The sequence below is a fragment of the Doryrhamphus excisus genome, linkage group LG10 (genome assembly GCF_037039965.1).
Source record: "Doryrhamphus excisus strain RoL-2023G ecotype Guam linkage group LG10, RoL_Dexc_Guam_v1.1, whole genome shotgun sequence".
Lineage (NCBI taxonomy): Eukaryota > Metazoa > Chordata > Actinopteri > Syngnathiformes > Syngnathidae > Doryrhamphus > Doryrhamphus excisus.
In genome coordinates this window covers 17,215,280-17,287,368 of record NC_136366.1, presented here as the reverse complement: position 1 = coordinate 17,287,368, position 72,089 = coordinate 17,215,280, and the positions used below count along the sequence as shown (strand labels likewise).

At 40.2% G+C, this 72,089-nt stretch overlaps 3 protein-coding genes across 4 annotated transcripts; 1 reads left to right on the top strand and 2 right to left on the bottom strand.

Moving 5' to 3' along the window:
- The first annotated feature begins 14,297 nt into the window (after positions 1-14,297).
- On the top strand, positions 14,298-60,836 carry slc12a2 (solute carrier family 12 member 2). Of its 2 annotated transcripts, XM_058059617.2 has the most exons (27): positions 14,298-15,208; positions 30,561-30,680; positions 31,931-32,006; positions 34,016-34,111; positions 34,365-34,504; positions 34,758-34,868; positions 35,365-35,473; positions 35,676-35,800; positions 35,882-35,966; positions 36,059-36,219; positions 36,318-36,425; positions 37,055-37,178; positions 37,281-37,382; positions 41,285-41,440; positions 42,815-42,914; positions 43,258-43,369; positions 44,424-44,564; positions 45,033-45,139; positions 45,834-45,913; positions 45,999-46,142; positions 48,582-48,629; positions 50,426-50,548; positions 50,797-50,908; positions 54,399-54,485; positions 55,239-55,374; positions 57,235-57,302; positions 58,395-60,836. In XM_058059617.2, exons 1-27 carry the CDS (start codon positions 14,648-14,650, stop codon positions 58,528-58,530), a joined length of 3,468 nt encoding a protein of 1,155 aa, XP_057915600.2. In that variant the 5' UTR covers positions 14,298-14,647; the 3' UTR covers positions 58,531-60,836. The 2 variants fall into 2 exon arrangements, with proteins under 2 accessions (XP_057915600.2, XP_057915609.2); XM_058059626.2 differs by lacking the exon at positions 48,582-48,629.
- Positions 60,837-63,375: 2,539 nt separating this feature from the next.
- On the bottom strand, positions 63,376-65,402 carry minar2 (membrane integral NOTCH2 associated receptor 2). Its single transcript, XM_058051999.2, has 3 exons — positions 65,086-65,402; positions 64,238-64,480; positions 63,376-63,580 (listed from the first exon to the last, which is right to left on the bottom strand). The coding sequence occupies exons 1-3, from the start codon at positions 65,176-65,178 to the stop codon at positions 63,380-63,382; spliced, it is 537 nt and encodes a 178-aa protein (XP_057907982.2). The 5' UTR covers positions 65,179-65,402; the 3' UTR covers positions 63,376-63,379.
- A 3,022-nt stretch (positions 65,403-68,424) lies between these two features.
- Positions 68,425-69,970, bottom strand: LOC131108625 (GTPase IMAP family member 7-like). Its single transcript, XM_058059783.2, has 2 exons — positions 69,830-69,970; positions 68,425-69,766 (listed from the first exon to the last, which is right to left on the bottom strand). Exons 1-2 carry the CDS (start codon positions 69,855-69,857, stop codon positions 69,153-69,155), a joined length of 642 nt encoding a protein of 213 aa, XP_057915766.1. The 5' UTR covers positions 69,858-69,970; the 3' UTR covers positions 68,425-69,152.
- Positions 69,971-72,089: the final 2,119 nt, after the last annotated feature.

Genomic DNA, 72,089 nt, shown 5'->3' with positions numbered 1-72,089 from the left:
GCAGAAAAAGCTGAGAACGGAAGATGAGAAGCAAAGGAAATGGATGTTGCTTCAACTTTCTGCAATCAGGAAGTGGATGACAACAACACTGACACATGCATTCCACGGTACAGAACACCACTCCTGTCATCATTGTCACAAAGTTCAGCAAAAACAATCAATACAAATGATTATCAAAAAACAGTCAATGAAATAATAAACAGTGCACATTTAAATGGACTTGAACGAGGTCAGAGTTTTCCGATCATGTATGGTTGTTGCCCACAGCAACCACATAAAGGATTTATGTCTAAAATATTGATTGTAATGGAATGGATATGGAATATATCATTGCTATCAAGGAGAGCTTAGAACCATTAACATGCATCAGTCATTTATCATTTCCCAGACATAAAGAAATAAGCTACAGCAGTATTGATTTATAAAAGACAGTAGACAAAATCAATTGACAAACCACAGACCTGTTTCCTTGTACAACCATTCCACAATAGGTTACATGCATCTACACATAAAAGTCAACTACAGTAGAACCTTGGTTCGCCTCATTCATCCCTTACAGAACCTCACACTCTAAGCGAAACCAATGCCAATTGAATCACTTCCTTCCCTTAGAACTAATGGAAATCCGGTTCATTTCTTCCAGAAGGAATGAATTAAGAGTTTGTATATTATTATTATTCCAAAAATATTGAAAGACAAGTTGTCAGTAATGTTGCATTGATGAGACATTATCTTGCATTGCATACCATTGCCTTCTCACTGCATGGAGTCAGCCATGGCTCCTACCATTTACTTCTCCTACCATTTAGTGTGGAAGTGGTCAGTTCTAAGCTTTTTTTGGTGCTCTCTTCCCACACCGTTTCAAACCCTTTTAATTTAGAAGTTTAAAATATTTGGTCTAGAACCAGGGTGGCACAGCGGTCGAGTGGTTAGTGCGCAGACCTCACAGCTAGAAGACCAGGGTTCAATTCCACCCATGCATGCATGGGTTTTCTCCGGGTACTCCGGTTTCCTCCCACATTCCAAAAACATGCTAGGTTAATTGGTGACTCCAAATTGTCCATAGGTATGAATGTAAGTGTGAATGGTTGTTTGTCTATATGTGTCCTGTGATTGGCTGGCGACCAGTCCAGGGTGTACCCCACCTCTCGCCTGAAGACAGCCGGGATAGGCTCCAGCACCCCCCGCGACCCTCGTGAGGAAAAAGCGTGAGAAAATGAATGAATGGTCTCGAACCAATTAACCGTGACTTTAAATTGCAGACAATATGCAGTAATGTCATCCATCCATCCATTTTCTATGCCGCTTATCCTCATTGGGGTCGTGGAAAGACTACAACCTGGACTGGTCGCCAGCCAATCACAGGCCACATATAGACAAACAACCATTCACACTCACATTCATACCTATGGACAATTTGAGTCACCAATTAACCTAGCATGTTTTTGGAACACGCAAACTCCATATAGAGATGCCCAAGCAGAGAATCGAACCCTAGTCTTCCTGATCTCCAGACTGTGTGGTCTACATTCTAACCACTCGGCCAGCAGTAATGTCAGTTAACACAAAATATTCACCGTGATAAGCGAATTTTCCAACAAATAGGGTTCAAATAGGGTTCAAATAGGGTTCAATATTAATAAATTTCATATTTTTGTCATTCGAACTTAGAAAACCTGTTTTTGACTTTCATAACATGATTTCAAAAAGGGTTGAATATTAATACATTTTATATTTTTGTCATTCGAACTTAGAAAACCTGTTTTTGACTTTCATAACATGATTTTCACAATTATGAGAACTCTGCGGACATGAAATAGCACCAATATACGTATATTATTCTTGGTTTACAGTACATTCCTCAACTGTAATGCGCAGGCGACCGGATCACTACAGGGATCACAAGAGAGGGCCGCCACTTTAGATATAGCATACTACCAAGGTAACTAATTTGCTCCCAATTTATTTATTCTTACATGAATAAAGGTTTTCAAAGAAAGTTTCAGGACAAAGTAAGAAACCAAAAACTTACCACTTCCACATGTAATGGGAGGATAACTTATTTTCACTCTATTCGATATCGGACACGCCATGGCTGACTCCATGCAGTGTGAACGTACGTTACTGACACTGAGTGACCACAATACTACACATACATAAAATAGATCACTTTGGACAAAGGTCGGACTACACTGGTCTGCTTGATCACATAAAAACCACACAAAGCCACCATTGCTGACCGTTCCTGAGGAACCACCACCCCACCATGCTCATTTTCTAACTTATCCTTATGATCCTTATGATTACTTATGATCCATGCATTCATCCCAACCAGAATGGACTACTGCAACAGGATTCTCTACGGTACACCGTCCAAAACCCTCAACAAACTACAATATATTCACGACTCCGCTGCCCGCCTCCTCACCTCCACCCGCTCCCGTCAACACATTACCACCGTCCTTAAAAACCTCCACTGGCTTCCCGTTCTTCAACGCATTCACTTCAAAATTCTTCTTATCACCTACAAAGCCCTCCACGATCTGACCCCCCCATATCTCACAGACCCCCTTCGCTCCTCAGACTCCAACCTCCTGGCACTCCCCTGTAAGACCAAGCTCCGAGCCTGGGGAGACAGAGCCTTCTCCATCGCTGCCCCCACCCTCTGGAACTCTTTGCCCCATTCACTCCGTGCTTGCCCTGACCTTCCCAGTTTCAAAAAACAACTAAAAACCCACCTTTTTAAATCTGTTTTTAATGTCTAACTTTTTATACCTGACTGCTGTGCCCCGCCCTGCTTTTACTCATCTTTTAACTGTGTATTAACCAATGAATGTTGGATTTTAATGTATATTTTACTCTGTTTTTATTGCTTTTATTCAACTCCATTCTTCTGTAAAGTGCCTTTGAGTATTTTGAAAAGCGCTATACAAATAAAAAAATAAAATGTATGATCCAATTCAGCGTCTTTGATTAAAATGAAAGTTAAGTCATAATCTTCAATCTAAAGAAGAAAGCATCGCTGAAATGTCAAGATGTTTAAGTGAAACAAAATGAAACGTTTTTCATGCGTACTCATGTTACCAGTATGAGCATATTTTGCCAGTAGTGCCTTCTATTTTGACCAGAAACATGTAGCGTAAATACGGCTATTGTCTGTTTATAAGAAAGACAAAGAAAGGGTCAAATTTACTTTTCCAAAGGCTTCTCTTTTGGCTTTTGAGCCACACTGCTGAGTTGGTGTGTGCTTGAATTCCACACCTGCGGCTGCAGATGTTGGTGTTTTCTTCTGTATGTGTTAATTTCCACTCTTCCAAGACCTCATTTTGACACACTGTGTGAATGTCTCTGTAAAGTTATGACAAAGTCGTCTTGAAGCCAATATTTCTGTCAGTAAGGAAAAGATCCAGTCAGTAGCCATGCATGCTTCACATGCAATTTGATTGCAAATGGCTTTACATAGAGTCACAATTGTCAGTTTGATGAGTTCTTTTTCTGACATCCTGGGTAGCACACTGGCCGACAGGAAAATATTTTCACCTGCATTCTATCCTGTGATGGCAACCAACTTGCTTTGCCTTCACCTCCTTCCTTTGTTTGTTTTACTTTGCGACAGCCTGCTCCCTCCTGACGCACACCCAACCATTGTCTTATCAGGTCGGACAGTAGTACTACTTCGACTACTTCAACCTCCTACTGAGGACTCTTCCTCACTTGTCCACCATGGAAACAAATGTGGAGAACAGGAGCTGAAGCTCTATTGCTTTGCTTCTTCTTCCGACTCCTTTTTGGGCTGTGTGATGTACTCAGGTGTAACTTGTATACATGTTTAAAAAGAATTGAACCATAACAATATTGTACTTTTTATATATTGTAATTTTTTGTATTAGTTTTATTCATACTTACTAAAGTAATTACCAACATTAGCTGAACTTCTTGTCCTGTGATTGGCTGGCGACCAGTCCAGGGTGTACCCCGCCTCTCGCCCGAAGACAGCTGGGATAGGCTCCAGCACCCCCCGCGACCCTTGTGAGGAAAAGCGGTAGAAAATGAATGAATGAATGAGCTGAAATTCTCAGATCAAAATGATGGAAACGTGTTTGGACAGTGGAACCTTGGTTAGCATATCCCTCGGTTAGTGTTTTTTTCAGTTAATGTAAAAAAAATTACGCAAAACGTTGCCTTGGTTTGCATGCATTTTTTGGATAGTGTACAATATGACGTACAGTGAAGAAAATAAGTATTTGAACACCCTGCTATTTTGCTATTTCTCCCACTTAGAAATCATGGAGGGGTCTGAAATTTTCATCGTAGGTGCATGTCCACTGTGAGAGAGATAAACTAAAAAGAAAAATCCAGAAATCACAATGCATGATTTTTTAACAATTTATTTGTGTGATACAGCTGCAAATAAGTATTTGAACACCTGTGTATCATCTAGAATTCTGACCCTGAAAGACCTGTTAGTCTGCCCATTAGAAGTCCACCTGCACTCCATGTATCATCCTGAATCAGATGCACCTGTTTGAGGTCGTTAGCTGCATAAAGACACCTGTCCACCCCATACAATCAGTAAGACTTTAACTTGTAACATGGCGAAGACCAAAGAGCTGTCCAAAGACACCAGAGACAAAATTGTACACCTCCACAAGGCTGGAAAGGGCTACGGAGCAATTACCAAGCAGCTTGGTGAAAAAAGGTCCACTGTTGGAGCTATCATTAGAAAATGGAAGAAGCTAAACATGACGGTCAATCTCAATCGGAGTGGAGCCCCATGCAAGATATCACCTCGTGGGGTCTCAATGATTCTAAGAAAGGTGAGGAATCAGCCCAGAACTACACGACAGGACTTGGTCAATGACCTGAAAAGAGCTGGGACCACCGTTTCCAAGGTTACTGTAGGTAATACACTAAGACGTCATGATGTGAAATCATGCATGGCACGAAAGGTTCCCCTGCTTAAACCAGCACATGTCAAGGCCCGTCTTAAGTTTGCATATGACCATTTGGATGATACAGAGGAGTCATGGGAGAAAGTTTTATGGTCAGATGAGACCAAAATAGAACTTTTTGGTCATAATTCCAATAAGCGTGTTTGGAGGAAGAAGAATGAAGAGTACAATCCGAAGAACACCATCCCTACTGTGAAGCATGGGGGTGGTAGCATCATGCTTTGGGGGTGTTTTTCTGCACATGGGACAGGACGAGTGCACTGCATTAAAGAGAGGATGACTGGGGCCGTGTATTGTGAGATTTTGGGGAACAACCTCCTTCCCTCTGTCAGAGCATTGAAGATGGGTCGTGGCTGGGTCTTCCAACACGACAACGACCCGAAGCACACAGCCAGGAAAACCAAGGAGTGGCTCCGTAAGAAGCATATCAAGGTTCTAGCATGGCCCAGCCAGTCTCCAGACCTGAACCCAATCGAAAATCTTTGGAGGGAGCTCAAACTCCGTGTTTCTCAGCGACAGCCCAGAAACCTGACTGATCTAGAGAAGATCTGTGTGGAGGAGTGGGCCAAGATCCCTCCTGCAGTGTGTGCAAACCTGGTGAAAAACTACAGGAAACGTTTGACCTCTGTAATAGCAAACAAAGGCTACTGTACCAAATATTAACATTCATTTTCTCAGGTGTTCAAATACTTATTAGCAGCTGTATCACACAAATAAATTGTTAAAAAATCATGCATTGTGATTTCTGGATTTTTCTTTTTAGTTTATCTCTCTCACAGTGGACATGCACCTACGATGAAAATTTCAGACCCCTCCATGATTTCTAAGTGGGAGAAATAGCAAAATAGCAGGGTGTTCAAATACTTATTTTCTTCACTGTATATCTTGTGATGTTAAAACGATGGAAACGTGTTTTGACGGTGTAACCTTGGTTAGCATATCCCCCGGTTAGTGTTTTTCCAGTTAATGTAAAAAAAATTACGCAAAACGTTGCCTTGGTTTGCATGCATTTTTTGTATAGTGTACAATATGACGTATATCTTGTGATGTTAAAACGATGGAAACGTGTTTGGACAGTGGAACCTTGGTTAGCATATCCCCCAGTTAGTGTTTTTCCAGTTAATGTCAAAAAAAATACGCAAAACGTTGCCTTGGTTTGCATGCATTTTTTGTATAGTGTACAATATGACGTATATCTTGTGATGTTAACATGATGGAAAGGTGTTTGGACAGTGGAACCTTGGTTAGCATATGACCCGGTTAGTGTATTTTTTGGTTGATGTAAAAAATGTTTGCAAAATGTTGCCTCGGTTTGTGTGCATTTTTTGGATAGCGTACAATATGACGTACATCTTGTCGTGTTAAAACGCTGGAAACGTGTTTGGACAATGGAACCTTGATTAGCATATGCCCTGCTTAGTGTGTTTTTCGGTTAATGTAAACAATATTTGCAAAATGTTGCATTTTTTGGATAGCATACAATATTACGTACATCTTGTCGTGTCAAAACGCTGGAAAGGTGTTTGGACAGTGGAACCTTAATTAGCATATGCCCCAGTTAATGTGTTTTTTGGTTAGCATCAAAATTTTGACTTGGTCGGCATACATTTTTTGGATAGCGTACAATATGACGTATATCTTGTTGTGTTAATACACTGTGTGAGTCCAACCGTCTTCTTAATGTCTTCATCACAAAACATCCATGTTAGCCTCCCATTAACTTGCCAATACATGGAAACACAAACCGTCACCTGTCTATGATGTCACGTCACTTTATAGTCTTACAATTACAGTTTTACATGCATAACAATGACAAAGGAAAGGAATAAATGGACATTTAGCTTACTTTTACCTTCAATGATGACATGACTGTTCCCAAAGACACAATGTGGCAGCGAGATCAACACCTTCATGTTTTGCTGAGTTGTTTCTCACTTTCTTCATCAAATGCTGGCTCATGCAACCTTCTTTGGCTCCATCTTGGGTTATTGAGGTAAGAAACGCTATTGAATTCAAGCTGTGACAAAACTTAAAAGTGGTGTTCCCTGCCACATTGTGTCCTTGGGGACAGTCATGTTAACAATTATGACTCTCCTGAAGGTAAAATGAACTATAAATATTTTTTTATCCCTTTCATTCATCCTTTATATTTATTTAAATGCATTTCCATTTGTTTTCTGTGTGTAAAACTATCATTGTAAAGCTATAAAAAGGAGTTTTGTGTTTAAAATATTTGTCCTTTTGGAAGAAATTACCAGTAATTGGAGTGACATAATGTCTTATTGGGAAAATTGATTGGGTTAGAGTATGTTTCGGTTAGAGTCTGACTGGAACGGATGAATGACTCTAACCAAGGTTCCACTGTATGTGCCCTGCGATAGGATGGTGACTAGTCCAGAGTGTAAACCAGGGCTGACCCAAAGTCAGCTGGGACAGACCCTAGGTTACATGTGACTCTAATGAGGACAAGCAGTATACAAAATGGATGGATGGGCAGAAACACTGGCTGGATATCATCTCAAAAGATGCATACTCATCCACCTGCAAGTGAAGCCATTTTTTGCGGTCGGATTGTGGAGCTACTAAAATGACAAGGAGATCCCACACAACACAATGGAGGGGCTGCTTTTTCCATCAATGGAAGAATGGAACTTCAGGTTGTGCATGGGTGTCAAATGGCAACTATGTGGAGATGTGGTAATGACTGGCTTTTTCAACACTGCAGCTCCCAATGCCCGCCTGACTAAGGACTTCTTCCAGAGGAAGAACTTCACTATTTTGGACCGTCCTGCATGCTCCTCTGATCTAAATAAAATTGAGAACATTGGGGGTGGATGGCAAGGGAGGTTTACAAAAATGGACATCGGTTCCAGACTTCATGGGGGCATAGACAATCTGTGGGGGGCAGACTTCTTGTTAGCTGGCAAGGGATCATTCATTCATTCATTTTCTACCGCTTATCCTCACGAGGGTCGCGGGGGTTGCTGGAGCCTATCCCAGCTGACTTCGGGCAGGAGGCAGGTTACACCCTGGACTGGTTGCCAGCCAATCACAGGGCACAAATACACAAACAACCATTCACACTCACATTCATACCTATGGACAATTTGGAGTCGCCAACTAACCAAAAATGCATGTTTTTGGAATGTGGGAGACCAGGGTTCAATTCCACCCTCGGGCATCTCTGTGTGGAGTTTGCATGTTCTCCCCGTGCATGCGTGGGTTTTCTCCGAGTACTACGGTTTCCTCCCACATTCCAAAAACATGCTAGGTTAATTGGCGACTCCAAATTGTCCATAGGTATGAATGTGAGTGTGAATGGTTGTTTGTCTATATGTGCCCTGTGATTGGCTGGCGATCAGTCCAGGGTGTACCCCGCCTCTCGCCCAAAGACAGCTGGGATAGGCTCTTCACCTTGTCATAATTTGACTGTGGAATTGCTTGTACACAGTTTAGGACTATGAAGTATTCTGCAGTGTGAAACAGTATGATGGCAACAAAACATGAAAAAAAGGCAACAATAGTGGCAGCAGCAGGACCAAAGGCATCAAATGACAACGAACCAACACAACTGACACCTGAACGACTGTTTGGTACGAAGACACTGTTGCCCTTCTGACTAAATGAAGCCGTTCTGGGATATCATGCATTGTTGCATCCAATGCTGCCACGCACGTCTCAGACCCTCCAGGAGCTGACTGATGACCTGATCTGTCGTCTCAGAAATAGCACACCTAGGAGGAGTGCATACTGGTATATGGAGGCCATACGGACAGTGACGGTGAGGTTCATGGCTGGTGGGACACTGACAAATATAGGAGCCCACAAGCATAGCTGTGTGTACAAGAACAACTACAAGCACCACAGTGTGACCATCCTATTCATCGTTTGGATGCTATTTTGTTCTCAGCAAATTGCATTAGACCAGGGGTCTCAAACTCAATTTACTTGGGGGCCACTGGAGCGAGGGTCTGGGTGAGACTGGGCCACATCAGGTTTAAAAAAAAAACAACAACAAAAAAAACCACATTTATTAAAAACAGAAAAATATAAAAACTTTTTCAGTGCTTTGGTTCCGATTTTCTACAATAAAAGCGCCGATAAAACATTCCACTGTTCTCAAATATCTTAATTTTTATTTTTCTACACAAAATAAGATGAAAACAAATCAAGAATAAAGAAAATCAATCAATCAGTAATAAATAAATATAATAATAATAATAAAACAGCAAATAATAAAAACTTAAGAAACCACATATAGTTGGTGGGTAGACAAATTATTTTTTTCAGATTAAAATGAACAAAGCATTATTAGAGCCCTGTAGACATGACAAAACACGACTATAGTCACATTTATACTCTTTTTATTTACAACATATTGCGCAACTGCAGGGTCTTGAGACACATGCTAACTCGCAAACTGGAGATCTAGCGACCTAAACGGTAGCCTTCAAGTTATTTCCTTTAAACTTAAAAAAGCCAAAAACTTACCACTTCCACACTGATAGGGAGTATAACTATTAACAGTTGTTTAACCTTTAACATGAACATTAATCAAACGTAATAATTATTTCTGGGTACATGATACCATACAGCATCCATATCAAACTTGCGCGGGCCGCACTAACATTAAACTTTCATATCAAGGTGAGGGCCTCAAACTAGTGTCCTGTGGGCCACATTTGGTCCGCGGGCCGCGTGTTTGAGACCACTGCATTAGACCAAATCTGGACACAGTACAAACCCACGGACCCCATACGTCCTTTTTTCCTGTCCCTGACTAGTATGACTGACTCAGGGCTCATTCCTTTCATGCCATTGTTCTATGGAGTGAACTCTCTTCCTATGTTTTTGGAAGCAGTGGACAGGGGAAACAGCCTCGCATGCACGTGGCAATATTTTGAGGCTGTCAAAATGATAATTTATTGTGTGATTACTTAATTTATGACAGTCCTATATAATATAATAAACAAATAAATATAACAAACAGGAATAATGTCAGCAACCAGGACGTCTAGAGTCTAAGTGTCTGCAACTCAACCACAGGGTTGGTACGCCATTTTTGAAAAAAGCGTTTCACTGTAATGTGAGAAGTGTGCCACCAGTTTGGCCCTGTGGGTTATTTCTGTGGCGAGCAAGTTAAAATATTCAAGCGAACCCCCACAGTGTCATGAAAAGCACACAGAAGGTATTGGCAGCGTGCTGCATGACCTTTCGGGTGACTCTGCACAGACATGCTACTTTGCCACATACCCTGTGAATCTCTGCCGTATGTTTCAAACAAACCTCACACCAACACAGGTGGCTTCATTTTTGGCCTCTGAGCTGCAAGAAGATGAATTGTTAATTAACTGTTTTGGAGAATCATTTGCTGCAATAATCATTGCTGTGGAAAATGTCCTCATGAGTGTTGCAGGTGAGCTGGAACCTATCCCGGCTGGCTTTGGAGAGACTGGTTGCCGGACTGGTTGCCAGTCAAACACAGGCCACATATAAACAAATAACCATTCACACCTATGGGCAATTTAAGTAGTCTATAATTAGCCTGCATGCATGTGTGAGTACCTGGAGAAAACCCTTATAGCCCCCGAGGGGGAACATGCAAACGCCACACAATGTTCCACTGCAGATTCAAACCAGGATCTCTTGGCTGTGAGGAAAAACGAAACAAAACAGTAGTAGCATCGTTTACTTCTAAAACACATTTCCATTATTTGAAGATAAAACCTTCATACTACGAGAAGAATATCAGCGACTATAAAAATGTCCCAGTCATGTGTTACATCACATGGCAGATGCTGGTGTAGTGCAGTTTATGTACCATCACATTCTCGTTTGTTTTGACCATATCTGTGACCTTTCGGGTAACAGGGTACTATGACTTTCATCAAAAACAACTCAACCCTTTCTCTCAGTGCAGCATGTGTGCACACTTCATTGTTTTGGATTGGCTTGCCATGGCATAAATAATAATCTTTTCAAGCCCCTTTATGTATTTTAAGGTTTATTAACAATAGGCGCTCTACACCTAGAGGGGAAAAAGGTAAGAACGAAAAACAGTTACGACATAAGGTCGAGTGAGGACAAAGTACAGACCAAAAATATGGCAAAGCCATGCATACGAAAATAAGTAAAGGTACAAAAAGCGAGTCTAACAAGGATAATTAGGCTGCATTCCAATAGCAGATTGAGCTGCCCTCTCTGACTTCCCCTAGGCACTTGGTATGATATCATTGCCGACGTCATGTGGAAGTGGGAGGAGTGGAAATAATAAATGAAACTCAGCTTCCCTTATTCACTTTCATACCGAGCAATGGTTCTACCACTAGTTGGTAATGGTAATGGTAATGGTTGGTAATGGTTTTATTTCATTTGAACATGCATCAGATTACAATTGAGTGCATCCCATAATCAGTTCCCAGTTCCACATGTCCAAAAGGAGTAGGAAGAAGCAAAGCTTATTAAATCCTACCCCTCCAGCTGGTACTTTTACAATCAGTAACTGTTATATTTGTTCACTTCCTGCTTTTCCATAAACTAGTTGGAGGTGTAGTGTGATAACAAACACCTTCCCATTGTTATATTATATATATTGCCATGTTTTGTTACAAAAATCTGTTTAGTTGTAGTTGGTTTCCAATGTTGTGAAGTTGTGGACCAAGGCTTATCGCGGCAAGGAGTCCCCCGGGGTAAGTGCCAAGGGGCATCAACAAGGGCACCATTGGAATGCAGCGTTTGAGTGTCGTCTGGAGAAGATATAAGACAAGCAGCAGCATAGTATGTATGTGGCTCCACCCAGGAACTAGCGTACCAGACTCTGTGCAGATACAAAGGCAAGAATAGCAACACTAACAAATATGAATAAGTTGCTAATTAGACTCCAAATGTTCACGGGCACATCTAAATTGACGGTTAGAGACAATATCGGGCATCTCTACTTCTGAATGTGTGTGATCAGGCTGGTTGCTTTAGAGTTGGTCCGGGGGCCTGTACACCATTGAATTTGATACACACCTTCAAGCACATCTCTGTGAAATTTGAGCAACATTGGTTAAAACCCTAATGTTAACCCAAACCCCTCGCCCTTTTTACAACAGCCCTTTACCCCCCCAAAACTCTCTTTCTAGTATATGCACCATTATTCTTGTTGGGTTGTTTTCTTTCCCTCAGAGAAGACGGCTGAAGGCCATTTGACATGCCATACAGTATACCTAGTATGTGTTTACAGATGTTAACTATTCATATAAAGCTGCATTTTGTGCATGTTTTCTTAGCCTGGTAGGTAGCTGGGGGCATTTGCATAAAAAGTCTGTCAAGAAGTCATGCTTACTGCAGCACAAGTGAACAACATTAGCATTCTGTGTATGATGTAATATGTTCTTCAAAGGAAATGCACTATTTCTGCACGCAGTATTTCAACACAGGCAATTACAAATTAGTCTACAACAATGTAAACATGTCACGGGGCAACTAACCTTACTCCTACGCGAAACATTTTGCAAAAGAGAACACGCATCTTCATGTCTATATAGTTTGCGGTGTACCCCAGGGGTCAATACTGGGACCAAATTTCTTATATAAAAATTAATAAACTAATAAAGTTAATAAACTGAATCAGCAAGCTTTATTATTATATGTATCTATTCCCTTTTAGAAAAAATGGTAACCTATTAAGCATGAGCATTACCATCAATAACATCTATTATCACATACTACAGTATTAATTGGCCCTGTACCCTAGAAACCGCCCATGAATGATACGGGAAAAGGCAGAAATGATACTGTGTCAAAGCCCAGGGCAGTGATACTGATAAAATATAGAGTTTAACCATGTCCAGTATCAGCCCCCGTAGCTGTCCGCTCTGGTATCGTGCCCGTGAAACAACCAATCAGAGAACAGCACACGAGTGCTTAGTGCCTAGTGCTTCTCCAGTCACCAAAAAACCCAAACTTAATTTTAATGGAACTTTAATTGTCAGACATTGATAAGATAAGACTGTTGATAAAATATTATTGTTGAAATATTTTTGCAATTGTTGTGTTTACACTGTTTAGATATAATACATGTAATAAACTGAACATTTTCTGGAAACAAAATGGTCTTTTGATTAAATAGTACGTGATAATAAGCTCATGATTAAATAGTATGTGATAATAAGATCATCACATGGTTTGTCTGGTATCAGGCCCAGTATCATGCCCCTGCGTGCCAGTATCAGCCCGAGACCGAAATACAAAACACCCCCAAAATAATGAGTCAATTTATGGAACATTTTAAATGTAATGTCAGATGTGTTTTTTGTTACAATTACAGTATAACGGTCACAGACACATTTTCTATACCTGTTTTTCCACTCATAGGTGTGCTCAGTTTCACACGTGTCCACACCCAAAAGTATTTCCGCTATCCTTGTTTGGCAGCTCTGCAGAGCCCCACTCCCAGTTTAAACACAAATAAACACCTACCAGGATTTTCATTTGAACACAAACAAACATGAAATGCAATTATTTACATTCTAAGTAGTAGTATTGTTCCTATGTCGCTCTACAAATGACACATCTGGCTCAGTAAAGCTTTTCATTTGGCCTGCTAAATATCATCACCGCAAATAAAGGAAACTAGAGAAGCGCTCAATCATGCAGTACTGCCTACGCTCTGCAGGGGGCAACAATGAGGCATATACGTCACAATGAAGCAGCACTTAAACAAATATGGCACTAACCGCTCTGACAAAGAAAAGTAAACACTGAAAATTGGACTACAAAATATGCATTTACCAAAAGTGCAGTGAGGAAAACCCTCACCTTTTCAAAAGAATATAACTTACGGAGGAACTTTTTCATGAAACATCACATCTTTGCCCCCAATTTTCCCTGATTACTGTGAAATGTGATAATTGTAGCATTTCTTACATTTGTGAGATCCACATATATTTTTTTGTGAGTTGAACATACATAACCTTATAAAAAGACACAACATGTAACAGCACCTAGCTTCTTTTCACACCTTTGTAAGGTTCCAATCCAAACCGAGACCCATCAGTTTTGGAGATACTTGGGTATCCAGTAATGATCATATTGATCAAAAAATGATAGTACCAATGCATGGTGTGGTACCACTACCAAAATAATACTTATAAAGTAAGAAAAGTCATCTAATATTATGTATTGTATATTGCTTTGTGCAAAATAAATTGAATATTTAGAGAAGCTGCTATCTCCGGGCACCCCCTTCCCCCTCTCACTCTTCACGGGACACCTCCCCCACGCATGCGCGCCGGAAAAAAGAAACGCGAACATGGACATCTCGCGATAGCACACAAACCCACCCTTCAGTGATGCCAAGCATATATTACTGGCGAGGGAGGCTTTAGGAAGCTAGGAGGAGCTCCGGCAAGGTCGACGGCAGCATCCTGCTCTGAACTACAGGAAGACTGCCTTCACTTCGGGGAGAACAACAATGATTTCCTTGTGAATTTCGGTTAAAGGAGAATAAAGTCAGGAGGTGGCTGGGAGTGTTCATGCTGTAGGTTCTTGTTTCGAGCTAACAAGCTTCGAGGCGTTGTAGCGCTTTTTTTCTAACCAAATAGTTGTGAGGACGGTATTGAACTTCTGGCTCGGGGTAGCGGGCCCAACGTGCCTTTCTGTAAAGCGGGTTATCCGTTACTTTTTGCATTAGAAGTGCTGATTGTGCCATGTCAGCGCCATCATCCACGCCTCCCGCAGCAGCAGCGGAGAATGATCTTTTAAGGCCCGATGCGGGGCAGAACCCGCCGGGTCCGACCCACAGCCAGAGCCGCTTCCAGGTGGACCTTGTGGCCGAGGCGGCAGCAGCGGTCGAAGATAAGTCGCCGAGTTCCGAAGCCTCCACCACTGTCCCGTCCAGCGAGATGGCCACTCCCGGTGTTGCTCCAGAAGATCCGGGGACGAGCGGCGAGGAAGCCAAAGGACGGTTTCGGGTTGTTAACTTTGCAGACCCGAGTGGAGCTGGGAGTCCGGCCTCACCAGAGGCAGCGCCGGTCGAGGGGGTGCGGAACGGGGACACGGTGATGAGCGAGACGAGCTTGCATTCATCCACAGGCGGCCAGCATCACTATCACTATGACACACACACGAACACCTATTACCTGAGGACCTTTGGCCATAACACCATCGATGCCGTGCCCAACATCGATTTCTACCGGCAGACAGCCGCACCACTCGGGGAGAAGCTCATCAGACCCACCCTGTCGGAGTTGCACGACGAACTGGACAAGGTAAGACATGACACATGGCTGTGAGTACACACGTTGACGTGACGCAGTGCTGTATCCATCTTCCGCTGGTATTGGGATAACAAACATAATGACCTCCGATGCGAGAACGCAATCAGCAGTTCGGGATAAAAACCGATTAATTCAGGTCATGTGCTGTGCTCAGATCTTGTCACATGGGCACAGCATGGAAATGTTTTGGCAGTCTTTATTGTTAGTTTTGACCTGGCAGAACAGCACATAATACAATTGGCTATCATTTGGAATGTTTGTATTTTAAGTTTAATTCTGAATAACAAATGAGCTCCCATAAATTAATTAAAAACTCAATTTTGGTTTGTAAACACGAGACTTGCTGGAGAAGAATAAACCATTAAGGATAAACACTGACTTTAATAGTTGTAAGGATGACAAGGATGTGGTCTAGCAACAATTTTTATTTCTATAGAACTATGTTCTCTTTGCACGCAGCTCTTTGTTTCCCACTTTATAGCCAAAATGGCAACAAGCCAAAGTTTCCCAATGGTAATGTCCATGCCAGGAAAGCGATGGGATATACAGGATGATTCAGAGTCAGACACATCCTTGTTGTTCCAGCCCAGATAATTACAAGACGGCACTGTAGGTACTTATTTTTTTATTTTTTATTATTATTTTTTTAGGTACTTATTTTTACAATACCACTTTTACTCTCTTGCCCTCCCGGCCGCCGTCGTCTGCGCATGTAAATACTGTGGAACACATACGCAGAACACGTACTTTTTTTGTGGAAAACATTTTTTCAACGCATATTATTTTGAGAAAAACAACGCTTTAGTTAAGTGACCCCCACCAACAAGCCGTAACTCCTTTGTCAAACACCACAAACTGACCAGAAATCGACCCACAAGGTGCTCCACACTGCTGATGGGGAGTTTTGTTAGTTCCGAGACTTTGTGAAGCCTTGAATGTGTCGTGTGTGTGTGTGTGTGTGTATGGGCCAAGGAGCTGCGTGCAGGTCCCCAAACTTTTTCCTGTGAGGGCCACATAACTTTTCCCTACTTTGATGGTAATAGAAACAGTGTTACGAAACGTAAACATTTGTTTTCCAGAAAATCACGCATAAGCAAATATTAATAACCCTTCCCAGGATCTTCGCAGAAAAAAGTGAGGACATAACAGTATTTCTGAAATAAAATCAATAAAAAACAAATATCCCTCTGTGGGTTCTTCACAGAAAATAGTCAGGAAAGAAATAACACTATTGGTGAAATTAATAATAAACAAATAACCCTGTCTGGGTTCCTCACAAATACAATAAAATAAATAATAACACTATTTATTTATATAAATAAATTGTATTTCATAAATAGTGTTATTATATATTTCGAAATATATATATTTTTTTTATATGAAAAAAAAGTCAATGGGACATTAATTTTCTGTTGCGTCGTGCACAATCTTAACAGATGAGAGCAGAATCTCTTACTTAAATGACTCATATGAGACGCACCCCCCATACAAGGAGGAGCCCTGTCAGTTGTGATGCTGGCAAGCGTTGACCAGTCCAATTCTTCCATGGTTTGGCATACTTTACCGAAAATACCCTATATTCAGCGAGCACGAAACAGGCTTTAGTCTCGATGGCGTGGACCTAAGAAAAAATCATAATGCTGGGCCAAATGTGCTGGCCTAGACTTCCACTAAAACGTCTCTTCCAACATGTAGGAACAGAACTCCTTTGTAACCCGAGAAGCACCTGTATTTATAATAGTACACTTTTGGATGGAAAAAAGGAGACATGTGTACTATTTTTAGCATCTGTTAGTTGAAGACCGAGGTCAATTTGTTTTGGCAGCAAAAGTTTCAGTTATCTTACTTCATCTTAAGTTCTCCCCCTCAGAACACTCTAGCAACGACCAAAGCGTCTGACTTCTGTTCAAATAACCATAAATACCCTAAAATGAAAGAGCGACTGTACTTCTGGCAAATTGTGATGAACTTTTACAACTCAATTGTCTATGACTAGCATATCAAATGTCAACGTACTTGTTGCCTGCGGTAGACTAACTAATGCATCAGAGGCCTGATGTTGAATTTCCAATGGTTGCCCGATCACTAATAGAAAGCTATTCCAAGGATTGTACTGTAAACATCTAGACTATGAATAGATGGCATTGATGCAATGCAGCATGTTATCTCTGGTCAAAGAGTTCTAAATGAGAAAAACTTTACCCTAATTATCTCCAGCAGATAGCAAATTTCTGTTGAACCACTAGATTTCAGCGTGAAAAATATATATTTTTATGTACAACTTCTTAGGTAGGAATAACACTCAGATTCCTTGTTTCAATCCGAGTTGGCAATGATTCTCCATCCCCATGCTTTTAAGAGGCAGGGCCATAAGAGTTAGCATGGTTCAAAGAAGACCTATTGTGCTTTTCCCAGTTTTATGATCTATTAATGTTGTATTAGCATGTTTGCACATGTGAAGTGAGCCCTGAAAGAAGTTTGGGATGGCTCGGAACGCTCTGTTTCAGAGAGTTTTTCCTAACACAGACTCACTGTGACGTCACAGTGAGCCTTGTGAGACGTCACCGGCTTCATCCAGTCAGTGACTTCCTTCTATGACCATGTCCAGGTACAAACTGAGTGGGACCAATCGCAGCAGAGTGGGTGTGCCCAGTAGCGGGCCGTGGGTGGAAAAAATTATACAGACCATTTTGGAAATTCCAGGAAATACTGGAATAGGTGCAGATTCTGGAAGATTTAGAAAGCTTTCAGTGCGGGTTATTGTGTGTAGCTGCTCTATAGGAGTCCTCAACTCAATACAAAGGGTTGAAAAAACAGCCCAGTAGGTCCCTTTTTTTAAATGAGGGCGCGAATCAGATCATAACAAACCACAATATTTGATAGGGATAGCAATATGCCATAATCACAGTTCGGTACATTCTTCGGTATTCGGGTCACGGTTCATACAAACCGTAAACCTTGGGGAGATAATTCACCAATAAATGAAACGAACACTTTGATACGCGACGAGTGTGACATTTTGACTTTCAAGCAAATAAGCAATGCGGTTCATTCGAAGCTCGTTTTTGTCCCACGGGGAAAGCCACAGTTGGCTATCGTGTTCATGGGTTTGTGCTAACTTACCTTTTTAAGTGTTGCTCTCTGCTTTTGCTCTCACCGTTCTAATTTTGAGTAGATCACCAACGATTTGCTTCAACTCCACCATATGCCTGTATTTAATGACAAATGAGAAGAAAATATCCTAATAAAGACAATGAGCACACAGTTTGAGTGTAGATGTGCTTTGTACATTGTAAATGTTTATTTGTAAAAGTAGCTTTAATAGTGCTGGAAGGTGGACACACCTGTGCTGACATAAGCTTAGAGACTCATTATGTATTGTTTTATATTTCTGTGAGAAATATAATAAAATTATTATTACTTATTTTTCCCAGACGTTGGCAACCCTAGCAGTTAATTTGCTGTTTTTATTATTATTGAATACCTTTTCTTACTGACAAACTTCTATTCCACACTTGAGCCCAGTCGTTGACAGTAACAAACACCAAAGAAGAAGGAGGGTCGATGTGTGTGTGTGTGAAAGAGTTTTAGGGAGTATTAGAGAGTATTAGGAGTTAATAGTATGAAAATGGAGGAAATGTCCTCATACTATTAACTATTAAATGTCAATGTGGCCACTGTGCTCCGAGTAATAAAGAAAAAAGTTATTCTGTAGCAGTGAATATATCTTATTAATAATGAATTAATTCTATTTTTAGAATATGTCGAGGCCCAATTGTGCTAAGAGTCCACTGGACCGGTGGTACTTGGTGCCAGTTCACGCCAATGCAATTTGCTGTGTCGCCAATAAGGTGCCTAGTGGCGTGCAGTGGCTCAAACTGCCTCCCAACTGGCTTGTGGTGGCCCGTAACTGTGGACAAAATTTAATTTGGCCCAATAAAATTTCAAAATCTTTGTGTCCACCAAGTGGAACCAAATGTCACAAACAATCCGCCTATTGGAATCCACTTGAATGTAATGGCGTGAGCTAAGTTGTGGCAATGATGCTAGGAGTTCAATGGGCCGGCGCCAGTTTGCGCCAAAGATTATGTGATTGGTACGTAGTGGCTCGCTGTGGCGCCGAATAACGGCACCATGTCGAGCGAACATTAATTTGACGCCACAGCGAGCCACTACACGCCAATCACATAATCTTTGGTGCGAACTGGCACCAACTGGCACCGGCCCGGTGGACTCCTCGCATTAAAAAACAAACGGCCAAGTTCTCGTGAACAGGCGATTTTTAACAATGGAAGTGGATCTCCAGGCTCTGGCTTCTGCATTGCATTATTGCTAGCCATGACTCCAGCTAGCCAAAGGCTATATTGAAATACAAGTTAAATGTATTCTGGTCACTAGGTGGCAGTAATGATACAACATTGCGACATTACATTACTTTAAAACTGCATGGAGTCAATAATGTTTTCGTCCCATTCCATATGGAAGTACTGTGTATGTGGCTTTTTAAGTTTAGAAGAAATACATTCAAGGCTCACGGGTTTGCTTGCTTGCTTTCTTGCTAGCGGCCATATCGAGTCCCTGCAGTGTTTGTGCAATGTGGTGTAAACAATGAATAATTAAACGTGACAATAGGAATGTTATTTCATGTTAAGTATTTATTTTATTTCCAATTTGGCAAGCGTTTTTGACTTTGATTTTGTCTAAACTCACTTTGTGGATTCAACATAAATATGCGTTTTTAGCCCTAAGTGAAAACATAGCCTAGGGTACAAAGTGTGAGCTCGGCTAGTTAGCTCCCAGCCAACAATCCCTTTGGATATGGATATTGTGGTACATACCAGACTTCGTCCAGACTTGGCACACCTACCCCTGGCTTGAGCCGTCGCCTGGTGAAAGAGGAGGATTGGTGTCCAAATTAAACTTCAAGGTCGCATATCCACATCCACATATCTGGTGTTTTGTGTTTTATTCTGTGATAGCTTTCCTTGTGGAGACTCCGCCCTGTTCAAGACAGGAACTCCACCTTGTGTTTAAAGTAAGAAGTACACAACAGTCAAGCACGTGTGCTGGCCGTAGTCAATTTTATTATTATTTATTATCATACTAAAAATCATCATATATTCTTTTTATATAGAGACTAAAGCCTTTTTATATAGTTTTTTGTGTGCTACCTACTGCCACCCACTGACAAGGAGTACTGCATAGAGCAATACAGACAGATACTAAACAGTATTTGTATTAGTTTTACTATTTGCCGTGACTAATAATATTTTGGGGATAAATGAATTTCATTTAAGCAATTTTCCACAGCCCGCCTCACCATCTCGTGCAAGGTAGAAAAAAAATCTTCTGTGTCAGTCCAAAATGAATTGTGGCGGGCTGCTACAAATAAGTGAATGATTGAGATTACATGCAAGTGTCCACCTGATTGGCCGTAAGATTGTCAATCATTAAAAAAAAAAACCTTACAGCCATTATTGTGTATAATCTTCAGAGAAAGAATATTGTTATGCAAGACTACAGTCTTGCTGTTGAATCACACAGTCTTGAAGAAGAAATACTTCCCACTCTCCAAAACACTGCTCTTCACCCACTAATATGTTAAAAATAGCCATGAAACAAACCCCAAAAGCAATAGGTGCCTTGGTCGCACACTACTCACGATAGTGAGAGCGTTCCTGTAACTCTATCTGTACAGTGTCTATTTACAGTATAAGATTCAATGCTCAAAATCTGACATTTTCCACGGCCAATCAGTCTTTCCGCCCAATAAGAGTCCCATACACATTCAAACTTGACTTATTTGTAGTACCTGAAATGGCCTATGAGAGGCAGCAGTGTGGTGCGGACACCCAGATTGACAAAAAACAAAAAATGGCTAAGATATCTGACTATTTCTTGCAAACTCCATGGCGGTAAGGCTTGTTGGACACGCTTGTAGTCCTCCATTTTCCGAAGTCTATCCGTGATGGGGCAGTTTTGTATATATTAGGCTACATTGATTCATTTCGGTCAAGACCTCTGTAGCTTCTATAAATAGTTCGAAGATTCGAGGAGGGACAAGAACAAATCCCAATTTTAATTTGGGGGTGACCTGACTCTTTGAAGCAGGTAACCAGAAGTTCTCCTACCTGATAATTTGAGTGCGTGGTGATGAAAGGCTGTGTTCATATTGTCCCGCAACGAAAATAGAGCCCCTATTGTATTTGGATTTTATTAAGTCTTGGCAAGTGCTCTGTTTCATTCAGTTTCATCAGCTCCAAATTACAGAGAGTAGCCAAAATATAATACAGTATGCAGGATACCTGAAAGGCAACAGAACGTCATTAGTAGCCATTTTGACTCAACATGTTTGGGACTTCTACTGTGGAGGTTGGCGTGACCTTGGTGTTTGTATTGTATTTTGTCTTACCCTGCCATTTTCCTCTCTGTGGAGCTGTATCAATGGATGACTGCCCTTTTCAGTTTTTCACAGCAATCAATAAGTCACTGGGTTTACTGTTGACATGATGAGAGGCTGAGTAGCTGTCTCTCATTGAAGGGGGATACTTTGCAATCATCGCGTATCCTTTTAGGGATCGTGATGGTTGTCTTGCCGAGCAGCTTGGTAGGGATTTTATACGGTGTACTGTTACTTGAAGCGGACATGCTTGGATGCTGAAGGAAAGGGAATCAGGCACATTGTGTTGTGCTTTGGATATTGACAGACTGGAGTGGAAATGTTCACTGGAATGATTTATGTATGCACTCATTAGTGGCTTTTGGTGAACTGCAGTTGCACTCAACATTGTTCACCTATCACTGTAAATCTGCTTATTTTCAAAATGCAGAAACTTGCAGTACTTTGTAATAGCTCAACACATCGATTGTTGCAGTCACAGTTTTCAAAAGTTGGCCATCTTGAAATTTTGGAGTGTAATATAAAATGTTGTTTGAATGTGAAAAAAGCATTGCAGGTTTTCAAAAATGAATTACAGTAAAGTCTCGTTATATCGATATTGGTTAAAACGAATTACTACTTATTACGATACTATTTTCATTTCCCGGCAAATTTTTAGTCTTTTATGATATAATTAGCTCCGTTAGTACGATACACGGTTATTATGATAATCCGGTTACTACGATGCCCTTTTCATCTCCCGCCAGCCAATTTGGTCTGCTTATATCGATACAAAAGCAGCTTAAATCAATCTTTGCTTAAGGATTTCAATACCAAAAAAGAACACGGCGAACGGCTGCTTCCAGTCAACTTTATTTTTCACACTTCCACCACCAGAGTGCAGCACACAGCGGAAAACACCCGTCCCTCGCGCCTACCCCTCCGGGTGGCAACACCTTCCCTATCGATAGTTCCGGGGTGAATTATGTTCCGGTAACCGGTAATCACTACAGCGTAAGTTTATTTTTATTTACTGTAGTACAAAAGGTATTGTAGTACAAAAGCATGCTAGATACGCAATCCATGAACTCCAGGAGAAAATTACATACCATATCAAAGATCCGCCTACTTTTAATGCAGTTCGGCGCAGGATCGGATATATGGCTAGTCCGGTTATATCGGTATTTTTTCCGACTCCCGAGAATATTGATATAACGAGACTTTACTGTAATTCATTCATAAATGATCACATGAAGTAGTAAAATTTGACTTGGATTTTAGTTTAAATGCTCATGCATTTTGCATTAATGAAAAAATATATCCACTTATTGTTTTTATTTGTATTTCTGTTTATACATGCATAATAAAGATGATGCTTGGAGTGACAGCGATTGCGGACGCTTCATTCCCAGGACGAGCTGACTAGCGACGTATTTGTGAGTTGGAGATACATATACAATGTTGGAGTTGCACTGCTGCTGATCAGGTCATAATAAAGTTCTAAAAGAGCAATGGAATCTGTGGCTCCACCTGTCGTCATAAGAAACAGGTCTGACTTGCCATGATGCGTATGTTACACCAAGAAAATGGACATAATTCAAGAAATTTTGTTACCACTGTTAAAATACTATTTTGACAGCCCTAGTTATTAAATATTGATTGTGAACTGCTTCAGATGATTATCTACAGTAGATGTTTGGAGTAGTGTGAACCTTTGATCACCGAGCCGTTGTATTTATACTCGTCACATTTGGCTGAGCGACATGTTTACAAGCACCAGTGTACCAGTGAAAATTGGTCACTAATGTGAAGTTATTAGCAGGCATCTGGGTGACTGCTGATAATAAACACGAAAGTTGCATTTCTGTGTGTCACTGGAGACGGCTGTTCACCATTTACTTTGCCGCAGAGGCGCAACGGCGAATCAGGAGGGGAGCTTAAGGTCAGCTGACTGATGGCATATGACGGCCTCAAAGTGATGTTTAGGATGTGGGTTGACTGCATGTGCCACCCACATCACCTCAATTCTGATTGACGTGATGGGTACCCCTGTCTTGGGGCACACTCACACAAGATCATTGTATCATGCTGGACTTGTGCATGATTCCATCCACCCCTCCACCCTCTCCTGGTCCCCCGCTGGCTGCACGCACACTGAGCATTTGTGCTTTGACCTGTTTGCTTGTCCCTTCACTTGTACAGTATTCTGCTTTATTAGTGCAGCCAACTTTGGAGATTATCCCCAGTCTTATTTTGACTAGGTCTGATTTATTTTTTTTACAAGATGGCAGCTGTCGTTACTAACTTGTGAGAGGACCAATTGCATTATTAACCTATTTTTATATGTATGAATGCTTCACACATTTAAATGACATCTTTATTACGCACCTAAATGTGGGATTTGACTTTTGGATTATTTTTAGTCTATGAAAAATATATAAGCAAGGAAGGGAAGACGAGCAAGAGGTTTCCGCTCTACTCAAACTACACACATGTTCCTTGCTTATAGTGAGGGACGGCCGTTGCCATGTTCCCTGCTTTGTCACTGGAGATGTTGCGAGGTTAGCCAGGACAATATAACCTTTGTTTGAGTATTTTATATGAGTAAATCTCCACCTCCCTTTTCCCCCCAGTGCTCCCCCTTTTCTTTGTTTGCTGCATCAAAGGTCGCACACAAACAGGAAGTGGGGATTTTAGTTTGGCTTTTTGCTCGTGGGGGAGACCTTTTGTCACAGCATCAGCAAAGCCTGCTTGCCTTACAGCTGTTGTAACACACACACACGACACTGCAAAATTTCAGCTTCCAAAATCCAGCAAAACAATCTGAACGTCCAAACTGACTCAGGCATACATTCCAAGAGTTATTGATTAAAGAAACACATTATTGAGGAAACTTGCACCCCCACCTTTGAGAATTGTGGAATTTTGTCGTCTATCGGAGACATAACCCTGACCTTGAAAATCATTTCCTGTGGCCTGCAGCACGTACTCTTACAGCCCGGCATGAAAGATTGACTGCGAGCTTCCAACTGCTCGCACTTCACATCCCACATTCAATATTTTCACTCAGCTCACATGACACCACCCCCTCCCTTTCAGCACCACAGAGTGGCACAACATACTATGTTATGGCTGCTATCAAAGCTAAGAAGTGTGATACTGAAAGAACAACAAACAGAATATCCTTTTAACAACGTGGAGGTCAGTGAAACATCCTTTTAAAGTCATGGAGGGCCAGAAACGTTTTTTTCTTGCATGATATAGTACGTCATATAATGTTTTATATACAGTGGTGCCATTTTTCAAAAGCTGTCCCTCTCGGGACTGGCCATTATTTGATTGATTTTTGAAGGCACACAGAATATTGTGTGCCTCTCAGAACAAAAGTTTGTTTCTACCTTTTTTTGTTCTTTAGTAATCAGCAGTAGAACATAGGTAAGTTTCGGCAAAATATCAGTTCTCAACCAAAAAAGGTTTTTTGATTTTGATATGAAGAGCTTGCAACCAAAAGGCGCTAAATCCATTTTGAGAAAATCAATGATTTTTAATTACGCACATATCAATCTATTTGGTCATCAAGTCTATATTGAAAATGAAAGGGCTATCAATATAGGTCATAAAAATGCATGCTAAAAAATCCTGCACACACCATGTATTTTATATATATTTTTTTATTATTTTTTGGGGGGATTTAGCGCCTTTTGGCTGAAATGATGGATTTAACGCCTTTTGGTTGAAATAAATTTGAAGTCACCTTTAACTTCTTCAATGGCATTGTTGTAAAAGAATGTAAGGTGCTTTAATGTGCTATGCTAATAAAATAATTACAACACAGAAGCCATTCTCAACATACAATACAAAATAATAATTATTAATTAAATTAATGAAAATGTTATTAAAAGCAGTGCTCATATTTGACTGCACCATGAAGATGACAGTGACAAAAATCATCTCATTACAAACTCTTTACATTGTATGTTTTTTAGTACAAGTAAAATAATGTTTCTCATGAAAGTTGGAGGTGTCAAGCTAGAGACATGCCTTTTATGGCGTAAAAAAAAAACTTCCATGTTACAGAATACTGTAAAAACACAACACAAACATACTGTAAGTATCATACGTGTACTTAATGTACACAAACAAAACAGGATGCACACTGATACTGGCTTTCTGTATGTGCAGTGCCAATTGTATTCTTCTCTCTGATTGGTCAGATTATCAATAGATGGGAAACTTGGGCCAATCAGAATAAAGAATAAAGAAAGGGATTTAGCTCCTTTTGGTTGAAATCTGAAATGGAAATAGCGCCTTTTGGTTGGAAGCATAAATTTCATATCACTTTTTTTCATATTTTTTAAAATGATTTCAAGACCAAAATATGTGATTTGGATACACATGACAGAGGTCTTTTAAACTCATGAAAAACATGCAACTTGGTGAAAATTGGATTTAGCGCCTTTTGGTTGCAAGCTCTTCATATGTTGATATTTTATTTTTGATATTTAGTCAAATTGTCTAAACAACAATGACACAGCATAAATACCACCAAAAAAGGATGGTTTACAAGAAAAAAAAACTATTTACAAACATAACAGCATGAACTATTTACAATTTTCACATTAGCCACTGAAATGTGTTTGTGCGTGTGTGCACACATGTGCATGCAGTAACATTTCCTTTAAATGCGTAACACGGCCAGATGCCTTCTCACTTCCTGTGAGCATGTATTTCTATGAGAGAGATGCATGTAGAGCTCTTATATAATGCTTTTCTGCCACCTTGAGGCCGTTTTTCAATTCAAAACATGACTGTAGCACACAGTCACACACAAAAAATAGTTGTTTTACATGAAAATACAAATTTATTTGCAAATCTAGCACTAAGAACTATTTGCAATTTCCATATTTGGAACTAAACTGTATGTGTGCATGCGTTATAATCCCCTCCCCCCCATGCTTAACCTCCTGTGCACTCCTGGTTGCTGAAGAGTCCTCTTTTACATGGAAGAGATGCATGCTGAGCTCTTATAAAATGTTTCTGCCACCATGTAGCTGTTTTCACGGCTTAAAACTGCACTAAACATGATCTCTTCTATTGCGCACTTGCATCATTGGGGTTGAAAATTGTTCGGGTTGAAAAAAACAGTAGAGAATCTGTTTCAGAAGGTCCAACTCAAACTAAAATGTGCTCTAACCAAGGCAAGTTTTCCCATAGAAAATAATGTAAATGCTATTAATCTGTTCCAGACACACAATTTTAACACAAAACATGTTTTATAGACAAGATAGTTTTACAGGAGATTTGGAGGGCAATCCCAATCATGCCACAAAAACATCTATGTAGGGAGGTTTGTTAAAGGCTTTTAACGGACACCCTTGGACACAAAAACAATAACAGCAATTTGTTCACTAATTTGCTGCTCTCAAATTTGACTAGTGTAAAACACATAAACGGATAATGTTAAATGCCAGCTGCGTATGGACTATTTTGCTGCCCTCAGCTCCGCATTTCGCACCATCTTCAGTCATTGTGTTTACTTTTCTAGTAACTTTCGCATTAACAGCGACGGTGCAGAAAGAAAAGGTAAACTCTGGCGAGCTGTTATCACAGTCATGTCAGCCATGTTTGACCGAGTATGCTCACAGCTGATCGCAACCTGGAATTTAATAAACACTAAAGCAGTCCCAAAGAAGCAATTAATTTGGTGCGTAGATGGTGGGTCCTGCAGCCAAACCAATTGAGAACTCCTCTTCTAACACATAAGGCGAGCCTGTGAACAGTTGGGATTCCCTTTAAGTCAAGTTCCTGTTTGCGTCATGGAAAACTGGCTGACATCCTTTTATTTATACAGGTTTGCTTCCACATGTATCCGCTCAATTTGCGAACATTGACTGAATTAGGGATTCTTCAGTGACCCTTTTTGTAAACACTCTTAAACACTAGTTTAAAAGGGCGCACTGACAAAGCATGCATTGCTACCATGTGACTATTAAGTCAGACACAACCTCCTGTTAACAATATAGTCCAATAAATGAATAGAAGCAAGATCCTTCCAGATTTTACCGACGTGAGATTCATCTCTGATATCCTCTTACAACCTTGACAGAGACACTGTAATTCAGGACTTCTCCAAAACAAAAATGGCAGTGTTGGTACGGGTTATTTAGTTTCAATCAACAGGCCCCTCAGAGACTTTGAGTGCTGTAAAGGTACAATGAACAGGGTGGGTAGGGGGGTGGCTTTCCCCATACAATGTAGAGACGGCATTACATGAGATAGTGGGGATCTTTTTGCCTTCTGTCTGTAATAGTGAGCTGAGTATTCATTAGCACTATTAGCCCATTTGAAAGAAAGTTTAAAAAAAAAAAGCTTAGTTTTGTCTGCTAGGGTTTTCAGGGTCTGTTTTTTTGTTTGTCCAGTTTGCTCCTTCTAGTTACTAAATCCATATCTTGACTTGAAGGTGCTGTCTGTCATGTACTGTAAGTCAGCCATTTCGGGCCGAAAGACAAATCTCATTCCATTGAACTCGTAATTGTGACGAGTAGAGATATTTTTTGTACAGTCGGTTCTCCGAAACCACTATTGGTAACATATGCCAGCCAGGAGTGGTGGTCTTGTATTTGCTGGGTGGAAAACCTGTTTGGTAGACTGAGATACTATCGAGTTACGCAGTGCCCTATTTGGGTCAACACAAATTATGAGGAAAGCTCAACAAGGAATAAGTTGTTGTTGTGCAGCATGTGGTTTTTAATTCAGTGCCCCCTTACTCTTACACAACCAAACACAATCCTCTTCTCAGGAAAGCTGAATGGCAGTGGTGACGTCTGTTTTTCCATCACGTGGTGTGCAGTTCTGAGGGAAATGCTTCCAGCTTCACTGACAGAAACGGGGCGCTTATTGGGTTTTTGACATAGATATGCTACAGTGTGTGTGTGTGTGTGTCCTTTTCCCCTACTTGTATTAAAGAAATCTAGTAACTTTGGCATTTATTGTTTTTAACCCCCACAGGCTAGATTCAAAGTATTTAACTCATGTTAACATTTTAACTCAAAAATTCTAAGAAAAAGCAGAAGTATTTGTATTTGGGGTGGCAGTGGCTCAGGAGGTTGAGCATGTTGATTTATGCGATGCATTCGATTGTAACCTGATGCATGTTCAAATGTAATTAAACCATTACCAGGTCCAGAATTCGGAGAGTTGGCGGTTTGATTCTCACTCCCTTGACCCATTCACTATTGTTGTGTCCCTGGGCAAGGCACTTAACCTACACTGCTGTTTGGTTTGGTGGTCAGAGAGGCTGCAGGCGCAAATTGGCAACCACGTTTCGTTTTCAGATATAGATACCACCACCAGTGTGTGGCTAACTGGAATGAATAATGAGTTTAGATAGATAGACAGACAGATAGACTTTCTTTATTGTCATTGCACAATAACACAGCAGTGAAATTGCCAACGAAATGTCGTTGCCTGGTTCCCGTATAATAATAAATAATAGTGTGGAGAATAAATAGATGACATCAGATATGAACAATGTACAGCGTAAACAGTAATTTGTACAAATAATTTAAATAATTTAGAATAAATAATTATAATTTAAAGTTCACTTCATTGAGAAATGCTTTGGGTGCCTTGAAAAGCACTACTATATAAAATGTAATCCATTATTATTGTTATTTTAATTTGGACTTTGTATTGTATTTTTTTTACTTTTCCAGGCAGGCCACACACTTGTCTTATCAAGTCAACTTCATTTAATTAGAAACACACACACACAAACACACACACAAAGGAATCAGGCGAGAGACTGTTTGAAGTGTCTCAACTCCATAAGAACCACTATCCATGCTTCAGAGGCAGAGTCACCAAGTCTGTCTGTATGATAACTGAGGCATAGTTTTGGCAATAATGTTAGTCATAAACAGTAATATGAACATCGGGGCATACGATGGACTGTAAACTGTTTTGTCTGTGTAGTTTGCTTATACTTTCGTATCATAGCAACCACAGCTTAATTCAATTCAAACACTTTATTTATCCTCGTGGGGCAATTTTTGGAAGACACAAAGAGCGGCATACAGAATAAAAAGCAAGACAAACACAAGTGGGACAACAGACAACACTGGACACAAATTATGCAACATAATATATAATATATACACACACATATGCGCGCACAGATAAATACAAATATATAACACATACAAATATTAAAGACAAAAAACAAGTTAAATGGAGGTTGTGCAAAATATGGCCAGGCCTGGGTCCAAGTTCAAAAGCTGAGTTGCTGTGGAGACAAAGGTTGACCTCCTCCTGTGTGTTTTACAGCGTGGGCATCTTAGTCTACGACATGATGGAAGCCACTTAAACACAGAGTGTAGTGTGTGTGTGTGTGAGGGGTCCTGTAAGGTAATGTAAGTAATGCGGTTTATTTGCTGGTTGCAATATAAAGAAAGAGCTCTAACAGGATGATTTTGGTGCAAACTCTTGTGATGCTGAATAACTGTCTGGTCCTGAATATGTATTGAATAAAACTATTAAAGTTAGTATATTCTCAATAAAGGCGTCATAGAAGGTCAGCTAGCCCGTCTATCCAAAAGAACCCCGCTTCCTCCACAGGTACTGTCTGATGACATTTCTCGAGGATCTCCTCTGTATTGGAGGAAATCCTCAGAAGGCCATCAAATTTTGTGCCCAGATACCAATGCTCCTCAACCAACTCCACTGACCCCCTCCAACCACTCCTCAACCACCTCCACTGACCGACCCCCCCCCCAAACTGCTTACTGCTATATGTTGCAATCACCTGTTTGGTTGGGTTTAGTTGTAGACAATCGTCATCACACCAGATGATATGGTCCTGAAGAACGGGGCTATGGTGTAGATCTGGATAAAGGACTGCTTCGCTATAGGAACACTTTTGTTTCTCCATATCGTCAATGTTTAACATACTTTTATGCTTTTCAGGAACCTTTTGAGGATGGGTTTGCCAATGGTGATGAGCTGACCCCAGCTGAGGAAGCTGCAGCAAAAGAAGCATTGGAATCTAAAGGAGTTGTCAAGTTTGGATGGATTAAAGGAGTGCTGGTTGGTGGCCTTCTGTTTTTTTTTATACAGTAGCTATTCTAGAACTAAGTGAAAAGGTTTTGGTAGTAGTTTTTTAGTACATTCTGACTGGTTAATTGCTGATAATTGCATTTCACTGCATTTGCTTATGTTACATTTTCATCCAAAAAGATTATGCCTTCCATTAATGTGATTCTCTTTCAGAAGAAAAAAAATTGCCAAATGCTCTGCAAACATTCCACGATGAGGGGGAAAAAAAATAATTGAGCTTCAGCACATCAAACCTTATCTGCCACCTGAAATGCCCGGGGCTTGTTCCTATCTCCATGGCATTTGAATAATACAAAAAGGATGCCAGAGATGACCTGAGGGCTAAGGCCATCTGTGATTTGATTATTACCAGCTCTTTACCATTAGCGAGTGAAGCCCTTGGAGCAACAGTTTGTACTTCCTAGCTATTATTAAGTAGTGATGTCATGATATTTGGTAAGGACAAATCTGCAGGCACACTTTGTCAAATCTTTTGTCACTTTGTTTGAGTTGGTCTTAGCTCCAAGTGTGCCAAACTACAGTTAAATCTAAATTACAAAAATAATAGATGTAAAGTTATTGGCAATTGTGTTGAGAAGAAGAAAGTTATTGGTATCGGCTTTAAAAAAAAATTGTGCATCCCTGGGGAAAAAAGCTTTCTGGCTTTGAACGTGACAAGATTGTTGATCTGCACAAGCAAGACTATGAGATTAGACACAGAAACAGTGATTTCATTTGTTTGCAAACAATACTCAGACCCAAAAAGTCAAGCAGTAGTCCAAATATTTCACCTCTCTCTAAGCCCGCCTGTGTGTCTGCAAAGACATAAGCCATTCCTGGACCCAAAACCCTTCATGAAGCTGACTGTAGCCCAATAACCATGAGACAGCATCTCCAAGAGAAGGGATTAAAGATGTACGTTGCGTTGGGATGTGCAATGGCATCATTTGGTGGCTGACTACTGCAGTGTTGTCCTGTTGAAGTTGGGTTTGTTTTGTACATTTTCTTGCTGATATTCGAGAGTAAAATCCGATGAATCAAATTCGATTAAAATCATAATATACAGCTGATCATATTGAAATTATAGATGTTTAACGACCTGATGTTTGATTGCTTTGTTCCATGCTCCCTACAGCCTACTCTGGTGTTTCCACCAGCAAATACTCCGTTGCTGCAGTGTTTGTTTCTTCTCATTTTAATCCAAAGCATGCTTCCATGTTTCTTCTTCCTCTTCTTTGCAGGTCCGCTGTATGTTGAACATATGGGGTGTAATGCTCTTTATCCGAATGTCCTGGATTGTGGGGCAGGCTGGAATCGGTAAGCAAATATCGGATATAAGCTGCTTGCTGTACAGTTGACTATTTTTAACATCATTTAGGTCAGTGCTTCTCAAATAGTGGGGCGAGCCCCCTGGGGGGGTTGTGGGGGGGCAGATGTCAGGGATGCCATGAGTAAACTTAACTAAGATGTTGCACGTTCTTTCCACTCATTTTATTGATGGGATTTCATGGACTTTATATGCTTGTGCCGGCAACTCATACAGTGGTTTGCGCAGATAAATAATAAAGGTTCCCAATAGTATAGGTGATAATAATTCAATCCCCTGTTGATTTTATAAGTTTATTTTTATGGTATTTTTTACAGACAGAGAGACACAATATCAACAAACATACATTGTCAACACATAAACATTATCCATCCAGTGAAAAATCTGAGCCCTTCTTTCATACAACTGAAACGTAAGTCTAAGTACAAAACAATGCGTAGAGTATTTATCAAAGTCCGGGCACCAGTTGTAGACACACCAGGAAGTAATGTGTGTTGATAATTCCAGCCTGTTCTAAGTAATATGCTTATGGCTCTATAGGTTCATTTGCATTAAGAAAAGCCTCTAATTGACCATGCATGGTAGCAGCAATCCCTGAAAGAATGTTTGAATGGAAGAATTTCTCAGACACCAAAATTGAAGTCGAGAAATACAAACAAACCATAAGCACTTAATGCAGTTGTGACCAACATAAATAAAAAAAAAATCTTCTTGGGAGAAGGTAATGGCTGCAGTTAATTTGTTGGATCAGAGGTCTCAGAAATAAAAAAAGAAATGCTTTGGCATCAAAGTTGGTGCCAAAAAATGTGTCATGACCTTCAGACACGAATATCTGTAACTGGAGGAGGACAACTAACAAAAATAAAAAGCTGGGCAGAGGTATTTGATAAACATTTATTAGACCGTTTAACTTGTGGCGATTAAAATAAATGTGACAGTAATTCTGATGGAGCGCTGTGTTGGCAAACCTCACAAATACTCTACTGCAAATCAGCGAGTCACTGGCAGAGACTGCTTACATGGGCATCACAAATACATAAACTAGGGCTGTCAACTGATCAAAGCTTGCATGCGAGAGCAGGTCTTACACCTCCGACTGCCACACACACACACACACGGGTGAGTGTCCACTGTTGACATGCCAATCACATGCTTTTTCATGGAAATTGTTCGATTTTGATCAGTGGCGGATCAATTGGAGCATACCTAGTGGGGATGTAAATCTCTCGGTCAATTCGTGAAGCACATAGCAAGATGATGTGCCAGCCCTATTTGTAGTTTCACTGTTCTACTACTAGGTATCGTGTGCAGCATGGTAAGAGTTGTGCTCAAATGTATGCATGTTCCTATATATGTTCCTATACCGTATATTTTTCCATTAGTGAGTGATCAAACTTCATTTCAGACGCCCTTACAATCAGCAATTGTACACTTGTTGTCTGCTTAATACCAGTCTGTAAATAGCTTGACATTATACCAGCATGGAACAACCCCATGCTGGTATAATTAGTTGGAGTACAAAGTCCATAATAAGGTAATAATGGAGTATAGTTAGGCCTGTGAGGGTAGTTAATTTTGCTGGATGATATATTGCCCCACAAATTATTGCTGATAAGCAATTTTATTGTCAACATTTGTGACCAAATTAATCCCTTATTAAATGATAATATATAGAAATAATGTTGGGAAAATTTGGTTGGTTTTAAGTTTCATTTGTTGTGCGATTAATTGATTTAATTATCATCCCAGGCCTAACTGTAGTAAGTCATCTATTATTAAGGCTGCCAAAACGACAATTTATGGTTGTGGCAGAGTTTCCTTATTTATTTTATCATGAAAATGTTGGATGGATCTTTGGGGTAAAGACAAAACGTTCCAAACATTAAAGACATTGGCATAAAACCTAAAAATAATGTAGTGGAATCGTTACTAGGTACTTAACGGGTTTACGGGTAATTTTGATCAAGGCATTCTAAAGCTAATTTGTTGTCTTCTGCAGCTTTATCCTGTTTAATTGTCGCCATGGCCACTGTTGTGACAACAATCACTGGTCTCTCCACCTCTGCCATTGCAACCAACGGATTTGTTCGAGGAGGTATGTTTTTAAATGACATGTTGCCGTGTATGTTTTATTATATTAGATGTCATCCATTCTTTTCGGGCACCATTATGTAGTATAGTAATGCTGCTGTAATGAGCATCCCCCCGTCCCCCCAAAAGCACACACATCTGGTCAGTCCCTAAGCCAAGTCCTTCAACACTCATTTTGTGTCTTTTTTGGAACTGACTTTGGTCCTTAAACTGTCACTATGACATAGTGTGATGTGCCTGTGTGTTTACCTTTCCAGGTGGAGCTTACTACTTGATCTCAAGAAGTTTGGGGCCAGAATTTGGTGGCTCTATTGGTCTAATCTTTGCCTTCGCCAATGCGGTGGCAGTGGCCATGTATGTGGTGGGCTTTGCCGAAACTGTTGTGGAACTTCTTGCTGTAAGTTGACCGATAATCACCACTGATGCGATAAGTAACCGGACGAAACCGTACATTCATTGTGGTTCAATTCAATGGCACGGTTGGTACTGTAACACCTCATATAACATTAAGGAAGAAAAATAGTCCATTTGTATGTGAAGAAATAACCAGTTGCAAACTAATCAAGTGTGTATACAGTCTTGTATGTACATAGACAGGCAGCAGGCATGTTTAGTTTTGTTATTTTCACTCTTTGTGTTGTGTCTTTCAGGGTGCCGATGCCCTCATGACGGATGAGATCAATGATATTCGAATTATTGGCACCATCACAGTAATCCTTCTCCTGGGCATATCTGTCGCAGGAATGGAATGGGAAGCAAAGGTATGAATCCCATCTAACAGTATCTAAAGTACATGCAAGGGCAGCGTGTATTGTATAGAACAAAAGTGGCGAGGCTGCCCTAGCCACAACTGAATTTTCAGCATTTGTGTTCACTGGAACTGAGAAATAACACATTAAATTAAATCAGTAGAGACATGCGCCGGGTATCGCTAGGCTAACATCTGGTTGACAGTCCATCTATTAAACATTAGTCATGCATGCTCAGCTTTGCTTAGCATGGCTGAAGACGGGAATGGCTCTGAATAGTATTAGCCTCGCTAGCATTTTTTTTTTTTTAAACACATCAGTGAAACTTACAGTACATACATTGCAGTGATCTTGGTTATTTATTACAGTATGTATTGTGTAAAACTAAAACATCAAATTAAAAGCACTAAATGAATACAGACCCACCATCCACCAGTATGAGTCTGGACTTGTTTGTATCAACAAGCTGGTATTGAAAAATAATCAATTGCAAAATGTCTCCCTTCAGGCCCAGATCTTCTTGCTCATTGTACTCATCACAGCAATCATCAACTTCTTCATTGGAACCTTTATTCCTCTTAAGTCCAAGGAATCTATGGGCTTCTTTGGCTATGATGGTATGACCTATCTTACTCTCACTCTTCTACAACGACAACGATACATCTACCAGTATGAACAGGGACCTCCTGGTCCTAACATGTCCAGTTGCAGTTTGCTTTGGTTTCAGATCAGTCTGTGCCAGATAAAGCCAAATACTTTTGTGTCATCAGTGAATTGTTAATGATTTGTATTTTAATTTCCTTGTTTGTGTTCCGTCAGGTTCTATCATGTGGGAAAACATGGGTCCTGACTTTAGGAAGGAAACCTTCTTTTCTGTCTTTGCAATCTTCTTCCCTGCAGCCACTGGTATTCTGGCTGGGGCGAACATTTCTGGAGACCTTGCTGTAAGTCACAGCAATCTATAACATATAAAATTATTTGAAGTAATAACTCTAAACAGCGTCAATCATTGATGTTTGTTGCAGGACCCACAGCTTGCCATTCCCAAAGGAACACTCCTTGCCATATTGATCACTGGAATAGTTTATCTGGGAGTTGCTGTCTCTACAGGTACAGAGCTTTCTCTAGAACCTCCAAAGAGAAGGCTAAAATATGATTATCACAGTACTTAAGCGTTCTTATGTGCTTGAACTGTACTCCAGGCTCATGTATTGTGAGAGATGCCAGCGGGAATATGAGTGACACAGTCAGTTCTCAGTTCATGATGAATTGTACTGATGCGTCTTGCAAATTTGGCTATGACTTCTCTTCCTGCAAGAGTGACAAAGATGGCTGTCGCTATGGGCTCCATAATGATTTCCAGGTATTTCCACTTTTTTAATCTCTGCTAAGATATTAACAGTCTCAAAATAACATGGCTATTTGTCGCAAAAAAATAAACTGTTTTGATTGTGTCGTCAGGTTATGAGCATGGTTTCGGGTTTTGGACCAATAATTACTGCTGGAATATTCTCCGCCACGCTTTCCTCAGCTTTGGCTTCTTTAGTCAGTGCACCGAAAGTGTTTCAGGTAAGACAACACCTAAAATATACATATATTTTTTTCCACTAGCAACAAACAAAATATACAGTTCAACCTCTGTTTTTGTTATAATCTGTTCCAAGGGGTCTTAATTGCATGAAAACTAAAGCAACTTTTTCCATTGGAAATAATGGAAATCCAAGTGGTGAGCATGTTGACCACATAGTCAGGAGATCAGAAAGAGCTGGGTTTGAATACTCCGGTTTCCTCCCACATTCCAAAACCATGCATGCTAGGTTAATTGGTGACATGTACTTGTGTGGGTGTGTTTTCTGTGATTTTGGCCACTAGTATGCAAAATACGATAAAGCCTCATTCTTTGAAAAATGTTTGAATGTTTGCAGTGTGTTTGAAGTGTTCGAATTATTCAACCATGTAGGCTCAATGCGATTTTGGATGTCGAAATGTAGGCTGTAGCTCTTTGGCTGCTTGGATTCCACCCAAATAACTGTCTAATCTTCGTCCATGAGCTGATGAAGCCTGCTCAAATGAGCTGGGGACCTCTTCCAAGACAACAATAGGCAATCAATACCCTTAAACTGTAGTGATCTGGGTGAATGACAATAATCACAGACAGCAATATGATTTTGCATATTAATCATTTTTTATGTTTTTAGGCTTTATGCAAAGACAACATCTACCCCAGCTTGAGCATGTTTGCCAAAGGTTATGGCAAGAACAATGAACCTCTCAGAGGCTACATCCTGACCTTTGTGATTGCTCTTGCCTTCATCCTCATTGGTAGGTAGACCACACTGCTTATTTACATACTGACGAGTGCGAGATTATTATCTTGCCATTATTGCGGTATTTAAGATTGTGACCAATATTTTGTTTTTACAGCTCAACTGAACGTCATTGCTCCCATCATCTCTAACTTTTTTTTGGCGTCCTATGCCTTGATCAACTTCTCTGTGTTCCATGCTTCATTGGCCAACTCGCCAGGTACGTTCTGGACTGATGAGTCAAATATTTAATGGAGGCTGATGTCACAAGTGTTACAAGAGTGACAGAATCTAGAAAATTACTTTTCATATGAGAAAATGGAATTCTCTCTAACTGTATAATAACAATAACTACATAATAATTGTAATTACATAAAGTTGGAAACAAGCGAGTCGGTGGGCACACAGGACGTGGAGCTCATAGGTGTCTAGGAGAGTCTGCAAATTATTGCTGATCAACATTGTTCACATTTATAAACCTGTTATGTGTATGATTAATGCTCATCAATCATAAATTTTGCTGGACAACATATTATCCCATGTGGATGTTGCGTCAAGTTATCCTATCATGAATAATTAACCTTAAATCAGAATTAATGACAGCTCATGACGTATGTTTTATACATAATTAATGAAGAAAGGCATAAGTGCATCGGGGTGACATCATCATACACATGAGAGCACGGGCTTGTCTTCGCCATACTCATCACAGATGAATGATTGAAATCTGACTTGTGAGCGAGATCCTACATAGTATGGCACAGCCCACAAAATGTTGAGTGTTGTAGTCTCATATTAAACGATGCCAAGGTTTCAGATAATGAGGTTTGCGCATTTGGAAGTGGGCCCTAAAAGAAGTTTGGGATGGCACAAAACGCTCAGTTTCAAAAGGCGTGGTAAAACTGTTCTTTTGTGATGTCACTGAAGGCGGACTTCCTTATATGGTTCATAGCTAGGAAGTACTTTGTGGCATGTGACCAATCACAGTGCCGTGGGCATGCCCAGAGGCAGGCCGTGGGTGGAATAAATTAAAACAGACTGTTTTGGCAGGAAGCACAAATCCAAGGAAATACAGCTGGAATTGGTGCAGATTCTGCAAAATCTAAAATTTATTGTGTGTAAAAAAACAAACAAAAAAGAAATTGGCGACTCCAAATTGTCCATAGGTATGAATGTGAGTGTGAATGGTGGTTTGTCTATATGTGCCCTATGATTGGCTGGCGACCAGTCCAGGGTGTACCCCGCCTCTCGCCCGAAGACAGCTGGGATAGGCTCCAGCATCCCTGCAACCCTCATGAGGATAAGCTGTAGAAAATGGACGGATGCATGCATTTTTGGACTTTTTGAATATAATTAGGTTTTAAGTAGAGCTACAATATGCAAAAGCAAGAGGGGAGTAACGTAATCTAATTTAATGTCATGTAACATTACTGACACCTAGTGGCCTGAATGTTTTTCCATATTTAATAGTCCATAGATGGCCACAAAACAATGGGTATTTATTACTTATTTTTCGAAAAAATGCGATAATGGTGGAACTGCGATTTAGTGAGGGATGACTGTGTACAAAAATATCCACGCTCCCCTTTCCCACCCACCTAAAAACACATACACCCCTCCCCCGTCCCTCATTCTTTGTTTTTTGTTGTTGTCATGGGGAGTGCTCATAAAACATCTTGAAAGTTGACAGGTCTGCTCCTTCAGATTCCTCAGTACTTTCTCTCTCTCTCTCTCTCTCTCACTCTCATTTTTTAATAGGTATGTTCTTGTTTACAGAAAAATAGCTATGAAAATTTTGGAATAGAGTTTTATTACTGATTTTCAAAGAAATGCTTTGATTAAACTGCAATGTTTTGGGTTTTTTCCATATTAAATTCTGTGCTCTCTTCCCCTTTAATCCCAGCGCTCTAGCTGTGCTCCAGGTACAGATTCTCTCACCTCAAGATCATGTAATTACTGAATATGGACACAAATGGTACATGGCTCAATTTGAGGTGAACGGCGAGACTAGATTTTACCACTTATTCAACTACAATAAAAAAAAAAAGAAAGAAATGTCGCCTCTTTACAGCCAATCTCACTCAGGGAAATATACCTGCTTCTGATTGAGCTCAATGGCACAGTCAATGTACCCTTTATGTCTTTTGGTTTTAGACTCTCAGTATATAACAAGGCAGAGCAACTATGTCCCATCACTAAAAACCAATTAGCTTAGCTCTTGTGTTTCCTCCACAACCAGTCAATAAATACTGTGTTTCCTAATAGCTGGTATAGCTTTCTGGTGTCCTGTGTAACAGACTGATATCTCATTATTTAACCCAAGCTCATTTTCAACTTGCCCTTTATCCATTTATTTCCTTTCAGACCATGACCACAATTCATTCAAAAACAGTTTCTCATGTTGTCCACCCATGTTGACGAACCTACTCAACTTCAACATCTAATTCTTTTCCTCATTTTAACAGAAGTATATATTTTGCCAAGGTTTATATGTGGACATGCCAGCAGCCCCCCACCCCCTTTTTTAACTATCCATAAAAGCCTGAATTTTCCAGCCTTTTTCTGTGTCGCTGTGTGGCGTAACAGGCACGGAATGGGGGAAGAAGTCGACCGAGCAATTATTCTTTAAAACCCTTTTGGGATAGTATCAGAGCCTTAACAGAGGAGGGACGGCACATACGTACGAGAACAGTGGAACGATGTGACTTCTTCACATTCGCTTCTCCCACCGTGTTGATTTTGTCATGCATCTAATTACCGTATTTTCACACTTTTATAGTTTGCCGCAATTCATACATCAAAATGTACATATGCTGCCTTTTAATTGGTTGGTGACACCCAGTGGCCACAATAATTTGATTTGAGCTTGTGACACAGTTTGGCACATAAATGCTTCTACCTTAGAGACTACTGTATGTCTTTTGTAAGAAATGAACGCTTGTTCGGATGATGGCGCCATCATATACCAGACTCATATGCCAGTGCGATCTATATACAGTAAAGTCTCGTTATATTGATATCGGTTATAACGAATTACTGCTTATTACGATACTATTTTCATTTCCCGGCAAATTTCTCGTCTTTTATGATATAATTAGTTCCGTTAGTATGATACCCGGTTATTATGATAATCCGGTTACTATGATGCCCTTTTCATCTCCTGCCAGCCAATTTGGTCTGCTTATATCGATACAAAAGCAGCTTAAATCAATCTTTGCTTAAGGATTTCAATACCAAAAAAGAACACGGCGAACGGCTGCTTCCAGTCAACTTTATTTTTCACACTTCCACCACCAGACCACAGCACACACACCGATTCCCGCACTTCCTGGTTCACAGGTCATGCTCAACCCGCCCCACATAGCTGGCCAAACACATGCCTGCAACAGAAGAACCAACTGACATAGCATACACACCTATTCCAACAAAGACACAAGCGTACAAATACATGTATTTAATTGTGTTGTATTCAGATATCTTTTTATCGCTTGCAATAATCACTGTTTTTCATATGTACATGCTGGCGTTTGTTGGTTCTTCTGTTGCAGGCATGTGTTTGGCCAGCTATGTGGGGCGGGTTGAGCATGACCTGTGAACCAGGAAGTGCGGGAATCGGTGTGTGTGCTGCGCTCTGGTGGTGGAAGTGTGAAAAATAAAGTTGACTGGAAGCAGCCGTTCGCCGTGTTCTTTTTTGGTATTGAAATCCTTAAGCAAAGATTGATTTAAGCTGCTCGACATTGTTCTATACTATAGAACAATGCCGAGTGCATTATTGCCCACTTTTAATGCAGTTCGGCGCAGGATCAGATATATCGACAGTCCGGTTATATCGATATTTTTTCCGACTCCCGACAATATCAATATAACGAGACTTTACTGTATGTTGGATTTTTAGTCTGAAAATACGGAATTACATTTTGCGATGATGTGCTGCTGTGTGAGAGCTACAGCAATTTCCCACTTCTGCTGGTTTCTGTGTAAACATGCACAGATTAATTCCAGATCTTCTGTAATGGCTCTGATGCAGCAATTCTGTGGGACCTCGGTGTAAAAGAGGCTGCTGTACACAGGTCATTTTAATTTTCACATCTTGTTTCTAAACTTGTACCATTCATCTTCCAGGGTGGCGTCCTAGCTTCAAATATTACAACATGTGGGTTTCTCTGGCTGGAGCTATTCTGTGCTGCGTGGTGATGTTTGTCATCAATTGGTGGGCTGCTCTTTTCACCAACGTCATTGTCCTGGGTCTCTATATTTATGTCAACTACAAAAAGCCAGGTAAGAATGTAATCTTCAGCCGTTTGTGTCTGTTAGATTTAAATATGTAAAGTACACCCACACTGTCATGATTGAAAACACACTGTCAACAAGTGTAACTTTCACTTTGACACAAATTTAGCCATATATATTTAGGCAAAATGTCAAAAAAATGATGCCACAACATAAACACCACACGTTATACACACGGCAAGATACCTTTTTCACTTCCTGGTTGCTGCAGAGCATGTATTTCAATGGGAGAGATGCATGCAGTAAACATTTCCTAATGCATATAAATACACAAAACAGATGAACGAAATGGATAAATGAATATTTAATGTTACTGTTACTTTGGTTAAAGACGTGATTGTTGTGACTGTTTCCAAAGACATGATGTGGCAACGAGATACCATACGGACACCACCTTCCTGTTTTGCCATGAGTTACTACTTGAATCCAATGGTATTTCTCACCTCGGTAAGACAAAATGGAGCCACAGGAAGTTTCAATTAACAGCTTTTTGGTAAGGATTGTTTAGGAACACTATTGAATTGAGATGAATGCAAGAAATAACTCATGGTAAAACAAGAAGGTGGTTCCGTTTTGTGTCTCGCTGCCACATCATGTCTTTGGGAATACTCACATCAAGAATCTCAATGAATGTAAGTTCATTTATCCCCTTCATTTATCATTTATATGCAATCAAGGATTGTTTTTATGAATGTAAAACTATTTTTAAAAAACATGTTTTGAAGGTCATCATAAACTGGCTATGTACTTTTGCTGTTCAGGTTGCCATTATGTAACTTGGCATGATATGTTCTTTGTTAGAAGCTAATGATTTTTTGTGATTTAAAAAAATACATTAAAAACACAGTTGAACTCGCATAGTGTGTTAATAACACGATAAAACACATACGTACGTTACGATGTGCTAACCAGAATTTATTTATGTTATGTGAACACTCTAATCGGGGGTGGATGTTAAATGAGGTTTCACTGTATTTAAAAAAAAATGTTACAGACTTTTTTTTTCTGTTTTTTCTGTTTTCTGCAGCAAAACCAGCCTACTTTAGGTGTAAAAAAATGTTTTGACCATAAATTTGTGGGGCTTTGAATGATGAATGTGCAGAGATCGGTTATCAGTTGAATTGCGAATGTTGAATTAAGTGCTTACGTGATACATGACTGCTATGTCTTTGGAGTCTCCACAAACACAACTCGGAGCACATCTGTGTGCACACTCAGTTTGACATGCAGCTACACATACATACAAAGCTCACTTACTGCCTGCAACGCCACATGGGCCAGGCGGCCTGTGGCTCAGCAGGGTGATCCATAAACACACTTCCTAATTCCAATGTCTGTTTCTGCGTGCACCTTCCCGTCCAGATGTGAACTGGGGCTCATCGACCCAGGCGCTGACCTACCACCAAGCTCTGACCCACACTTTGCACCTCAGCAGCGTAGAAGACCACATTAAGAATTTCAGGTATAGAACACGACCACGCACAAGTTCTGTGGAATTATGTTATGTTTTGGCTAGTTACAATTAGAATGGTTAAAAATAGGAAGCACTGGAATGTAAAAACATTCGTAGCTGTATTTTGCCATTTAAGTTCAGATGGTAACAAAGCAAGCAAGATAACGGGTATCAAATGATGTCCTTTGAGCTCATTCTCGTGAAAATCCCAAGGAGCTTAACATATTTGCTTTGATATGTGCTAATCTGCTTTAGAGCTTTTTTTCCCTCCCGAAGACACTACCACAGAAACATGAACTCAAAGTTTGTTCATCACAGGAAAACTGACACATTTACTTAATATTCTGTGTAGACCCCAGTGTCTGGTGATGACCGGTTACCCCAACTCCCGTCCAGCTCTACTGGACCTGGTCCACAGCTTCACGAAGAATGTGGGTCTGATGGTCTGTGGCCATGTTCGCACGGTGAGATAATGTTTTTTAATGGCTTTATATCATACAGAGCGTCTAACAATACAATACAATACAATAATGCAAATTGACAATATATTCACTAATGATTTTGATCACAATGCAATGAGTTGCCTGTTAATTAATAACAATAGTGACCATCTAACTGTCTTCACAATATACATTGGAACCTTCGTCTTCGTCATAAAATTATGCAAAAGGCAATTCAGCCGAAGTCAAGGCAACACATTCAAAAGGTTTCAGCAATAGGCACATTTTTCAATTTGTCATGAATTTGTCAAGTGTAGGAAACACTCATTTCTATAGTGGATTTCATGACACAAAGCAAAGGCAACAAACGGTTCAAAAACGCTTATTTCTACATAAGTAGCTGCTGCTAGTGAAGGGATAACAATTTATTAATATTCCGCTGAGTTTACTTATCTGTAATTAGAATAATAAAGATTAAAATTGCATCTGAAAAATATGCTGATATTATACAGGGTCAGGCAAAATGATCTGACACATTTGTAGGTTAAATAAAAGGCAAATACAAATAAAGTAAAGAAAGAAAAAAGTACATCTGTTTCATTATGTTTTAAAAATTAAATCAGTTCTTGCGGTGCGAGGTCAGCCGGTTGATGTTGGTTTTAATGCAGATCCAGTAGCTCTGATGTTGGTAACCCATAACAAGATGGTGTTTCGAACTGGTACGGGATCATGTCTACCAAGATTGAAGCGCTAACGGAATGCTCGTTGTGTTGCAGTTACAGATTTGTTTGTTTTGATAAATGTTTCCATAATGAAAGCACCATGTTCACCAGTCCAATTCATGGCAGCAACTGAAAAAGAAACGAAAAGCAATGGCATTATAAAGAAACAAAGCAAAATGGCATTATATGTACTTTTCGAAAATAAAAACACTTTCTTGTTTCTTTATTTGCCTTTTATTTAATCTACAAATGTGTCAGATCATTTTGCCTGACCCTGTATAAATAGAGTTATCATAGTTAATCAAATATTACATTATCACCATTTTATCATACTGTATGTGTTTGCCACTCCACAGGGTTATAGACGACCAAACTTTAAAGATCTTGCAACAGAACAATCCCGGTACCAGCGTTGGCTGCTGAAGAATGAAACAAAGGCTTTCTATACTCCAGTGTTTGCAGAGGACATGAGGCAGGGGAGCCAGTTCCTGCTCCAGGTAGGGCCTATGTACATGTACATGACAACTTTCACAAGAATATTTGTCAAGGATTCTGTGCATGCTGTTATTACTTAACATAAACAACAATATGCCAGAAGACACTGTGATTTGCATACAATGCTGATATCACCGCCTGCGCATCAACTGCTTGTCCTCTCTAGTCTTATGCAAAAGAGTGTTTTGAATATTCTATTCTGGATGTATTTGGGTTGTTTTACTGCTTTAATTCGACTAATAGATACTTTATTGATCCTTTGCAGTAAATTACATTGTGTCATAGCAGCCGCACATATACAAAATGGTTCACATTAAGCATCAAATCCAAGGGGATACCTTTTATTAGCATGCTTCATAAATGAAGTTGTCAAATTGTTAGCCGTGCATGATATTGCAGTGAGTACTCCAATGGCTGGCATCGTCCTCTCAGGATGTCATTTTCTAAATCAGATATTTCTCCCTCTTAAGGCTACAGGTTTGGGTCGTCTGAAGCCGAACACACTAGTGCTGGGCTTCAAGAATGATTGGCGGGACGGTGACATGATGAATGTGGAGACGTATATGAGTATAATCCAGTAAGTTGAGCTTTTGTTGACAACATGTTAAAGCTCCCGCTGTAAGGAACATCTATCTAAAAATAATACTTGATATTCTTGTTTTATATTCTTGTGTCGTAAACCCCAAAATCCCTCCCCGAGCTGTTCTTTTTATACGCTTTGTCACTTTAAAGGCCCTCCCGACCTCCAAATGACACTTTTTTTTTCACCCAGGAAATATGAGCACACCAACACCAGCGAGCAGATGTTGTGGTTTCATAGAACAGACTGTACAAATTATGAGTTGAGATATGAGATTGGTCATTCAGCCTGAAAAGGATGTGTGTGCACACAAACGCATGCATGCAGTCTCAGGGAAGCTCACGTCACCTTTTCCTGCGTGTGTGCTACGTTAGGTGTGGCTTTCATGGATTGAGCAGGAAGAGGGTGGGATATAGTAAGTTTGAACACCAGCGCCCCCATTGCACTACCTAACCATGACTGTTACTGCATCTCTCTCTGCATGCTGGCTGTGGGTGGTCTGGATCTGTCTCAGTTTTGATCTCATTTACCTGAGTTTACCCCAAATGTTGTTTTTTTAAATAAGCTTGAAGCTGACATTTGCAAGAGCTCACGTTTGTACAGTTCTGTCAGAAGGGCCATATTTTAAAATATCTTTATTTTTTTGATAGACCTCCTTTGATAGACCTGTTTTATTTCCCCTCCTTTTTAGTGATGCATTTGACTTCCAGTATGGTGCTGTTATTCTGCGACTGAAGGAGGGCTTGGATATTTCACACATACATGGACAAGGTAGTACAATTATACATAGATACTGTGTCAGCTTTCTAGAAATGTGACTATGAATTGAGAATTTCATGAACTTTGTTTCTTCCAGATGATTTGCTGTCCTCCCAAGAAAAGTCATCTGGAATGAAAGATGTGATTGTATCCATTGACACAAGCAAAGACTCTGACGGAGATTCCTCAAAGCCTTCCTCCAAAGCCACAAGCCTCCAAAACAGTCCAGCTACACAGAAAGGTAAGATAATGGAATGGAATGTTTTCACACTTCATCATATCCATTGTTTGAAATCATCAATCATTCCTTCCGTTTATTTTAACAGATGTCCTGTTTAGTGTATGGAGTACCGCTACTTTTCTGTATATTCAGTAATGTAATATGTCTGCCTGTTCTGCACCAAAGACTCTTGCAATGATTTGTACCTCGTTTTTTCTTATCATTTAGTTCCAAAAGGCCAGATGGAAATGTATGGAATTCAAGGCATTTTTTCTTAATCTGTAAAAATGTAAGAAAAATGTCATTAGCCACGTATACATGGACCCAAATATTCCAATTGCATTCTGTTTATTTAACCTTTGTCTACACCTCATTCCGAATGAACATATATGTAATCGGATTCACAGGGGTGGAATATTCCTTTCCGCAATCCGATTGAGGTATCTTGTACCCGCTGAAACGGAATGTTGTCAGGGTGCGTTCTTCTTCTTCGTGTTTTTCTTCTTCTTTTGTTTATTGGCGGTTGGCAAGCAGCTTTCGTATGCATTACCGCCATCTGTGGAACAGAATCTACACCCTTCTATACTTTACTCACAAGTCTAGTTTTTCTTTAAAAAGAAAATATATATCTATATAAAACATGTGCCGAGTTCAATTATAAAATATTAGCAAGATTGAATTTGATCTTTTCCTGTTTAAATTTATCTGTGGTGCGTTCTTTCAGTGCATGCTCAGATATGACGTAACACGCAGCTCCAGACGTCTTCAGTTTTAAAAATAGAGGCTGCGGAAAGTTTGTTTTTGATCCAAACTAAATTTCAAGACTGAACGAGCAAAGAACTTGCAGTATGGAGTTATTCCAACAAGTGAAAGAAAAACTTGGGGGAGTCGTTAATCACATGATGTTGACGTTTACGCTTTACTGCACATGCCCCATTAAGTATTCTGTTTGATTATAGCGTCGCATGTCGACAAGAGATTGGAATATTTCTTTCCATGTATACCACTGTTTTGTGAAAAGTCATTTGGAAAGATTCCATTCAAAAAGAGGAAAAACTCCTCATGTAAATGTGGCTATTGAGAACAATGATTGGTCTACATGTGGATGACATCTTTGTACTTTGCAATGAGTCATTTCTTGAATTCAACAGTCTTCCTCACCATCTTTATGAAATCACCAGCACCGGTAACATTCTTTGGCCCCATGTTGCATTATTTAGCAGTCACAGACAGTGAGTCACAAATGTGTAGAATGCTTTTTTTGGGCACTCGATCCCAAGGACTGATACTGGGCAAATGGACTGGGCAAATGGACTTATGTAACACTGTCAAATCAATGTTCCTTACAGGAAACCATACTATTGTGTAAACTCAGTGCAGTCGTCTCTTTTTTGTCACAATTAATTGGCTCCAGACACAACCGCAATAAGATAGTTTTAGGATTAAATATGAATAAACTGAATATTTTTGTAGTTAGAGAATAGACAACCTGTTTATGACTTTCCAAATACATTATTAGAGCCTTGTAGACATAAAATAACACCCCAATAGTCACTTTTACATTCCTATTATTCATTGTTTACATCACGTTTTGCAGGCTATGGGTCACTGCAGGTACATACAGTAACAGGCGGCCACCACTAGCATAGCAAGCTAGTGAGATATCTAGTTAGCGTCTCCAAGAAGGAGAATTTCAAACAGAGTGGGGAAGGACAAAGAAGCCAAAAACTTACCACTTCCACACAGAATGAGAGGCCAACCAAGAACGGAGGCAAAGTTTTGGTGTAATTTTTGTTTAAAACAGTTGGTGTTCGAAACCTTCTGCATAGACGTGAGACTCCTGAGCGGTTCCTCAGAAGACCAAGATGTCCTTCCAATGTAAACAGACCTTGTGCAACCCTGAAGTGCCAGAGAAAAGACACTTTTATTTGACAGTTTTGTGTGTAGAATCACATGTTTTTGTTTTGTTTTGTTGTCTTTCTTTCTGAGAGTGTTTCTGTCACAGTGGAGTGAGGTAGGCTGTGTTGACAGGAGCTAAGATTGCTTCAACATTTCCACGCTTACCGTCCCATCTATATGGATGACATCACATACTATTGCAGGGCAGAGGTCGATGGTCTCATACTGTTTGTTGTTGTTGACAGCCTGGCTTGCTCATGTGGCTCTTATCCCATCCACCTTATCCGTGAACACGATAAGAGGTATAGGAAATGTACAGGGGACACTGAGTGTATTTACTTATTTTAAATCCTTGTAAATTGTTTTTTGTGCAAAATGTTACTGAACTTAAGAGAGCATACTTTCTTTTTCATATGACTGTACAAAAACAATGTATTGTTTGAAAGTTTGGTTTGTATACTATTATTTGTCGTACTCATGGAAATCTGTTGAGTCGGTGGCTATCGGATCAGTTTTGCAAATCATTTTTATTTTTCTCTTCTTTTGTCTCACATTTTCCAGATGATGACGGTGATGGCAAAGCTCCAACCCAGCCCCTGTTGAAAAAAGGCAGGATATTCATTTCATGGGTTGCCTTAAATCTTGCTCTCTTTCTCAGCATAGTGCTTTCTCGTTTTTACCGTTTGTTCTGTACAGTCTCTGTGTTTCCTGCCTTCGTGCTCAAATCTTTTTTTTCCATAGATTAACCCCATATTCTAATATGGTCTTGATCTCTGCTGTCATTTGTTGTTCTCACCTAAGACGCAACTGGTTTATAATGCTGTCTTCTCCCGCTATCCAGTTTCTAGCTCAAGCACGGCCTCTTTACCTGTCTTCCAGTGCCAAAAGCCTAAAACTATTGTCATCGTTTTGAGTGTCTGCCAAAACTTAACGGTTGCCGTCAGAAGTTTGCATACACTCATTATGCGTATGCATCTTGTTTCTTAAAATCACTGAAGATGCATGTTATACAATCATTTTGACCCTGGAAAACAAATGATTAAGGGCTCCTAACTACTATGACATTCATACTCTTGATGACTTTATGGAAACTTTTGGCTGCAACTGTTGATTTCTACTTGTTGCTTCACTTCTCTGCAATTGATGCATTGTCTTGAGGTCTTTTACAGGATGGAAATGTGTCTCCTGTTTTGTGTTTGCAGGCTAGTCTATATAATTCAGGTCTTCACATTGTTGGCGGTCACTCAGTGTTCATGAAGCGTACATGGAATCAATTCACACATTATTCACAATCATGTAAATGTAAGCGGTGTTAATAGAAAATTAGAGCTTCGGTTCTATCATGGCATTGAATTGATCACACAGCAGTCTTCATCAGTTCATGCTCAAAGACTAGATAGGACAACTCTAGTCTGAAATGTCAGAGAAGCTCAAAGAACACCAGAGCAGACCTGTTAGTCTTTGGTTCTTATCTGGCATTTCAGCCTAAAGTTTTCCTAACCATGTATTCTTTTAGCTCTCGACTGACTTTTCACACCAGAGCTGTTCTACCTAGTCTTTGTGCTCTCGCCTGACTTTTCATCCTAGAGCTGTCCTATCTAGTCTTTGAGCTCTCGTCTGATTTTTCATCCTAGAGCTGTGCTATATAGTCTTTGAGCTCTCATTGGACCTTTCATCCAAGAGCTGTCCTATCTAGTCTTTGAGTTTTCATCTGACTTTTCATACTTGAGCTGTCTTATCTAGTCTTTGAGCTCTCATCTGATATTTCGGACTATAGCTGTCCCATCTAGTTTTTCAGCCCTCGTCTGGCATTTCAGACTAAAGCTGTCCTATCAGGTCTTTAAGCTCTTGTCTGACTTTTCAGACTCGAGCTGTCCTATTTAGTATTTGAGCTCAAACTGATGACGGCGATCACGATCGATTCAATGTCCCAATGACCTGGATAAATGAGAGCATTCCCCAGGATAAAGCTTAGGTTGTCTTTCAGGTACTTACACAAATAATAGCTACTGTATGATTGTAAGCAATACGAGTTCATTTCTCATGAAAACACTGATTTAACTAATTGAATCATACGTTTGCTGCAAATTTCACATCATGGCCAATTACCCTGCATCCAGTCTTTGCAAGTAAATAGTAAAGTCAGGTCTATACCATACTTAAGACAGTGTTTTCACTTCAACTCTAATAGATTTTCAAGTAAATACTGTACAGTATATTAAATAAGCTGACACAATGAATCAAATGTATTCATTTTGTTCAGTTCATTTTTGATTTGAGTTGAGTTGCAATCGTACACAAAGTGACAGGATATTGTGAAATGTATTGACTTTTAATTGAAATGTTCTGTTGTTTGCATGTGGCGTTGTGTGCACGGATATGCTGCTTGGAAACCATCCCTGCAGATAAGAAGAACGCCGCTGTACCACTGAATGTGTGTGACCAGAGACTGCTGGAGGCCAGCCAGCAGTTCCAGAAGAAGCAAGGGAAGGGCACTGTTGACGTCTGGTGGCTGTTTGATGATGGAGGTAAGATTTGGAAGGAAATAAATAGGATCCCTTGTATCCAAGATTTTTGTCTCTCTGCTCAGACTCCCACAGATTGTTTTATTTATCAAAGCAAATGTAAAACGTGTTGCTTTTTATCACTGCATGCTATAGTGTAGCAAATCATTAGACACCCATTTTAATCAGTGAAATAATAATTAGTTATTTGGGCAATGTGGTAATTTGTTGTTCATAATGGAGAAGGAGGTATTCATTATTTTTGTCTGCAGGTTTGACTCTGCTCATCCCCTATCTGTTGACCAACAAGAAGCGATGGAAGGACTGCAAGATTCGCGTTTTCATTGGGGGCAAGATCAACAGGATAGACCATGACCGCCGAGCGTAAGTTTAAAAAAAAAAACGTTTTTTGACAGACAAAAAAAAGGAAAGTATACAAAACTGTGGTAAGACCAGCGATGTTGTTTGGTGTTGTTTGGACAGAGCTACTGAGGAAGGTAGCAGAGATGAGGATGCTAAGGTTCTCATTGGGAGTGACCAGGATGGATAGGATCAGGAACGAGTCCATCAGAGGGACATTATATGTTAGAGGCCTTGGAGATAAAGTCAGAGGCCAGACTGAGATGGTTCGAGATAGTGAATATATTGGTAGAAGGATGCTGCCAGGTAGGAGGTGTAGAGGAAGACCAAAGAGGAGGTTTATAGATGTAGTGAAGGGAGGACCTGAGGGTAGTTGGTGTGAGAGAGACAGATGCAGAAGTCAGGGTTGTGTACGTGTAATATATACATATATACGTATATATGGCATTCCATTTTTTTCTAATGAACATAAAAATGTCTTTTTCAAAGTTTTGAGGAAATCCATTGAGATTTAGGGGTGCCACCTCACACATAAACTTTTGTTAAATTTCGGAAAATGTGCAATTTCTAGTCTAATTGCCAAAAAGTTGACTTGGAAATGTTGAGTGCAATGAACTTCTATACAGCATCATTTTCTATAGGGTTATTATTTTCTATAGGGCCCAGACCAAAGACCAAGCTGCGACTGCTAGTCTGAAAGGAACTAGTTGTTGAGGGCAGCATCTTAGGAGAGCTGGTGGGTTGTGCTGCACAGTGCCTAAAATAATAAATGGACAAGTGTATATCAGATTATGTAGGACTACAGTAACACTCTCAATAAATATGAGGCATCAGCAATACTGTCTACTCCAGGGGTGCTCACACTTTTTCAGCATGCGAGCTACTTTTAAAATGACCGAGTCAAAATGATCTACCCACTACAAAAATGCAAAACATCTGTTTATTTTCAAATGTATTGAGGATTATTTGTACGTACAATGTATGTTGATGTACCTTACATAACCAAATGAGCCAATATTGCAAAACACACATACTTAACTATTAACATTTTTTGTAATTACCTGAGTTTACTTTGATGACTTGCACTGAATTGAATCAGCCAGGGATGCATAGTCCGGACAGTAGCTGCTGATAGCCAGGTTAGCCAGGCAAACGCACTTCGAAAAAGACATTGTGGAAAAAAAAGTCCACCTCCCATTCCGTATGGAAGTGATATGTTTTTGCCTTTTTACTTGGTCCAGCTACTTCACTCATTTTAGTGACCATAAACTTTAGCGAGGGCTTAAAATCTGACGCAATTCGCCGACTAGCTTAGCACTTTGCATCGTTGTTTACGCATGAGCGGTGACCTAAAGGTCAAAATTCAGTTGTCATCTGACTGGTTGTCCTGTATGTCAATCAAGTAACGGGGATGGATGATAGGCTGACATCGTAAGTTCTGCTGCACTTAGAGACGTTGTTTGATTTGATTGGTCACCCGAAGGGCAACATTCATTTGTCATCTGAATGGCTGCCCTGTATATCAATCAAGTGACGGCATTGATGCTAGGACGATATTTTTTTAATGTCACGCCGCGATCGACCAGTACCACCTCCGCGATCGACCGGTAGATCGCGATCGACTTAATGAGCACCCCTGGTCTACTCTGTATTACTGTTGTTGATGTTATGCTTGCTCAGCTATTAGCTAACTGTCATTAGCAAACTGTAGCTAGCTAATGTTAGCTACAGGAGAGGCAATGAGCACTAAATACCTATAAATATGATGACAAAGACAAAACGACAAATTTGCTAGTAATACATATGTAATAGGAGTATAAATTACAACAAAAACATAAAGATCACCTCAGAGTTCTTGAGCTGCAGTCTTTGCTGACCTCAAATCTCCATGGCGACCATTGAACTGTTCACCACTTTATTCCACAAAAACAGATGTATGGTGGCACCCCTAAATAATCATGTATTGGAAAAATATTTTGTATGTGTTGTTTCTACATACAGTAAAGTCTCGTTATATTGATATCGGTTATATCGAAGTACTGCTTATTACGATACTATTTTCATTTCCCGGCAAATTTCTAGTCTTTTATGATATAATTAGTTCCGTTAGTACGATACCCGGTTATTATGATAATCCGGTTACTACGATGCCCTTTTCATCTCCCGCCAGCCAATTTGGTCTGCTTATATCGATACAAAAGCAGCTTAAATCAATCTTTGCTTAAGGATTTCAATACCAAAAAAGAACACGGCGAACGGCTGCTTCCAGTCAACTTTATTTTTCACACTTCCACCACCAGAGCGCAGCACACACACCGATTCCCGCACTTCCTGGTTCACAGGTCATGCTCAACCCGCCCCACATAGCTGGCCAAACACATGCCTGCAACAGAAGAACCAACTGACATAGCATACACACCTATTCCAACGAAGACACAAGCGTACAAATACATGTATTTAATTGTGTTGTATTCAGATATCTTTTTATCGCTTGCAATAATCACTGTTTTTCATATGTACATGCTGGCGTTCGTGGTTTCTCTCGTGTGTATAGATTCTATACACACGAGAGAAACCACGAACGCAGTTGGTTCTTCTGTATTGAAATCCTTAAGCAAAGATTGATTTAAGCTGCTCGACATTGTTCTATAGTATAGAACAATGTCGAGTGCATTATTGCCCACTTTTAATGCAGTTCGGCGCAGGATCGGATATATCGACAGTCCGGTTATATCGATATTTTTTCCGACTCCCGACAATATCGATATAACGAGACTTTACTGTATATATGTATATATATATATATATGTATATGTATATATATGTATATGTATATGTATATGTATATATATATATATGTATATATATATATAGCATGAGTGGAAATATGACAATGGGGTGTTATGCTCTAACTACCAAAATATTCCACTTATAAATAAGGAATCCTACTTGATGGAAATTCTCATCATGATCGTCTCTGAAACCAATATACATGAGGGATTACCGTGTAGTTTCTAGCATATAGTACTACCACACACACACACACACACATATATGTGCACACACCCGCACCCCACCTATCCCCGCTTCTTTGTCTTGCTCTCTTCTTGTCACCTCCAGCTGTTTCCTTTTGTGGGATAAAATTAGCACTAGCACATTTTTCTCTCTAAAATTGCTGAAGTTCGAAATACTGATATGTATACGTACTATGCCTTCCAACTTGATTGGGTTTTGATAAAGAGGTACTGTAGAGCTGGATGTCATCACATAAACATAAAGGATGTAAAATAGTATTGTTTTGCATGTATATTAGTGTGTAAACACACATTTCAATGCCTGCATCGTCTGAGGTTCAGTGGAACCTCTACCCCTAGCAAGTTGCCTCTGACTGTGTTCTGTACAAATCTACTGCGGGGGTCCACTGTACAATACACTTACTTCAAGTTCCATTGGATTTGCAGCTGGTTTTCCAGGACTCACTACAGTTTTTTTTGTGCTCATGTTTCCTGTGTAGGATGGCAACTCTGCTGAGCAAATTCAGGATAGACTTCTCAGACATCACTGTGCTGGGAGACATAAACACGAAGCCCAAAAAGGAACAGTAAGTACTTCTCGTATTCCTATACGGATGTCCCTGTCCACTGTATATGCACTATATGTCCGGCTAATTTCCCTCTTGACCTGTTACATCACATATAAACAAAGCACCTTATTATAAGCGACTTTGGGATTGTTTCTTTCACACTGTAAAAAAAATCCAAGTTGATTCAACTTAAAATAATTTATAACCTTGCTGCCTTAAAATTTTGATTAAATCTAGCAAATTATTTTAGGTAATTTCAACTCACAACAAAGTTTCTCCAACTTATAAGATCAATTTCTAGTGACTTATTGCTTTGTTTCGGGAACTTTCTTTGTTGGGTCAAATAAACAAATATTTTTGTTGTATAAACAATAAAACTCAAGTAATCTCAACTCACTTTTAATTTAGTCTAACTAATTAGTTCAAGTAAATTCAACTCACAATTAAATTGAAATTAATTGAAATAATTTGTTAACCTGATTTGAAAATGAGTTGAGATTACTTGATTTACATTGTTGATACAACCAAAATATTTGGTTATTTGGCCTAAAAAATGAAGTTCCCACAACAAATCAACAAATCCAAACAACAGGGGAACCTGCAGGTTCAACTTACCTTTAAAATTCATTTGCAAATTCCCAAGTTCCCTTTGAACGATTGCAGAGCACACGAGCAAGCAGGCAGTTTCCCAGATTAAGCCTTAAATGAGTTATTTATGTTCAGCAATCTTGTATTATTTTCTAAAGCACGGCTGTGGTTTCCGTTGTATAGCGTGGCCGCCTTTGAGGAGCTGATTGAGCCCTATCGGTTGAAGGAAGACGACATGGAGCAGGAGGCAGCTGAGCGTCTGAAAAACAGTGAGCCGTGGAGGATTACCGACAATGAGTTGGAGCTCTATCGTGCCAAGGTCTGTTTTGTACTTGATTGTACATATGCCATTACAAGTCCACATTTCATATGGAAATCTCATTTGAGATAATTGTTGCATTTTGGGCGGCACGGCGGACCGAGTGTTTAGCGCGCACACCTCACAGCTAGGAGACCAGGGTTCAATTCCACCCTCGGCCATCTCTGTGTGGAGTTTGCATGTTCTCCCCGTGCATGCGTGGGTTTTCTCCGGGTACTCCGGTTTCCTCCCACATTCCAAAAACATGCTAGGTTAATTGGCCACTCCAAATTGTCCATAGGTATGAATGTGAGTGTGAATGGTTGTTTGTCTATATGTGCCCTGTGATTGGCTGGCGACCAGTCCAGGGTGTACCCCGCCTCTTGCCCGAAGACAGCTGGGATAGGCTCCAGCACCCCCGCGACCCTCGTGAGGAAAAAGCGGGAGAAAATGAATGAATGTTGCATTTTGGACAGACAGAAAAAAGAGCTGAATAAGAACTAATGGAATACAGTAGTCCGTGTTTACCGTGGTTTACTGGTTCCAGAGGGTTTAGATCTCCCTTAGGGCAGCACTGTGTGGAGTTTGCATGTGCTCCCCGTCTGTGTGTTTTAGTTGAGAAACTTTGCGGGAAAATAGAATTCATAATGAGGGTTGACTAATTTTGATCTGGATCCAGTTCTGTCTAGACCAGGGGTGGGCAAACTACGGCCCGGGGGCCACATCCGGCCCGCCCGTTCTTTCCAAAGTATTTCATTTAAGGTCAACATACAACCTGGCATCATGGCTTGAGCCGACATTTTCATGGTTTGGCGGTTTTATCAATTTCGTTACTTGATGCGGTCTGTTGTTTACAAAGTGCTCCTGAAAAAAGGGACACAAGCACATAATAATAATAATAATAATAATAAATAATAAATGTATTATTATTATAAATTTATAACGCACTTTACATAAAAAAAATGATCTCAAAGTGCACATATAGCAGATTGCATAACACTTTTACAGGTACAATAATTTCGTTATTTGATGCGGTCTGTTGTTTACAAAGTGCTCCTGAAAAAAGGGACACAGGCACATAATAATAATAATAATAATAATAGTAATAATAATAGTAATAATAATAATAATAATAGTAATAATAATAATAGTAATAATAATAATAGTAATAATAATAATAACAATATAAAACAATAATAACAAATAATATAAAATAATACTAAATTTATTCTTCTTATTATAAATTTATAACGCACTTTACATAATAATAATAATAATAAAAATAATAATATAAAATAATAATAACAAATAATATCAAATAATAATACATTTATTCTATTATTATTATTATTATTACTTTACATCAAATAAATTATCTTAAAGTGAACACATAGCAAATTACATAACACTTGTACAGATACAATAATTTCGTTATTTGATGCGGTCTGTTATTTACAAAGTGCTCCTGAAAAAAGGGACACAGGCACATAATAATAATAATAATAATAACAAATAATAATAATAATCAATTTATTATTATAAATTTATAACACACTTTACATCACATAAATGATCTCAAAGTGCACATATAGCAGATTGCATGACACTTTTACAGATACAATAATTCCAGCTGGACTGTTACGTGTAAAATATCGAGTGTGGCCCCCCCGTCAATTTTGTTAAATCAATGCGGCCCGCCAGTCAAAAAGTTTGCCCACCCCTGGTCTAGACGGTTACCCAAATTTGACACACATAGTTTATACATCCATATATGTCCTAAAACCCTGTTTTATCACCTGTATGTATAAATTATAACTGAATTCAATATTAAGTTTTTAACATTTTATTTGGATACTTTCATGAAATATTTTGTTTTCCCAGACTAATCGTCAGATCAGACTCAACGAACTACTGAAGGAGCACTCCAGCACAGCCAACCTCATCGTCATGTAAGCCATTTTGGTCTTTTCGCGTGCATGTGTATATATGTGTGTGTGGGTGTGTGCGCGATCGTTCAGATGTTTTATAGTTGATTACATACATGAAGCACAGTAATCCACCTCTACATTGTGCTTCAAATGTATCAGCTTCACTTGATCAAGAAATATGCTATTTTGTCGTTCAATATTTTTGAACTTTTATTAGTCAAAAACACGGCCAAGTTAAACATTTCATGCATAAAAATTGCTAAATGAACTGAAATGCTAACTATATATTTGTATTTATGCCTTATTTTCTCTTATCATGTCGACTATATTGGGTAATAAGAGTTTAAAGGTGAATATTTAGAGCACTCTAATAATGCTTTAACTGCCAAAAGATTCCAACACTTTTACTGTGACGCTTAAAAACACAATCATGTAAAAATAGTGGGCTTTTTAACAGTGGCACATGTATACTGTATATTTGCATTATCACATATTTGTAATATAATACAGCACTTAGCAATATCACCATTCGATTATCACTACCTTGCTATATTGCCTTTTTTCATGAAAAAAATAAATAAATGGACACTTTCCTGGTAAACTAACTGATCTATTGTTAGTCAAAGCATATTGAATTACTAGTGATATGTTGTATTGAGACACTGAGACCATGTTATCCAACATTACATTACCTTAACACTGCACGAAGCCAGCCATGATAGAGTGAAAACAGGTTGTCCTCCGATCCCGTGTGGAAGTGGTATGTTTTTGGCTTCTTGAATTTAGAAGAAGTAAATTTGAGGCTAACCGGTTAGCCCGTGAGCTCTTTACCTTTCGAAGATGCAACAATATTAAAGATTCCTGGATCCAGACGGTGAGCCAGATCACCCACCGAAAATGTCATTCAAATCCATTCCGAACTTTTCAAGTTTTTTTGAACATAAACAGATAAAGACCATCAAAAATATAACTTCCTTGGCGGGGGGGGGGACTAAAAAATGCTGAATTATGAATGTGCTATGATCCACCATACAATGTGTCTTTGTGGGGGGGGTTTCCATCACATATCACATATGACGTCAGTTGATCCTCTTTGTCTTTGACCCCCGTCAGGAGCCTACCACTGGCCAGGAAGGGTGCAGTGTCGAGCGCTCTGTACATGGCCTGGCTGGAGGTGTTGTCAAAGGACCTGCCCCCCATCCTCCTGGTACGCGGCAACCACCAGAGTGTCCTAACCTTCTATTCTTAAAAAAAAATACACAAGGAGAATGTCTCGCATCCACCTAGTGTCTGTTAGTGGAGCCACTTTTCTATATATACGTATATATCCAGTACATATATACAGTATATCCCTTCCAGTTCCAGTCCAAACATAAGTATGTACCATGCACACGTTTTAAAATCAAGCAAGAAGAATAAAGTTGAAGGATGGGGAAAAAAGACCCAGTTCGAGTAGGGTTGGGGTGCTTTTAAAAATGTACCAACTCTCCTCCTTTCTATCTGTTCCTGCAACCTTTGTACATTCTCTCCAATTTCTTCTGATTCATGGAAATGATCGGGTTCTCCGAAATGGACGGATGTCTGGTTTTTAAAAGCGGTTCTTTTGCACCAACTGTTACCGTATGATGTGGAATATGTTGCGGCCACACTTGTTGTTTGTTTTATTTGACGAGTTTTAATGTTTGTGAAGCGGCGAGGATCCCCCCCCCCTCCCATGTCCCTCATCCCCCCAAAAACGCCGTTTTCCCTGGAATGTTTGGAGACAAGCATGGAGAAAGAATGCTTTGCAACACCTTTTTAAAGCCTTATGGATGTGCCTTCCAGTTGAATCAGATGATAATAATCTCTATTTAGATGAGAACATTTATTATATTGCTTCATAGTTAGGTTTATTGATTTTTCAACTTGATTCTTTCTTAGTAGCGTGAACTGCATGAATTTATTCAACATGTTAGTGATGGCATCAAGACTTTCTGCCAGTTCTTCCCCCTTCGTCAGCCCGTGTCTGGGGCCATAGTGCTTTTCTTTTCATAGTCTTCCTTTGAAACGATCTTATTTTTGATGCCTCAACTACTCTGCAAAAGACACTATTAAGCTCATAGGCAAAGTGCCTAACATGCATAGAATTTTTTTTTTTTTGCTGACTTATTTTGTCGCTGTGTCACATGACGAGTAGCCTCTCCTATGTAGCTGCCGATCAACTAAATACTCTCATTCAACAAATGCTTTGTTTCCTGCATTGTTTGTCCTCTGAAAACTTTGCCTTAATACCACAAGCACCGCTTTCACCATTTGGAAGCCATACCAGATACTGTCGCTCACGTCATGTTCACTCTAAAGTGGCCGCTTCAGCAGACTGCAACATCGGTCCGTTTATCGGTCGATGCGTGTCGGGAGTAACGGCATTTTCAACTAACGGGTAATCTAATTAATGACCTAACCGACATGAAATGTGCTGCATTAAATGGCCTGATGTGACGTTCGCGAACATTCATTTGAATGGCTCTCCGAAGGAGTAATGACAATCCATTGGCAAGTCGAGGAATAGAATATATAAGAGCAAGTTGGATTTCAACTTTTACTCAAAAGAGCTGTTCAAAAGACTCGACTCGTTCGTGAATGTCACACAAAGAGAACTCGCTGCAACTGAATGTTGAGTCTGTTGAGTTAAGTGTCGTATTCAGGACGAAGTACAGGCAGTACTTCTGCTACTGTGTCATTGGTGTAAAAGTGGAGAACATGCGTGTGAAGTCTACGTGGTGTTCGATTCCAAAGTGTTTGTTCAAGTCCGTTGTAAATCCAAACATCAACACCACTGCAAAGCTGAATCCCAATTTTTGACATATTTGACATAAGTGTAATTGCCCAACACATCATTATTGCTCGTGTGCCGATTTGTTGTTGTTGAAATCAGTAAAAACACAATAAAAAAAGGCTGGGATGGAAAACAGAACGTAAATACAGACTTTCACCATAGTGCTGCTTTTATGGTAAACTTCTCAGCTCTGCTAACAAAACCCTCCCATCTCAACTCCAAAATCCGAAGTGGCTGTCTTCGGTTAAGTCGCCATAAACGGCTTCCACTGTAATCCACTACCACAGACGTGTACTCCGTCCACCGTGTCCCTCGTGTTGCTTCCTGTAACTCTACCAGCTGGTAGAGCGCTGATAGAACACATTCCAGCACTACGCATTAGATGGACTCGCGCTGTGGCCCCACCCCCTTTTGCCACCTGGATGTACGATGAACTGCTGGCTGGAGAATGAACGTCACACGTTCGGAAGGCTGTGAATCATGTGACGGAATGTGTCAAGTCAGGAGCAAACTTTTACCTCTATGCATTTCACTTTGTGTCGCTGACGTCCTTGTAATAAAAGGCCATCTCTCCATTGGCTTCACTTCATTTCCTCCTTTCAAGAACTACCTATTCATGCCATTATTTGTGTCACGTGGGGATAATAATCCATGATTTGATGTATTGATTGTTCAATTGTTTGGAATTCATTGTTAATTAATCTTGTTGAATAAAATGGAGTGCGCTCTCGGCTACTGTATTACCCCTCTACACAACTATTCTCCATTAAACTGAAAGATTCTGACATAATTCATTACTTAACTGCATATTCTTCTCTGCTACTTCATGTTGATTAGACAGCATGGTTATTGCACAGGTGTGCCTGTGGCTGGCCACAATAAAAGGACACTCCAAAATGTTAAAAGTTCTTAGGCAGTCACTAACTTCCTTGATACTTGTGGCATTTGTGCCATTTTGTGTGCTGTGGGATAAATGACCACATTTTAGAGTGGCCTTTTATTGTGACCAGTCTTAGGCAGTTATTAGAAGAGTCTGCCCTTATTTTGAATTTTGACATGTATTCCTTGTAAGAAAGAGCAAGTAAAAAGTAATGAAAACATTGAGTGGTTGGAAGTTTAAAGATGGTCCCCTGTAAAGGTTACACAATTTCTTTTTTAAAAAAAAGAAATAATGTTATTTCATGGCTCACAGCTAGGAGACCTAAGTTCAATTCCACCCTCGGCCATCTCTGTGTGGAGTTTGCATGTTCTCCCTGTGCATGCGTGGGTTTTCTCTGGGTACTCCGGTTTCCTCCCACATTCCAAAAACATGCTAGGTTAATTGTGATTGGCTGGCGACCAGTCCAGGGTGTACCCTGCCTCTCGCCCAAAGACAGCTGGGATAGGCTCCAGCACCCCGATAAGCGGTAGAAAATAAATTAATGAATAATGTTGTTTTATGTGGCCTACTTTAGCAACTTTAATCTTTTTTGCCCCATTCAAGCATAAAAGTGAAGTAGAAAATACAAATAAAAAGCATTCAGAAGGTGCATTCAAAGCCAATGTGATGACATAGTGTTCTACAGTGGTCACTAGGTGTCAGTAATGTTATAAGGTTTGCTGAGATGCACAAGCACCAGACCTGATCACCAAAACAACAGGCTTTTATTGGGTTCCGCAAAATAAGTACGAATGACTAAGGTACTGAAATTTGGAGTAGTAACTGAGGAAATACTGAGTAATGGTATGGGGTTAACTACTGTCATCTTGTGTACCTTATTGTAAAGCAGGGGTCTCAAACTCAATTTACTTGGGGGCCACTGGAGCTAGGGTCTGGGTGAGACTGGGTCGCATCAGGTTGTCCAAAAAAAAATAAAACTAATTTATTAAAAACAGAAAAATGAATAAACTTTGCTTTGGTTTCAATTTTCTACAAGAAAAGCTCTGATAAAACATTCCACTGTTCTCAAATATCCTAATTTTTATTTTTCTGCACAAAATAAGATGAAAAATAAATAAAAAATCGATCAATCAGTAATAAATAAATAAATATAATAAGAATAATAATAATAATAAAACGGCAAATAATAAAAACTTAAGAAACCACATATAGTTGGTGGGTAGACAAATTATTTTTTCAGATTAAAATGAACAAAGCATTATTAGAGCCCTGTAGACATGACAAAACACGACTATAGTCACATTTATACTCTTTTTATTTACAACATATTGCGCAACTGCAGGGTCTTGAGACACATGCTAACTCGCAAACTAGAGAGCTAGCGACCTAAACGGTAGCCTTCAAGTTATTTCCTTTAAACTTAAATAGCCAAAAACTTACCACTTCCACACGGATAGGGAGGATAACTATTAACAGTTATTTAACCTTTAACATGAACATTAATCAAATGTAATAATTTTTTCTGGGTACATGATACCATACAGCATCCATATCAAACTTGCGTGGGCCGTACTAACATTAAACTTTCATATCAAGGCGGGGGCCTCAAACTAGTGTCACGGGCCACGTGTTTGAGACCCCTGTTGTAAAGTGTTCCCAAAAAACAAGTGACAATATGCCTTAAATTTCAGCAAAAAATATATTAAAATATATATTTTTTCTTTTATATATATATATATATATTATATATGATGAGGAAACAGTAGCATAAGGTTGAAATGTTAAAGAAAAAAGTCATTTTTTATGTCGCAATATCAGGGAAAAAGTTTTTATTTTGGGAACATTAGGTTGGGGAAAAGTTGGGAAAAACAAGACGATATGGGAATAAAGTCATGTTATTACAAGAAGAAAATTTTAAAAAAGCAAAACATTGAAAAAACGGCTGTAATTTTTGGGAAGAAAGCAGCCAATTAACAAGAATTCTATTGTTATTATGAGGAAAGTTCCTCTCATTAGGCACAATGAGATGAAATATTAAATGAAATGTTTTTTTAAGTCATGATCTAAAGAGAAAACAATAAAATAAAGTTGGATTTTGGAGGGGAAATTAGGTTGGGGGAAAAAATTACAAGAAAATTGAAATTTAAAAAATGTGAGAAATGTAAATCCTATATATTTGAGGACAGAAGCGGAGCAGTGGAGTTAATTTTCCAACACACTCCTCCAGGCCCGTACCCACAGTGAACGCTACAGGACATCATTCATTCCACACGCAATCCATCTCTCCAATGCCAGCCCTGACCTGAATGGACGGAACATTCATCGGCACGTCCACTGAACACGAACCCAAACCCTGTCTTGACTTCCCAAGATGAATTCAAACCAGAACATTCCCCGTGTCAATCATACTTTATTTCCCAGCACGACAATTGGCACGATGATGACGACGAGAATGACGCTAACAGACAAACCTATGACACACATGATTTTGTGAAGTCTTTTCCGTCTCTCTTCTGCTTGTTTTTTCTTCAGCAAGACATCAAACCCTGGTGTGTAAAGATCCTCCAACCAAAAGTCCAGATCTTTGGCTGTCTTCTCTTCATCCTGGGTGATCAGATAAGAATATACACAATAAGTCCCACCCACTACATTTACAGGAAAATTATTTGTACATCTATAAGTGGCACTGGTGTATATGTATAACTAACAAATATACAAACATACCAATACGAGTTCCAAATAAATAAACTATTTAAAGGGCTGCACGGCGGACCGAGTGATTAGCACTCAGGCTCCACAGCTAGGAGACCCAAGTTCAATTCCACCCTCGGCATATTCTCCCCTTGCATGCGTGGGTCTATATATGTCATCTATATATGTCTATATGTGCCCTGTGATTGGCTGGCGACCAGTCCAGGGTGTACCCCGCCTCTCGCCCGAAGACAGCTGGGATAGGCTCCAGCACCCTCCATGACTCTTGTGAAGATAATGAATGATTTAATGTTTAATTAATTTCAATCGAGCAAAGCTTTTTCTTGGAGCACATGCTGCCTCTGTCCACCAGAGGAGTCCAGAGGGAGGCTGATGTCAACGCAGCTCCACAGAAGGCAACAATGCATTATGGGAAAACCTTAAAATACTTATTTAGTGTTCTTTGTAAGCTGACACCGTGAGTCAGACTTTTATATGAGTTGTGAGTTCACTCATGGCTCGAAAGAGTCACAAGTGATTCACCGGATTACCGGTCTTCTCCCAAATTACCTGTAAAGAATCTGTAAATCCGCCATGGCCTGTCTGCGTGGTGTACTCCTTGATGGTCCAGGACGGTTTGCATTTCTTCATGTCCACCGCATCCGTCGTGCTATACAAAGGGTTTGTTTTAACGTGGGACTGCTGTCTACCAGGAGTCGTTTGCTTCTCGAGGTATCGTTGTACAAACACCACAGAATCCTCTTGGGAGGAGGACCACCTGCTTTTTATCTCCGCCCTTTGCTCCAACACTCCCTGTTGTTAGAAAAGACACAAATCCTCATCAAGTATGTAAAGAACAGTGAGAGAAACACAGGATCATCATGGTCATGTGACTCGTATTGTTCAGTTTCACCCTGACTCCATCTATCCATCCATTTTCCTCCGCTTATCCGGGTCCGGGTCGCGGGGGCAGCAGTCTTAGTAGGGAAGCCCAGACTTCCCGGTCCCTGGCCACCTCCTCCAGCTCCACCGGGAGGACACCAAGGCGTTCCCAGGCCAGCTGTGAGACATAATCCCTCCAGCGTGTCCTCGGTCTGCCCCGGGGCCTTTTCCCGGCTGGGCATGCCCAGAACACCTCACCAGGGAGGCGTCCGGGAGGCATCCGGACTAGATGCCCGAGCCACCTCGATTTGAAGGAGAAGCGGCTCTACTCTGAGCCCCTCCCGGATGACTGAGCTCCTCACCCTATCTCTTAGGGTGAGTCCAGCTACCCTACGGAGGAAACTCATTTGAGCCGCCTGTATCCGCCATGTCACCCTGACTGTCCCGGCTATTCTGGCAGGGAGCGTGGTTACATCCACATTGAATGAAACCTGAACCCGAGAACCCATTTAAAGCTAAGTATCTACCACCCCGACCTGAAACATCTTGTGAGTAACCGGCAGCATCCTGACATCCAAATGAAGGAACTTCTGCGGGTGGTTGTTGTTTGGTAGAACAGGAACGTCCATTCTCACTCTGCCACGGCGTTCACTCTGTCACGCTCTGTGGGCTCTTTTTCTATTTTACCACAGGAGTCACTCTGTAATAATAAATGAGGAGCAGCATATTGATGAGCCTGGATCACTTGCAGGAGTGTAAGGCAATATGCCGCTGAGTGAGGCGTAAGCTAGGGCTACTTTTACTTCTTATACAATAATAAAGCATCACTGTGGACATTTAAGGTCCGCAATATTGTTATATTCAGGCGCACGGTCGTCTAACTCAGTGATTCTTCATCATAGAGCCGCGGCCCAAACTTGGGCCTCAAGCGCCACCTACAGGAGGGCCGTGGGACTGCGTAGTAGGTTATCGACACCGGAAGTAGGCTAGCCGCTATGCTACTGTATGTTTATCGGTGAGACGCTCAGTTACAGTGTAGCTTCTGACCAGGTGGTGGCGGTAATGTATCAGTCAGTTGTTTAACAAGCTCACAGAAGATCAGAAGAAGAAGTTTAACTACAACTAGCAATGGAGACGTTTTTAAAACCAATAAATGAAGACAAAAATAGTGCCGGTGCCCCCCCCCAAATACTACATTTTTACGTAAGTACAATCCTGACTTCATAAGAACGGCTTTTTTTTATTAATTGATTGATTTTATTATTTTTTTATTAATAAGCCTGTGTAGTGGTAGGTTACCGGGACATAATTCACCCCGGAACTATCGATAGGGAAGGTGTTGCCACCCGGAGGGGTAGGCGCGAGGGACGGGGGTTTTCCGCTTCCTGTTGTGGCTTTCATGTCTTTCATGCCTTTACGTAGCAAGAGAGTGCAAGTTAATGTTGGCAAGAAAAATAAAGTTTTCTCCCAAATTCGGCACTCCGCCTCAGACTCCAGTTCTTCGGCACTTTATTTTTTTCTTGCTTGATTTGTTCCATGAATTAGTAGCAAAAGTTAAGATAAAATTGATACAAATCTTTGTGGTGATCGCATTTTATCATGTCATTATTCATTAAACTTTATTCAGGTTTTAGCTTGTTAGCTTGTTAACTGTGAGTGGATTTGATTTATTATTAAAAACAAATAAATAAAATCTATTAAATCTATACGGTGTTAATATTTAATGGGCCCCGGGCCACTCTGCACTGAAAGAATCATCCCTCAACGTCAAAAAGGCGAAGAAACCCTGGCTCCTAACCCCTAACTCAGGGGTCTCAAACACGCGGCCCGCGGGCCAAATGTGGCCCCCGCCTTGATATGAAAGTTTAATGTTAGTGCGGCCCGCGCAAGTTTGATATGGATGCTGTATGGTATCATGTACCCAGAAAAAATTATTACGTTTGATTAATGTTCATGTTAAAGGTTAAATAACTGTTAATAGTTATCCTCCCTATCCGTGTGGAAGTGGTAAGTTTTTGGCTATTTAAGTTTAAAGGAAATAACTTGAAGGCTACCGTTTAGGTCGCTAGCTCTCTAGTTTGCAAGTTAGCATGTGTCTCAAGACCCTGCAGTTGCGCAATATGTTGTAAATAAAAAGAGTATAAATGTGACTATAGTCGTGTTTTGGCATGTCTACAGGGCTCTAATAATGCTTTGTTAACTTTAATCTAAAAATCTAAAAAAAAATGTCTACCCACCAACTATATGTGGTTTCTTAAGTTTTTATTATTTGCCATTTTATTGTTATTATTATATTTATTTATTACTGATTGATTGATTTTCTTTATTCTTGATTTGTTTATTTATTTTTCATCTTATTTTGTGTAGAAAAATAAAAATTAAGATATTTGAGAACAGTGGAATGTTTTATCAGAGCTTTTATTGTAGAAAATCGGAACAAAAGCAAAGTTTATTCATTTTTCTGTTTTTAATAAATGCGGTTTTGTTTTTGGAAAACCTGATGCGGCCCAGTCTCGCCCAGACCCTAGCTCCAGTGTCCCCCAAGTAAATTGAGTTTGAGACCCCTGCCCTAACTCAACACTCGGGAGAACGTGAATGGAAAAAGAGAATGTTTCAGGCGCAATGTAACCACAAGGTGGCATACGTGAGTCGAGTTTAGGATAGAAAATAGAGGCTTCTTGGCCCAGTCCTAACCCACTGTCACTTGGTTGGTGCAACAACATTGTTGTCCACACGTCGGCGCCAGTGAGTCAAATTCTTGCGATTCTGATTCTGTACTGGAGCATGCCCCTATCACAAATGATGGCAATAAAAAACTGGGGCTGGTGCAGTACTAAACTGTGTGTTTTTTCAACCTGAAGTGATAACAATATTTTGGAAACAGTTTACATGACATCAGTTACATGATCATATATGAAGAGATAATAGAGATAATAGAGTGACAAACAAATAAGTGTTAAACTAGATGAAGCTGAAATTAATGTTGAAATATCTTGCCCAATGAGGGTTGAACCAGCAACCACCACAGTTGGGAGCCAACCACTCTCTGACCTGAGCCATGTTCCCCCACACAGAATCAGCAGAATGTTGTACGTAATGTTACTTTTAAAAATAAATCCATTCCAACTCCTACTAAATTATGGGAAATGTGGGAATGAATAGAAAGCTCCGTTCTAAATGCAGAAGTGGGTGAGATATGTGGGAGGAGTTTATTGGGAGTGAAAATGTGGAGGCTGATTGTTAAAATGTACAAATGTGTTGAACCACAGGGGCTGCATGGGGGCCAGCTAGGGGACAGGAGTTTGATTCCACCCTCGGCCATCTCTGTGTGGAGTTTGCATGTTCTCCCCGTGCATGCGTGGGTTTTCTCCGGGTCCCAAAAACATGCTAGGTTAATTGGTGACTCCAACTTAATTGTCCATAGATATGAATGTGAGTGTGAATGGTTGTTTGCCTATATGTGCCCTGTGATTGGCTGGCAACCAGTCCAGGGTGTACCTCGCCTCTCGCTCGAAGATAGGCTCCAGCACGCCCGCGACCCTTGTGAGGATAAGCGGTAGAAAATGAATGAATGAATGTTGAACCGCATGTGGCCTGAGTATCGAACCAGCAACCATCCTCTACCAGCTGAGCCATGCCACCCTGTTAAATAAAGTGGAATGTTACGTTAATGAATGACGTAATGACGCTAACTGGCTCGTCAGCCTTCTAATCTGATATGGAGAAGCCAAAGTATGATGTCATTCACAGTTTGATTCCTACTGGTTTGACGAGTCAACATCATAGCTTGTGGAATGTTTTTACAAGGATTCATTGTGTACTTTATATAACACAGTACAGCAATCAAAGCAAACAAAGTATATGTACTGCAGCTCCTTTTATTTTGATTGCAGCCTGATTAGAAACCACAACAATCAGGTTTAAAGTGTTTAATGATGAAACCAAATACTTTGGTCCAGTACAGCAGTTCCCACGTTTCACCGAGGTTACTGTATGACATCCAGGACGCCAGAACAAAACAGTAAAAACGTGATCATTCCGCTTGGGAACCCTCTCTTTTCAGTTGCCATTGTTCACTCATACTTGAACACAGTTTAAGTACTCACCGCGAACGCATGACGATGTAAGATGGGATCGGAGTTAAAGTGAAGCCAAGTGCGGTGCGTTCAGGAATCACTAAACGCTGAACAGTCATGGAAAAAAAATGATTGGACCATTCTTGTTTGTACAGTTTCTTGTTGATTTTAATGGCTGCTACAAATGAAGGTACATTTGTAGGGACTGATATCATCACGACTGGAGTCCAAGTGTCATGACTCATGACTCTAGTCCAATATCGATGACTTTGGACTGGACTTGAACTTGGAACTGACTCTGCAAACAAATGTACCTTTACTTGTAGCAGGCATTTGTCTAATCATTTTTTTTCCATGACTGTCAATATTGCCTTTCCGCAGTGCTGTAGAGCAGAGGTATTGCACCATCAACCAGTAGATTCCAATGCCTGCAAATAGCAACCATTACCGTAACGATCACTGATGATGGACGGAAGGACGAGACCAGGAGGGATTGACAACAACAGTCCCGTTGTCAATCATTTCTCTCAGGATTCAGTCTTTTTGGATGACTTGAGCATTTCCTCCCCAAAGTACTGACCGCCGTTTGCGCCCACCATGTCGTCTATCTTCTTAATCAGACGTACCACCTGAGATCTGTTCCTTCTTTTCTTATTGTTGAAGACGTGGTAGCGGTTCCCGCATTTGTTCAGCACATCTCGAAGTTGTGGGTGGCTGTTTTGCACGTATTGTGTTATGTTTCTTCCCTGAAGCTCGTCGCCCCGCGTGAACAGGACCATCATGTAGCGGTACAACGCTTCACCAAAGATTTTCTCCAGCGCTTCCACACACTTGGCTTCTACGTCAGTAAACCTGCCGATCTGCATCACGAGCAGGAAGACGTGGGGGCCGGGGGAGGTCACCTGGATGCATTTTTTAATCTCCGTCTTTATATTCTCAGCATCTTTTGAAGTGTCCAGAATCCCCGGCGTGTCGGCAACGTGAACTTTTCTCCGACAGTTGACGCGTTCTTTCTCGCAGTACTTAGTCAGCGACTGCGCACTCGTTGAAGACAGGAAGACTTTTTTACCCACGATGGTGTTACCAACAGCGCTCTTCCCAACACCGGTCCTCCCGATCAGCACGATTCGAAGGGGGTCACCTGCAGACAGGAATGTACGTACGTTGTAGGAATATACCAACTACTTAGACGTGTGAGTTCTACCTTTGGGGATGGAGTAGTGGATGCCCATCTTGCTTCCTGATAGAGACTGGAAGCAACACAGCTGACTCTTTCGGTTTTGATGCAGAACTCCACCCCCAAGTGGTATTCCTGTACGGCATGCTTCGGTCTGAATACTTCCTTAAGTTCAGTGAAGCCTGCTGAACCAAAATGCATCACAGATCACCGCGTAAGTAATTCAACTCCTAAATGATTCCAAACAGGATGTTGTTGTTGACATGAAGGAATGACCTTCTCCATTCAGTAGTTTGGTTGTGGATGTTGGTGGACTTTATGTGAGAAAAGACGGTGTCTTAATCACATGGTTGTGACCTTTTGTTTTCGTCTTTTGGTGTCTTTCTCATGACTTGGCTCATTTGACACTAGCGTCCATCTACCCGAAACGTGCACTAACCGAATCAGTTATGATTGGATGCATGTTTTGGAGGATATGAATATGTGGGAAATGTTATTTATTTAGGCGGCACGGCGGACCGAGTGGTTAGTGCGCAGACCTCGCAGCTAGGAGACCAGGGTTCAATTCCACCCTCGGCCATCTCTGTGTGGAGTTTGCATGTTCTCCCCGTGCATACGTGGGTTTTCTCCGGGTACTCCGGTTTCCTCCCACATTCCAAAAACATGCTAGGTTAATTAGCCACTCCAAATTGTCCATAGGTATGAATGTGAGTGTGAATGGTTGTTTGTCTATATGTGCCCTGTGATTGGCTGGCCACCAGTCCAGGGTGTACCCCGCCTCTCAGCTGGGATAGGCTCCAGCACCCCCGCGACCCTCGTGAGGAATAGCGGTAGAAAATGAATGAATGAATGTTATTTATTTACGACTGGCGACATTTAAATTTGGGTTGCACGGTGATAGAGTGGTTCATGCGCAGGCCTCGAGTTAAATTCCACCCTCGGCCATCTCTGTGTGGAGTTGTGGAGATAAAACAACTCAGCAGTAAGATGCACACACCTTTCACAATTGCCACTCGTCGTATTTGATGCTGCTATGTTGTGTTCCGTGCCATGAACGCCATTGTGATCATGTATTTTTCTCATAGACTTGTTTGTTCATTTGTTCTGACTGAGTGACTCGTGGCGTCATTGGCTTAAGTTTTTGTTGTGTTACTTTCATTTTGGTACTTAAACTCCATTTAAGAGTTCATTTTTAGAGTTCATTTAAGAAATGAAACACTCCATTATCTAAATAATCCAATCAATTACTCCATTACTTGGTCAAATGTTTTATTTTTTCTTGTGGATTTATTATTTCTCTTTAAACAAGCAAAAATATGTTTTATCCGATTAATCGATTAATTGACAAAAATTTCAGTAAAGGCTGCACGGCAAATGATTTGCGCACAGGCCTCACACCTCGGAGACCCGAGTTCAATTCCACCCTCGGCCATCTCTGTGTGGAGTTTGCATGTTCTCCCCGTGCATGCGTGGGTTTTCTCCGGGTACTCCGGTTTCCTCCCACATTCCAAAAACATGCTAGGTTAATTGGCCACTCCAAATTGTCCATAGGTATGAATGTGAGTGTGAATGGTTGTTTGTCTATATGTGCCCTGTGATTGGCTGGCCACCAGTCCAGGGTGTACCCCGCCTCTCGCCCGAAGACAGCTGGGATAGGCTCCAGCACCCCTCATGAGGATAAGTGGTAGAAAATGAATGAATGAACATTTGAATTGTTTGTTTACCAATCAGATCTCCGCTCAAATCATCTTGAAGCTATTATCTAAAGGCATAAATCTGAAATCAACAGTTACCATAAAAAAATTGCTAGATTTGAAGCAAATATTCTTTGACTGGCGAGATAGGAGACCCCTGTGGACCCCCGCATCACCACCAGACGGCTAGACACATGCTAATGTGTATACGCATGAAACAAGCACATACAATTAGCCTTTGGCGCACAGGACATAATAAATAGCATAACAATAGGAAAGCAAAATTGTTCAGTGACACTTGAAAAAGTTCATACCTACCCCATGAACATGATACCATGGGACAAAAACAAGCTCCAAACTAACCACTGGCAATCAGTTTTAAGAGGCATTTATATAATATACGATCATGTGTTCCTTAACAGAAACTTAAAACAAACACAGCCAAAGGGAAAGATACGGAGTCTATTCTCAGGGAAAAGTGACTAAGTACTGGTCCACTGCAGGTACTTTATTTTATTGCCATTTATACAGCGCTACCTTGGTATACCAGAGTCCCAACTAATAAGTGTTTCTTAGATGTCAGCCTGATTTGT

Coding starts and splice junctions, on each gene's coding strand:
- slc12a2 (XM_058059617.2), top strand. CDS start 14,648: ATGTCAGCGCCATCATCCACGCCTCCCGCAGCAGCAGCGGAGAATGAT. Junction 35,474..35,675: donor GGGCTTCTTTGGCTATGATG/GTATGACCTATC, acceptor GTGTTCCGTCAG/GTTCTATCATGTGGGAAAAC. Junction 50,909..54,398: donor ATAGACCATGACCGCCGAGC/GTAAGTTTAAAA, acceptor TTTCCTGTGTAG/GATGGCAACTCTGCTGAGCA.
- minar2 (XM_058051999.2), bottom strand. CDS start 65,178: ATGGACGTTCCTGTTCTACCAAACAACAACCACCCGCAGAAGTTCCTT. Junction 64,481..65,085: donor TTACTCACAAGATGTTTCAG/GTCGGGGTGGTA, acceptor TTCTAACAACAG/GGAGTGTTGGAGCAAAGGGC. Junction 63,581..64,237: donor GATTTACAGATTCTTTACAG/GTAATTTGGGAG, acceptor CTGATCACCCAG/GATGAAGAGAAGACAGCCAA.
- LOC131108625 (XM_058059783.2), bottom strand. CDS start 69,857: ATGGGCATCCACTACTCCATCCCCAAAG. Junction 69,767..69,829: donor CCACTACTCCATCCCCAAAG/GTAGAACTCACA, acceptor TCCTGTCTGCAG/GTGACCCCCTTCGAATCGTG.